Here is a 71,741-nt window from a genome sequence, read left to right as displayed (position 1 = left end):
CAGGTTTGATGTGGCTTCTCCTGTGAATGCTTGGTTATAAAACCTCTTCTTCATTTAGACTGAGCTGATTATTCAGGATGATTGTTCCTAAAGTTAGTTGTAACTCCAGTTTTGTCCTGAGAGGAGCTGAGTATAACATCCACCTACTCTGCCACCATCTTGAATCTCCTTCCCTTTCCCCATTTTGATCAAAACCCTTTGCATAAAACATCACTGGTCAATCATGTCATTTGGGCATTGTTTACCACATTTCTCTTCTTCCCCCTCTAAATCAAACACATTGTTAGATGGGATGATGCCCCTCAAGGCTGAGAAGGACTATACACAAGTACCTTGTCCCAAAGAGGAGGAACATGACAGGTGGGTTTTACTGGCTTTATTTGAACAATAAAAGGAATGGGAATAAAGAATCTGTTATACTCCTCTACGGTGTTCCTCAATTTCCACTGTCCATTAAATTTTAACATAACCATTACAACATTATTCTTCTCCACATAGAGCACACATTCTTCCCTGTTGTATAGTAAATAGGTGTCGGGCCCTGGGGTGTATAGAACTACTTCTCCAGGTTATCTATCAATACTTAGGTTTATTGAATTACTAAAGTTTTTACACTCATTTAAATGAGTGATTGTAAATGCGTCTGTAAGTTTAAGTGCTCCAAACCAGGGGTAGGAAAGAGAGTTTTCCACCAAAGCTCACCCAAGTCATTTTCTATCTGCTATGGGGCAGCTCTGGGCATCCTTCAAAAATTAGACTTCCCAATATCAAAGTGCACTTTTCAGCTGGTAGGGTAAAGTTTCCAGATTTTTTATATAGGCAGTAGAAGAATGAGTTTTCCTGATTTTGGCACCAGGGTTGAGGGCAGCAATCCTCCAATGTTCCTTTCAATTGAGGGGTAGTGTGGAGTGTATGTTTCTTCCACAGGAAAAAAGTGTAAAAGGCTGTCATGGTACAAGAATTAAGAAAAATATGGTGAGAGAGGGAAGAAGGAATGGGAAGACACATTCTTTATCCAACGTCTTGGGAGGAAGCAGTCTACCTGGATGTCGGCTACTTCTCTTCCTAGTCAACTTGAGTTTGAGGTCTCCAGCTTGTGCACAGGACTGGAAATCAAGGGGAGCCTCCTTCAGCTGTGAAAGGTAGACCCCAGTATTGACACCTTTTTCAGGGCAGCACTGTCAGTGTTCAGGAGTACTTGGGAAGGTCCTCCCTGTGAGTCCCACTCATGGAAGTGTTAGAGCAAAACAGACTGGTTTTTGTTTGTGACGGCAGCTCTTAGGGTCTGCTCTCTGAGCAACTTTCAAATATGCAATGCAGTATTGTCACCCATAGTCACCATGCTGTGTACCACACCCCCAGGACTTACTACTTATCTAATAACTGGAATGGTTTCCCAGGTTTACTCACTGATCCCCACCTCAGGCAATCACAAATGTGTTCTCTGTATCTCTGAGGACTTTTAAAGATTCCATATGTGAGATCATACAGTATTTTAACTATTTATTTATTTTTTAATGAGAGGAGGGGAGGCAGAGAGACAAACTCCCTCATGCAGCCAACCAGGATCCACCCTGCAAGCCCACTAGGGAGGCGATGCTCTACCCATCTGGGGCCATTGCTCAGTTGCAACCAGAGCCATTTTTAACCCCTGAGGTGGAAGTCATGGAGCCATCCTCAGTGCCTGAGGCCAACTCACTCTAGCCAACTGAACCATGGCTGTGGGAGGGGAAGACAGGAGAGAGAGAGAGAGAGAGAGAGAGAGAGAGAGAGAGAAGGGGGAGTGCAAAGGGTGGAGAAGCAGATGCTCGCTTCTCCTGTGTGCCCTGACCAGGAATTGAACCTGGGACATCCATACACCAGGCCAATGCTCTACTACTGAGCCAATTGGCCAGGGCCTGTACTGTATTCATGATCTGAGTATTTTGCCCACAAGGTTCATTCATGTTGTCTCAAATGGCAGGATTTCCTCCTTTTCATGATTGGGTCATACTCCATTGTAAATATTTATATAATGATATATACTCCATTCATTCATCGATGGACACAGGTTATTTCCATGTCTTGGGTGCTGTGAATATTGATGCTGTAAACATGGGATGCAGATACATTTTTGAAATAGTTTTTATTTCCTCTGGATATATACCAAGAAGTGGAGTTGCTAGATCATAAGGTAGTTTTATTTCTGCTTCTTTGAAAAACTTTATACTGTTTTCCATTAGTGGCTGCACCAATTTCCATTCCCACCACCAGCACACAAGGGTTATTTTCTCCACATTCTCCTCAGCACTAATCTCCCAGCCTTGGCACTTGTGCTGCTTGGAGGGGGTGGGGAGGGGTGTCCCTGCCCTGGCTGTTCCTTCTCTGCACACTGTAACACAAAAGGCTGGTGGCCGCCCTCCTCACACAGCAGAACTTGCTGGTTTCTAACACAGCTGGAATCACATTTGTTGGGTGTGCATGAGGCCAGGAACTGTCTACCTCTCTCACCAGAAGCAGTAATGAGGTCATATGAATTGTTCATGGGTCCCCAGCCACACTCTCTGACCCTGAGTTTGTGAGATTGCTCCAGGACCTCAAGGAAGTAGGTCTGGAGGCCAAATGTGAGGTGAGCAAAAGCTACAGCCGAATCTAACAGCTGAATCTCCTCAGAAAGCCCAACCTGAGCCACTGATGCCAGGGAAGGTAGACATGGGCCCGAGCCGCAGGCAAACACGGCCTTGGCCAGTCTCAGGGGGGTGAGCCTGATAGCCAGGGTTCCCAGCCCTGGTCCCTGCCCCCCACACACAGTGCACTGAGGGGCCCAAGGTCCCCTCCTGGGCAGGAGGCAGGGGTCCCTCAGGAGGCCCCAGTTTGGTACTTAGGTTGGATTTCGGTGGCCTATGTCGTGGGTGCCCAGGCCATTGGGATTTGGGGGACCCTGGACTTTTGGTGTTAAAACCAGCATAGTCCCCGGACAAACGTGCATGAACGGCCACCTCAGGTCAGTCAGGGAGCTCTGGGAACTGGCCCCTTTTGTCAGCCTGAGGGTTCTCTCCCAGATCCACCCGCTAGGGAAGAACACTTTCCTGTTGGGTTTCTGGCCCGGGTCCCTGCTTCCCACTGACTGTGCCCAGGACGCACGGCTGCTCTCTGGCTCCTGGGAAGCACTCGGCAACCCTTTCCTCCCACTGGAGAAAGGGACCCACAGGCCTCTTCATTACAGAGGCGCCCAAGCCTCAGAGGAAGCAGCTGGGGGAGGGTTCTGTACTGTCCTCTCTCCCTCAGAGAGGGCTGCCAGGCACTGCAAGTTCATCGCTGTAGTGAACCCGTGATCGAGGAACAGCTACCAGGCCACGCTCAGACACAGGCGCTGTGGCTACCTTGGGCCACTCTTGGTTGCTCACATGTGGGAATCTCTAGAACATGTCACAGATGGCCTGTTTCAGGAAACTAGAGTGTGTGGTCTCAGGCTCAGGCCACCCCAGCCCCAGCTCAGACCCTGTTCAGGTGAGGGCCCCAGGCAGCAAAAGATGATGGGACTCCACCTGTCTGCTCATTACTTTCTCCACCAGGAATCAGCTCCTTCTTATCTGGCTTCTAGGGGCTTCCAGTGGGTAATAAACCGTCTTGCCATAAGGGGCTTGGCCCTATTAGTTCAGTTCCTTGGTCCAGAATAATTGCGCTGTGTGTTTTGATCTTTCCTCAGACCTTCACAGGCTCACAGCTGGAATCATGCACACCCACCCAAGATGAATGGACACACAGACACACTCACCCCCTCCCAAGGAAACCCCTACATGATTATAGTGCAGCAGACACACTCATAGAATCACACTTATAACCCAGAACACAGGTCTTTACAATACAAATAAAACCAAGGTATAAGGGAGCTAAACTCAGGAACATGTACAAACACACAGCTAAACACTGACAGGCGCAGACCTGAACCACCCATGGACCATATGCATCTCTGTGACCTCGTAATCTTGTACGTGACCTGCTGTCCCTCCCTGTGGGCCCCTTCCTGGCCTCCAGGCACTCCAGGAGTCCTTAACAGGAAAGGTGGTGGAAGGCTGTTCAAGACAGACACTCAGAGAGGATGGAGCCAGGGTGCTAGCGGCTTGGAGTCACCTTCCTTCTGAGTGGCACGGTGCTCAGGCTCATCGCAGCCCACGAGCCAAGGTGAAGCCCCCTGAGCTCACAACCACTTGGGGTGCAATGGAAGAATTTAAATATATTCTTGCAGCCTACATTTGGAAAGTCGTTAACCTAAATGTTTTTTTTTTTAAGAAGTCCTAAACCCAATAAAAACAACTAAGGAAGAAATCTTGTAGATTATGATATATGAGGAATGGAAAATATAGTGCGTATAAAAATGAAATATGGTTAATAACAGTGTATCTGGCATGAAAGCATTGTATTAGTTGTATAGCTATGTGGAATAATACATAATACCTTTTAGAAAATAAATTTGAAAAAGAAGAGAAAAATTTGGATGGGATTTTTACTAAAACAAGCTTTGGACACATGAATGGGAAGTATGCAGGAAAGCAAATACTAGAAGTGAGAGGAAAATGACATTGTGAATAATTCTCTTTTCCAATATTTTTGTATATGGGCAAATAAAAATTAAGTTATACTTAGGTGTATTGTAATCAAAATCTACCTAGTCACAGAATAAATTACTTCCTCAAGCTTTTAAGAGCTCATTTGTAAAAGCAGAACTAGTCAGGTTTTCTGAGTACGGCTTTAAGGACACACTTGCTAATTTATCACATCCAAAATGTCCAACTTTAAAATTCTGTTCAGTTCATTACTGAGGAGCTGTGTGTGCGGAGCAGAGGAAGCTCAGGTTTTGTAGGACCTGATGTGCAGTGTGAGAAAATAAGGGATAGGTGAACTCTGAGAAAGAGCACGGTGAAACCTGGTGGCAGAAAGAGCGGAACCCTTGGAGACGGAGCAGAGCTGGTCAGAGGCAGGAGGAGGGTAAGTCACAAAAGCCAAAGGAAGGTCCAGGCAGTGAGTGAAGGAGCCTCGAAGGTGAGCCAGGGTCCAGTACTGAACCTTGGAAAGGAACACCGAGGACATCTGGGAACTGGGCCCCTTTTGTCAGGGAGCTCTGGGAACTGGCCCCTTTTGTCAGCCTGAGGGTTCTCTCCCAGATCCACCCGCTAGGGAAGAACACTGTCCTGTTGGGTTTCTGGTCCGGGTTCCTGCTTCCCACTGACTGTGCCCAGGATGCACGGCTGCTCTCTGGCTCACGGGAAGCACTTGGCAACCCTTTTCCTCCCACTGGAGAAAGGGATCCACAGGCCTCTTCATTACAGAGGCGCCCAAGCCTCAGAGAAAACAGCTGGGGGAGGGTTCTGTACTGTCCTCTCTCCCTCAGAGAGGGCTGCCAGGCACTGCAAGTTCATCGCAATAGTGAACACATGATCGAAGGACAGCTACCAGGCCACGCTCAGACACAGGCGCTGTGGCTACCTTGGGCCACTCTTGGTTGCTCACATGTGGGAATCTCTGGAACAGGGGTCCCCAAACTTTCTACACAGGGGGCCAGTTCACTGTCCCTCAGACTGTCGGAGGGCCGGACTATAAAAAAACTATGAACAAATCCCTATGCACACTGCACATATCTTATTTTAAAGTAATAAAACAAAAGGGGAACAAATACAATATTTAAAATAAAGGACAAGTAAATTTAAATCAACAAACTGACCAGTATTTCAATGGGAACTATGGGCCTGCTTCTGGTTGATGAGATGGTCAATGTCCGGTTCCATATTTGTCACTGCTAGCTGGAACAAGTAATATGACGCGCTTCCGGAGCCGTGACGCAGGCGTCTCGCATCACCGGAAGTAGTACTGTATGTGAGTGACTCCTCTCACTGACCACCAACGAAAGAGGTGCCCCTTCCAGAAGTGTGGTGGGGGCTGGATAAATGGCCTCAGGGGGCCGCATGCGGCCCACGGGCCGTAGTTTGGGGACCCCTGCTCTAGAACATGTCACAGATGGCCTGTCTCAGGAAACTAGAGTGTGTGGTCCCAGGCTCAGGCCACCCCAGCCCCAGCTCAGACCCTGTTCAGGTGAGGGCCCCAGGCAGCAAAAGATGATGGGACTCCACCTGTCTGCTCATTACTTTCTCCCAGTTGGCCAGGGTCTGTACTGTATTCATGATCTGAGTATTTTGCCCACAAGGTTCATTCATGTTGTCTTAAATGGCAGGATTTCCTCCTTTTCATGATTGGGTCATACTCCATCGTAAATATATACTCCATTCATTCATCGATGGACACAGGTTATTTCCATGTCTTGGGTGCTGTAAATATTGATGCTGTAATTCACATCATGCAGCTCACGGTTGCTGCCCCCCAACACTGCCCTGTGGGGAGCAGCGATGCCATTAGAGATTCTACCTGCGGGAGTTCGGGAGTGTTTAGAGGACCGGGAGAGTATTGGAGGGGTGGATCTCAGCTCCCAGAAACCAAGCGTCTATAAAAAGGTTTGAGTCAGAGGGATCCCCAGTGATGAATTTCTCTTAATATCAAAATAAGTTACTAGACTCTTATTGAGTTATCACTGAAAGTATCTTGGGCTTATTAAGTGTTTTTGCTGGAGGCAATCAGGCAAGTAATCAGTCTTTATGATTTGTCTTATGCTTCTATGTAAAGGATTAGAAGTGGTGAGTGTTTCGGTCTAAAATAAGCTAGTTCTCTACTGCCAAAAGAATGTTTCACTAGTCTTCCTCTTTTCTCCCCAGACTCCTAAGTTTCGTGGTCAATTTTAAACCATGTGTTAACATATCGAACACAAATTTAACAAACTTTTAAATTGGTTTCCTTGAAGATGACCCTGATTTTAGTTTGGGCCTTAGAACCTAACATTAAACAAAAAGGAAATTACAGGCTTCCTGTTCTGTCAGTTCTGGGTAAAAATGTAAGCCAATGAAAAAAGTCTTGCTGTGTGCTGGCCGGGTGGCTCAATGAATACAGGGTCGTCTTGACTTGCAGAGGTCATGGGTTTGACCGCCAGTCAGGGCACATGTGAGAAAAACTCTGCCTGGCTCCCCACCTGCTCTTGACATTAGAAGTCAGAGTCAAGGTTCCAGTTCTCAGGCAGCCTGCATTCACTTCACAGTCCTCGGCAAACTGAAGGCCAATGGCAGGAGGGATCAGGTTTACCTGGTCTTCAGATGTGCATCTGGGCAAGGGGTGCCACTGGCAGGATGTGTCTTCCAACATGAATTCACCCTGCAGGCAGGCGTGTATCGAGACTGAGAGTTCTCCTGGGTCTAAAAAAAAGTATCATTCTGGGCCATGAGCACACCAGGTTGCGGTCAGGGGAGCCAGCTCAGGCTGTACCCCATTGGAGTGGGCAGAGAGCCTGTGTTGTTTGTGAGTGTTGACGGGGTCCCCCTCCCCACACTCAGTCAGCACTCCCAAGACTCACCCTCCTAGGAGGCCATGCTGCTGGTTTTAGGCCATCCAGTCTTGAGCTGCCTGGACCAGCTGGGCGGAGGGAAGTGTTTCAGTGGGGTTTCCCCAACTTCGGGCCAGTCTGGCCTTTCTTATCTCCCGTTAGGGCTGGGAGATGGGAGTAGCCCTGGCTGCCCTGTGTTCTGCAGGGAAGGGAGGAAGGAGGGTGTGGAGATCAGAACCCTCTGAGAGGCCCCTCCAGGGAGCCTTGACCTCCACCTGAAACTTTCTCCCACATCCCCAGAAGCTCACGGTTGCTGCCCCCAGAAGTGCTGCGGGAACATGGTCCTCACCCGGCTAGATGCTGAAGGCCAGCCAAACTGCAGAGCTCAACACAGCCCTCTGAGTGCCCAGGACCTCAGAGACCAGGCTGACTTGCCCCAGAGGCGTCCCTACCTTCCCCAGTTTCCAAGTTCCAGAACCTTACAGCAGGTTTTCACCTCTCCTCCCACTGCCACGTCCCCCACGCAGAGAGTCTTTGCTTTGCCAGAGGGCCCCTGGTCATTGTCTACTGGGGAGACTGGTTAGGGGAGTGGGGCGTGTCCCAGACACAGGGTAAGGTCCCCTCTTACGAATGAGGGGACTGTGTTTGGCCACATGAAGGGCAAGGTGTCTGCAGGGAAAGATGCCACGAGTTTACCAAGCCCAGCTACCCCTTTGTAATAGAGCTTAGAGAGCCTGTGGGGGCCAAAGTGTGGACACACAGGCGCTTGTTACAATTCCTTTGGCCTTGGACCAACCCCCAGGAGGGGCATCCACTGGATGACACAGGCCAGACGCCCAGACAGCTGAGAACTTGCTGCCAAAGTGGGGCTTCCTGGGTCATTGGAGGGTCCACCAGGATTACCTGGAGCTGCTGTCTGCCATGGTCTCATTACTGTTTCTGGTAGGTGCCCGACACACTAATCTTTGAGAGGGCTGTGTGACCAGTGGCAGGGGCTCCTTGTCCTGGGCACAGTTTGCAGGATGTCTCAAGACAGCGAAGTTGATGGGAAAAGCAGTGGAGAGGCTGGTGCTCCATCTCCATAGTGGCGGAGGCCACAGAAGGGCCTGAAGGGGGCTGTGGGCTAGAGGAGGAGTGATGGGCAGGGCCAGAGTGGAGGAGAGGAGAGGAAGGAGGACTGGGGGGGAAGGGATTCATGGGCAACCTAGTGGTTTTGTGGAGGCTGCAGGGCTTGTAGCATTTCATGGGATGGGGGCCTGCTGGGGAGAAGTGGGAACTTGGTTTGGCGGGGTGGGGGAGCATGAGGAGGACGAGGCCGAGGTCCCAGATTGGGGTCCTGTGGAAGGCTATGCGGGAAACCAGCTGAGAGGGAAGGAGCATGGGAAGGGGAAGGCAGACGGGGTTTTTTGGTGATAGTAGGAAATTGGAAAGCAGCTGAGGAGGAAGGGGCACGGGAAATGGAAGGGGGAGAGGGTTGCCAGAGGCAGTAGGAAAGCGGAAAGGCTTCTTCATAGTGGCGAACAGTCGCACAGAGTGAGTGCAAGATCCACCCGTGGGGTCTGGCATCTGCCTCTGTCCTTGTGATCTCATAAGCAGAATTCTAGAGAGAGTCCGGGAAGCCTTGCCTGAAGCACTTCTGTGTGCACTGTTGGGCTAGCAATCCAAGGTCTCTCTGTACTCAGTACACTTCACTTTCATATGGTTTTGTGTTAAGGTTCAGGTGTAGAGCACAGTGGTTAGACAATCGTACACTTTACAAAGTGTCCACCGGATACTTCCAGTACCCACCTGGCAACATGCATAGTTATTACAATATTATTGACTGTATTTCCTGTGATTTTCTTTACATCCCTGGGACTATTTTGTAACTCTGGATCTGTACTTCTCAATCCCTTCACCTTTTTAATCCAGTCACTCGAAACCCTGCCTCCTTATGACCACCATCAGTCTGTTTCCTGTATCTGTGAGTCTGATTCTGTTTTGTTTGTTCATTGATAGTGCTCTTTAGATTCCACATAAAAGTGCAATCATATGGTATTTGTTTCTCTGACTGGCTTATTTCACTAAGCATTATAACCTCTGTGTCCTTCGAATCTGTCACAAATTGTAAGATTTCCTATTTTGCATGAATAATATTCCAAATATATATGTACCACCCTTAATTTTTTTTTAAGTGAGTACAAGGGAGACAGTGAAACAGACTCTTACATGCACCCTGACTGGGATCTCCCAGCAACCCTAGTCTGGTGCTGATGCTTGAATCAACCGAGCTATCCTCAGTGCCTGAGGCTAATGCTTGAATCAATGGCTCCAAGAGGGAAAGAGGGAGAGAAGAAGAAGGAGGGGTATGAGAAAGCAGAAGGGCGCTTCCCATGTGTGCTCTGACCAGGGGTGGAGCCCACAATATCTTCACACCAAGCCAAAGCCCCATCTACTGAGCTAGCTGACCAGGACAACCCTTAACATTTCTTACTTTATTTTATTTTATTTATTCATTTATTTATTTATTATTTAGAAAATTAAATTTAACAGGGTGACATTGATCAACAAAAATACATAGATTTCAGGTAAACCTGTTCACAACACTTGAATAGTCGATATGTTGTATACCCATCATCCAAACTCAGATCATTTTCCGTCACTTTTATGTGTCTGTGATCTTTTCCTTCCTTGGAGACACCATCTGCACAGTGGTAATAGGATTTTATGTCACCGCTGGGCTTTTCCTGATTCCTAGTGTTTCAGTGAAGCTTCTCCCAGTATTTCAGTTAAGTGGACATGATATAACCATCCTTTCCCTTCACACGGTTTTGGGGTAATCTGGGTTCTAAAAGGAAAGGTCTCAGAGTAAGGAGAGGACCACAATTCCAGGACGCAATCACACAGGGACACCTTTCCTTGATCCCTAACAGGAGTGAAGACCTGTGGGGAACCGAAGTCCTTGGTCCAGGCGGGCAGTCCTCTCTGCTCGCTGAATGAGGTGGAGGGTATTCAGATGTTTCCTAACCTGTCCGCGTGTAGAGCTGTGGGACATCGGACCTGGTAAGCGTCCATCGACCCCTCAAGGGCGGTGCAGGTGGATTTCCGTGTCCTCCTGCGCTTGTGCGCCTCGGCCTGTGTGCGTGTTTGCCCACGCGCACTAACACCGCGTGCTATGTGCTTGGTGTGGGTGTCCAAAGTAGGCACTGTCTGTGTTTCTCCCAGTTTGGTTTCGGTTGAGCGAGGAGGTCAGAGTGTGCCGGGCTGGATGCTGCTCCCTCAGGGCGCTGCCCAGAGGGTGCGGGGCCGTGCGGGCAAGGGTGCAGGCGGACAGACGGAGTTCCCAGCGGAGACTCCCGACCGCGACCCGGTGGTCTGCGGGCCAGGCCTGTGGGGAGGGCGGCGCGGGTGCGGGGTCCTGCCTGGCCCGGCTGCATCGCGGAGGCCCGCAAGCACGAGGCGCGCGGCACAGCGAGTCCCAGCGGGGCGAGGTCTCCGGTGCGCAGTCTTGGGACGCGCAGAGGCGGGAACCCCGGAGCGAAGCGCGGGAGCAGCGTCCGCGTCCCGGAACCTCGGGAGCCCCGAGTAGGTCTGCGTGTGCCGCGCACGGTCAGTTCCGAAGCTTCCCGCCGCGGCGAGCAGGGCCGGGGGACCAGCAGGGCCGGGGGACTCCCCGCTGGAGGACAGGAGAGGGGGTGAGGGGGCCCTCATCTGCCCGGGAGCGCAGGGCCGGGCTGCTCCGGAATTGGCGCTCCCTTGGGACCTGTGATTTCTGGGTCTCCTGGCGGGACTGAAGACTTGCGTGTCCCCTTCCTCCCTGCGCACCCCAACACCTCTTCTCTGCTCCCCAGATTCAAACACTGTAAACGTCCAGCGAGACCTTTGTCTCTGAGCGGAGTGTACGCGGATTCCCGTGGGTTCTGCCATGTTGATGATCCCGTGCTCACGCTGGGGACCTCGGAGGTTCCAACCAGGAACTTCAAGGGGACGCTCCGCTCACAGCCCCACCCGGGTCAGGTTGCATTACCGTTTTCTTCATAAAGCTTAAGTGCGGTGTTAACCAACTTTAGTCAGATAAACAAAACCATGCCTTGATGCATATTTATCCCACTTTTGATGCTCATATTGTGCGTTTCTGTGGGCTCCTTTGAATTTTAGCGATTGAGAAACTGTAAGAAAACATGTAGAGACTTTGCATGGAACATGGGGCGGACGATGTGGGGGATTGAGGGTGTTGTATTGAGTGGGACATTTGAAACCATGTTAACACAATTAATTTAAAAATTTTTTAAAGAAAAAGCTACAAAAGAGATTATGTAAACAAATTAACAAGAATTGTTTTTTACATTTTATTTAATGGCGGCCAATTATTTTAAGTGGAGTCAATGTCCATATTCATCAATGAGATCATCTCTGATCGCTTTGGAGTTACAATGGTTCAAGTGTGTTTCTCCTCTATCACCCTTTTAGCTCCTTCTGAGAGAGTGTTCACAGGGTGTCGTTTTGTTGAGCTTTCTGTGGTAGTTCCCGTGCCTGCGGTTTTGGCCTCAACAAGTCCAGTTACTCATGACCTCAATGACTTGCTTCTTCTCTCCTAGGTCCACTGTGAGCAACCTCTACACTTTTCCAAGAGCCGCGGAAAATGTGGGAATCTCAGGCGAGCTTCCCCACTCTGCTTTGGGATGCCTTTTAGGTTTAGAAAAATGCATGCTTAAAAATGGGGTAGTAGAAATAGATAAAAAGACATTATGTAAATAGTTGTTAGCGTGTCGGATCAGCACCAAGTACTGTATCTTTGTCAAATTCATATATATAGGTAGTATGACACTTTCGGGTTTTTGAAGGTGAGCTGCCAATATAACCAGTGACCTTGGCAGCCATAGAAAAAGGAAAATACCATCCATTACGTGCTATAGAATATAAGAAAAGGAACTGTTTTTATTTGTGGGTTGTAATGATTTCCTAGGACTTGGAATTTTTTCTGTGATAAAGTTGATACAATATGCCTAGCTTTTGTAATGACAACCAGTGCATCATTGTGGTACCTGGCTTATATTCACTTTTTTTTTAAGTGAGAGAGATAGACTAGGACAGACAGACAGGAAGGGAATGAGATGAGAAACATCAACTCATAGTTGCAGCACTTTAGTTGTTCATTGATTGCTTTCTCATACATGCCTTGACCAGTGGGCTCCAGCTGAGCCAGTGACCCCTTACTCAAGCCAGCGACCTTGGGCTGAAGACAGTGACCCTGGCCTCAAACCAGCAACTTCTGGGCTCAAGCCAGCGAAGTTTTATTTGGTTTCCCAGAAAACCAAATAAAATAATATTTTATTTTTTGGTTTCCCAGAAAACCAAATACAAAAAATATTCTCTAGTCAAGATGTCCTCACTTCCCACTTCCCCATTTAATTCTCAGTGTCTTGCCTTTGTTGTTACCGCTTTGCTGCATCTGTTGGTAAAGATTAGCAGTGACGAAATTATAGTCAAATCCAGTGAACATTTTCCAGTCCTTTCCCTCCTGTGACCATTCATCTGCCTTTGATATGTTACTTCCAAACTGATACTATTCTCCCTTTACTTGGCTTTAAAAAATTACCTGTAGGCATTTCTTTATGTATCTTTGAACAATAAGGAATATTTCAAAAAGTAAGTGGGGATACCCCACAATACCATTCTTATATAAATAATATCTGGTGCTCAAAGTTTCTCAGTTTTCTTTCTTTTTTTCTTCTTTTTTAATTCAGTAAGTGAGGAGGGGAGGCAGAGCGACAGATGCCCGCATTGCATGAATCCTGACAGTGATCCACTGGGCAAGCGCAGTAGGAGGCGGTGCTCCGCCCATCTGGGGTGTTTCTGACTTTCTCAGCAACCAAGCGCTTAGCACCTGAGGAGCCATCCTCAACACCCAGGGCCAACTCATTTCAATCTAGCCATGGCTTTGGAAAAGGAAGAGAGAGAGAAAGAGAGAAATGAGGGGGGTGGGGGGGAGAAGCAGATGGGTGCTTCTCCTGTGTGCCCTGGCCGGGAGTCAAAGCCGGAACACTGACACGCTGAGTCAGCGCTCTGCCACTGAGCCAACCGACCAGGGTCTCTTAGTTTTCTCTCCTTTCTCTCTCCTTCTCTTTCTCCTGTCTCTCTTATCAATCTGTCATTTTTGTTGCTTTGTGATTTCTTGACTGTAATGTCTAGCAAATGTTTCTTGTTATACAGTATGGCATTTGTGAAAACTTGCAAAAGCTGAAGCTCATAGGTGTGTCTTGTCAAGACGTCTATGCAAACTGTAAGTTAATCTGATATTATCTATCATTAACTTTGTTCCAAGAACAGACACTGTGACCATCAACGATGGATAATAAATTAATTGTGGGTCAGTGTAAAGCATTTCTGTCATGTTTATGTGTACAGATAGCATGATACTCTAGAGCTCTTAAAGCCACAGCACAGGTTTCCCTTGTGTTCTTGGCATTCGTCACGTATGTATATAAAAGACATTATTTGACTTTTATTGATCAGCCGAAATACTTACTGTATTTCCTCATGTATAAGACACACCTTTTTCCAAAAAACTTGGGGTCTAAAAACTGGGTGCATCTTATACAGAAGTTGTAGATTTTTTTAATTTGCATTTTCCGCTTTTTCACGCTTGTTTTTTGCGCCATTATTGAAGACAGTGATTCATCATCAGATACAAATGAAGACAAGCTAATGGATGGGAGTTTTGACAGTGATGAGGAATTGTATAAATTTTATGATGAATAAAACTTGACGGTAGAGCATCGGCCTAGCGTGCGGAGGACCCGGGTTCGATTCCCGGCCAGGGCACATAGGAGAAGCGCCCATTTGCTTCTCCACCCCTCCGCTGCGCTTTCCCTCTCTGTCTCTCTCTTCCCCTCCCGCAGCCAAGGCTCCATTGGAGCAAAGATGGCCCGGGCGCTGGGGATGGCTCTGTGGCCTCTGCCCCAGGCGCTAGAGTGGCTCTGGTCGCAACATGGCGACACCCAGGATGGGCAGAGCATCGCCCCCTGGTGGGCAGAGCATCGCCCCTGGTGGGTGTGCCGGGTGGATCCCGGTCGGGCGCATGCGGGAGTCTGTCTGACTGTCTCTCCCTGTTTCCAGCTTCAGAAAAAAAAATAAATAAATGAAAAATAAATAAATAAATAAATAAAAAACTTGAGTTCAATAGCTTTATGTAATACTTTTTTTTTTTTAATTTCGGGCCCAAAATTAAGGTGTGTCTTATATATGGGAGCATCTTATACATGAGGAAATATGCAAGAGTGTAATGAATGAATGTTTCCTCCTATTGTCCCAAAATTCAGCATACACCCCTAGACCAAGGACAATGGACACAGAATACCCTCATGTCATAGAGGATGAGCTAAGAGAGGACAGAGGCACCTTCGCTCCCAAGTCATCACCCCTCCATGACCCCCTTCACTCCATCAGCAGAACAACCAGAGGAATTTCAGGGGGTTCATCAGGGAAGAAAGGCTGCAACTTCCTGCTATACACCTCCTCTCCCCCCTTCCTGCTACCCCCACCCCTACCCCAGCCAACTGCAAGAGAACCACTTACAAAGATGGGACTCTGTCTCAGTTTTAATTTCCCCAGAAGGAGACCTTGAGACAAGGTTTTAAGGACAAGTGGTTTATTTGAGAGATGACCCCAGGGAACACCGGGAATGAGAGAGTGAGCTAGAACAGGGAAGGCAGTGAAGGAGGTCTGGTTCTGGGGAAGGTAACCCCTGTAAGCAATGGGAGATTAGCCCCACCAGGGAATGCTGGGGGCCAGTGAAGAGCAGTTGTCCCCACCACCCCCTGGAAACAAGGGAATCTGGTGTTTCCACCAGCGTTCATCAGTCATGCATCAAGGGCCACTGATGGATAGTGAGTGTCTGCTCCTGGCTACCACTGTTGGTGAGAGGCCCATAGAAAGCTCTGGGGCAAAGACATCAAGGCTGCCTCAGAAGTCAGTCAGTGAGATTGAAGAAGGCCAGAGGTTAGGCAGGCCACCCCAGCACCTGCTTCAGGCTGCCCGGGAGAAAGGGAACTGAGTGTGCGTTTGACGTGGACACTCTACCTTCCGACTAAATCTAACTGAACAGGGGAGAAAAGAATTGGAGGAAGGCTGGGAGGAGCAAGCAGCTGTGAGCTCCACTGCCTGCCAGGGGGACAAGGGCGGTCAGAGGGCCCCCACTGGCGCTGTGACCATGTCAGAGAGCAGGACAAAGGGGACGTCCCCACAGGAGAGAAAACCCTGCAGAACCCCAAAATTGATGGGGCGAGCTCAGGAACAAGACTGCAAAAGAACAGTCAGAGCAATGACAGGAAAATTGGAAAGGCTGTCCAAGAAGAGACCAGGGGAGCTGTACCTCAGTCCTTAACTTTTCCCTGACTGCAGTGCCCTGGACACCAAGAGGCAGCAGAGGAGGGTCAGGCAGGGAGGGAGCGGAGTCCTTCCAGGTGCTTGGGAAAGGAATGAGGTTGGCTGCCCCTCCCCCCACCCGTATTCAGGCAGGTTATCCACGTACCTCCCCCTAAGGATGTTAGCAGAACCAAGGAAGTTCTGGCCACATTAAGGCATGGGCTGGAGGGGGGCCCCAAATTAGAGAAATAAGAAGACATGGATAAAGGTGGCAGAGTAGAAGGGACAGAGGACAAGGAAAGGAGCTACGGCAGTATCTGGACAGAAAGAGTCTTAAGAGATGAGAATTCTAGACCTTTGAAGATGAGGAAAAGAGACCAAAGAGGAGCAAGAGGAAAAGACCGACGGCGGCGCAGACAGACGCTCATCGCGCATTCATCACTAAGTATCCATGATCTGCAAACCCGGGAGTCAAGGTCAAATAGGGCAGAACCCATAGCCCATTGCCCAAAGGAGGGGACGGCCATGGCCCATGAAAATTTACTCTCTGTACAGCACATGAGTATCAGTGTCCTGGGGCTCCCAACGCTGAGTTACCAAAGTATTTGCACTAGCTAGAATGAGTACAGATTTTTGAGGGGGTCTGAAGGTTATTCAGACAACCCTATTATGAAAATATAATACAAAATCTGGTAAATATATATATTTATTTTTAAATATATTATTTAAAAATGTATACAGTATATGAAGGTTTTCACTGCAGATGAGAGACCCTGAAATTTAAACTATTTTGTCTTTTATAGCAATTCTCCTCTGACCTCGCTTAAGTGGTCAGACTTTTAAACTGGGCCAGCAGCACCCCCTAGTGGACACATGGAGGAAAGCCTCAAAGAGCCCAGAACCTCTTGGACACACCCACCTGCACGACCTCAGACCAAGCAGGTCCATTTCAGCTTCCAGGAATTCCTCATCAGCCTGTAGCCTCACCCTCCCAACCTCAGAGTTGTATAATCAAATCACGATCAGAGGCTCAGCGAACAGCATCCAGCTGTGTAGTTATTTGTAGTTTAATGTGAGACAAGGAACTAACCTCCTGAGCTCCAAGCTCCCATTCTGTAAAGGAGATGAATCTGAATAAGCGTCTACTTCAGACGGTGGTGCTAATTATCTAATTATCTCGTAAGATGGCTCACGTGGACGTGCTTCACACAAAGGGCATTTTGATGTGTAAGTTATTTTTCAAGGAATACTGACTGACGTCGACATGTTTTTCTGCATCAGAATCAACTCTTCCGAAGAAATCACCTTGACTATGCACTCAAATCCCTAGTTACACTGTGCAGTGGAGAAGGTGTGTGTGTGTGTATGTGTGTGTGTGTGTGCTTCGTTCTGGGCTCTGCAGACCCCGAGAGTGAGGAGGGGGCTCATTCACCTCCAGGGCACCCCCAGCATGGCTCTGTCTCATGGGCCATCACGGGATTTTGTTTTATGTATTTAAAAAGTCAGGGTGAATGACTGGAGAGGGTTCTTACACACATGCGGGATGAAAAAATGCTCAGTGAGCATTTTTTTTCCTACCGACTATATTTTAACATAATTTCAGATTTAGAAAAAGTTTCCGAGAACAGCACAAAGACTTCTCTGGTACCCCTCACCCAAATTCCCCACACGTGCACATGGACCTCCTATTCTTGCCCTCTCTCTACCCCGCCCCTCCCCAGAGGTGAGTGAGCATGTGGCATCTCCTGAACTGTGGGGGGTAAGTTGCAGATGTGGTGCTCTTTGCCCCCTAATCTTCAGTGCATATTTCCTAAAAACAAGGGCATTTTCTTACATACTGTTGGGCAAGTAAGCTGTAAAATTTGTATTTTTTGAGCCTGCTCACTATTGCAAATTACCTTCCTGCTTGGGAAGGGCCATTGTCTTGCTAATGTTTGCTGGAGGAGGGGTTTCCCGCCAAAAGTTTTGAAAAGGGAAGAAGAGAAGCCATTTTTGCAGAGTGAAGGCAGAGAGAAGGCAAAGTGCTGAAGCGAAAGAAGCCAAGATGGCAGAGAAAGAGAGCCAGTTTTGCAGAGTAAGAAGCCATGTTGGCAGGTGGGGAACTAGAGGTGAGGGATTTTGTGTTAATCCTAATCCGGAGGGACCCAAAACATTGAAGACACGAACAAGGTCCGTCAATTACACACCAAAGCTTTATTGTCTAGCGTGGCCATGCGGCAACTCCCGACAGAAATCTGAGGGAGAGCACGCCGGCCCTTTGTTCTATCTAGTTTTTATAGTTTTGTAAGTGGGAAGTACAGAAGCAAAAATTGTAATTAGGAGCCCTTTACCACTATTGGTTATAGTCATATGTCCTTTAACATGATAGGACCATGTTCAATTTGCAAGCCATACATCCTTTTGGAGAAAACAAAATTTACAAATCAACACAATGGTAGAAAGATATCTCTTTACATATTAAAAGGCCTTCCTATATTTTCTAGTGTTCATTGGCCATCTCTCTGTCCAGAGTCAGACGTATTAACCACATGCATTTACATAAGAGAGGTAGTTTCCATGGGGACAAATGCCCGCAAATGGCTCATAGTTATAAGAAAAGGTTTATTTTGGCTTTTCTCTTCCTGCACCTGGCTAGCCATTCACCCCTTCCCCCACAGGTGTGGTGGAATGTCAGGGAATTCATGTTTTCCTTCCCTTTGCATTTACAATACAATGCCAAGAGCCATCCTGGTTATGCCAATCACACAGTACAGAGACTATTCTCACAATTTCTCTGCACACCTTAACCCAAATTAATAAAAATGTTCTCCAAGCCTCTTAAAATATTAATATTAATTCTGTAGTGTTTGGTACCTTACAACACCTGCGGGTGAAGTGGCTCAGTGGCTCCTCACTTTGGGACTGGTGGGGCCTTTGATTCTAGGAAAAACCGGAAAAGATTCTCCTGCTTGTGGAATCAGAGAATGTGTCAGTGGCTTTGGGACCCCTGTGTTTGCTCGTCAGCCGCTGCAAGTCTTGAATAAAGGAATGGCCCACCATTTTTTAGCTCCACTGTTTCTTTACCGTCTGCCTGAATCTAATGGGAACCTGCATGTGCATGGCCACGACCGCCGCAACCCCTGGCCTTACACATAACCACAGTCTAATTATCAAAACCAGGCAATTATCCTACTAAATGCAATACTATCGTCTACTGCATGGACCTTAGATTTCACGAATTGTACCAATAATGTCATCTATACAACAGAAAATCCAGGATCATGCGTTGAATTAGGTTGTTATGGGGTTTCGTTGTTGTTGTTTTGGTCTCTTAAGCTGCCAGCGGTTCTCCACTGTGTGTGTAGGAACTCTCTCGGCACTCATTCAGGACAGGAGACACACACAACCGCCCTCTCCCCTGCACAGTGTAACTAGGGATTTGAGTGCATAGTCAAGGTGATTTCTTCGGAAGAGTTGATTGATTCAGACGCAGAAAAACATGTTGATGTCAGTCAGTATTCCTTGAAAAATAACTTACACATCAAAATGCCCTTTGTGTGAAGCACGTCCACGTGAGCCACCTTACGAGATAATTAGCACCACCATCTTAAGTAGACTCTTATTAAGATACAGTACATCTCCTTTACAGAAAGGGAGATAGGAGATAGGAGCTCAGGAGGGTAGTTTCTTGCCTCACATCAAACTACAAATAACTACACAGCTGGATGCTGCTCTCTGAGCCTCTGTTCATGATTTGATTACACAACTCTGAGGTTGGGAGGGTGGGGCTACAGGCTGATGAGGAATTTCCTGGAAGCTGAAAAGGACCTGCCTGGCTTGAGGGTGTGCAGGTGGGTGTGTCCAAGAGGTTCTGGGCTCTTTGAGGTGTGTGTGTGTATGTGTGTGGCGGGCGGCGGGGGGTGGGGGTGGGGGGGTACACTCACAATGTCCATGCACATATCATGATGCTTTTAAAGACTTTTAAAGAGCAGTTTTATGCTTACACGAAGAGGGAGGTACTAAGACTTCCCATATACCCACTGGCATAGACATTTTTTTTTAAGTGTACAGGCCAGTCATATTGTGGAATGTCCTTTGTTTTGGATTTTTCAGATGTTTGTGACCTTAAATGTAACACTTACTCTTTCTGAATGTCACTCTCCTCCTCTGAAAAGTCACTAGGAAAGACCTACCAAAAGGAGACTAGAATGTGTAGCTCAAATGACCAAGCAAATGAGTCGTTATCTGTCAACACGTTCTTTAGTTTGCCGGTGACATGGACAATTGCCAGGTACGTCCACCATGTTGATTTCTCTTACACTGGACTTTACCAGGGGATTGCAGCTTTGAGAATATTTTGAAAGAGTAGAATCAAGAGGTTACTGCCTCGGCCAGACAGCTCAGTTGGTTAGTGTGTCCTGATACGCAAAGATTGTGGGTCCAATCCCTGGTCAGGACACATACAGGAACAGACCAGTGTTTCTGTCTCTCTTTCTCTGTCCCTCTCTCTCTAAAATCAATTTTTTTTTTTTTTTTACAGAGACAGAGTGAGTCAGAGAGAGGGATAGACAGGGACAGACAGACAGGAATGGAGAGAGATGAGAAGCATCAATCATCAGTTTTTCATTACGCGTTGCAACACCTTAGTTGTTCATTGATTGCTTTCTCATATGTGCCTTGACCACGGGCCTTCAGCAGACCGAGTAACCCCTTGCTGGAGACAGTGACCTTGGGTCCAAGCTGGTGAGCTTTTGCTCAAACCAGATGAGCCCGCGCTCAAGCTGGAGACCTCAGGGTCTCAAACCCAGGTTCTCTGCATCCCAGTCCAGTACTCTATCCACTGCGCCACCGCCTGGTCAGGCTAAAATCAATTTTTTAAAAATCAGAGGTTCTGGCCTGACCTGTGGTGGTGCAGTGGGATAGAGTGTCGACCTGGAACACTGAGGTCACCGGTTCGAAACCTTGGGCTTGCCTGGTCAAGGCACATATGGGAGTTGATGCTTCCTGCTCCTCCCCCTTCTCTCTCTCTCTCTCTCTCTCTCCTCTCTCTCTCAAAATCAATAAATAAAATATTTTTTAAAAATTCAAGAGGTTCTCAATGTTATTTCAGGGTGAAAAGGGTAGCACTGTTACCCTCATTTAGGATCAACCTTAATGTGTCGCCTCATAGATAGGAGGTTTGGAGAGGAAAGGGGAGACGGGAGTCCCCAAATCAGACACAAAACAGAACTCAGGAAGCCATGGGTGCAAAAAATACAGAAGTTTCTTCAAATACTTTGAAAAGCAACGACACTATCTGGTAAAATTAAAGATACGTCCTAAGATAAGTTTCCACTCCTAGGAGTCTTCACAAGGAAATTCTCACACAGTTACAAAGGCGACTTGAACAAGATTATTGTGCTACTGCTTATAATAATCTTTTAAATGGATACAATTTAAATGCCCATACAATAAAAAAATGAATAAGTAAATTTGGTCACTGCCACAATAGAATGTTATACGGCTGTGAAAAGAAATTACCTGATGTACATGTGTCAACATAGATAGCAAAGACATGAGTGTGTGTGTGTGTGTGTGTGTGTGTTTCACAACTTGTTTTGATGCTGGTGTTTTGTGTCTTTATTTTTTCCTGATCAACTAGAGAGCTATCAGTTTTACTGATCTTCTCCAAGTATGATCTTTTTTAAAAATTTTTAAAGACTTTATTTATTCATTTTAGAGACAGAGACAGAGAGAAAGGGAAGGTGAGAGGAGCAGGAAGCATCGACTCCCATATGTGCCTTAACCAGGCAAGCTCAGGACCTCGAACTGGCAACCTCAGAGTTCTAAGTTGACGCTTTATCCACTGCACCACCACATGTCAGGGCAAGAATTATCTTTTGTTTTTATTTTATTTTATTTTAATTTTTTTTCTGAAGTTGGAAACGGGGAGGCAGTCAGACAGACTCCCGCATGCGCCCAACCGGGATCCACCTGGCATGCCCACCAGGGGGGCGATGCTCTGCCCATCTTGGGGTGTCGCTCTGCCGCAATCAGAGCCATTCTAGCGCCTGAGGCAGAGGCCACAGAGCCATCCTCAGCGCCCGGGGAAACTTTGCTCCAATGGAGCCTTGGCTGCAGGAGGGGAAGAGAGAGACAGAGAGGAAGGAGAGGGGGAGGGGTGGAGAAGCAGATGGGCGTTTCTCCTGTGTGCCCTGGCCGGGAATCAAACCCAGGACTCCCGCACGCCAGGCCAACGCTCTACCCCTGAGCCAACAGGCCAGGGCCAAGAATTATCTTTTTAAAACAAACCTTTATTTGAAATAATGTTAGACTTAAAAAGGTAATAGAGGAAGTTCTCATATACCCCTCACAGTCTGTGTCCTTCAGTGTTTATTATCTCACATTACTGTTGTTTATTTGTCAAATTTAAAAAACCAACATTAGTAAATTCCTATTAACTAAATTCTAGACTTTGGATTTCACCCTGCAGATACCAAACGACTAATGAGGCATTACAAGGACAACTCTACACATATCTGTAGGTTTATGACTCTTGGTTTGGTTTGGTATTGTATTTGATAAATTAAAAATTATATATATTTAAAGTGTTCAGGTCCTGGTCAGTGGCTCAGTAGATAGAGTATCGGCCTGGAGTATGGCTATCCCAGGTTTAATTCCTGGTCAGGGCACACAGGAGAAGTGACCATCTGCTTCTGTCTCCCTTCCTTTCTTCCTTCTCTTCCTCTTACCATCCCGCAGCCAGTTTATTACTGTTAAGTTTGAGAGGTTTTTTGTTTTGTTTTGTTTTGTTTTGTTTTGTTTTGTTTTTGGTGGGCTTTTTTAGATCCCACACATGACACCATGTGATGTTTGCTTTCTGTATTTATTTTCACTTAGCATAATGTCTTCCAGGTGCATTTTCTTCTTTTATATGGTTGACTGGATTCCACTGTAGCTTTTTTTTATCTATTCATCTGTAAATGGACACTTAGGTTGCATCTCTGTCTTGACTGTTGTGAATTTTGCGGCAATGAACATGGGGAGGCGGCTATCTCTTCAAGATACTGATTTTGTTTTTTCAGATACATACCCAGAAGGAATTGCTGGATCACATGGGAGTTTTCTTCTTAATTTTTTGAGGAACCTCCATACCGTCCTCCACAGTGCCCACACCTATTTACATTCCCACCAACAGTGCACAGGGTTCCCTTTTCTCCACACCCTCACCAACACTTGTTACCTTCTGATTCTTTGATGACAGCTGTTCCGAGGTGAGAGCTCGTTGTGGGTTTGATTTGCATTTCCCCAATGATTAGTGATGTGGGGCACCTTTCCTCGAGCCCACTGGCCGTCTGCACATCCTTTCCGGAAAAATGTCTATCGAGGTCCTCACCTATTTTTGAATCAGGTTACATATTTGGTTTTTTACTACTGAGCTGTACAAGTTCTGATGTATTTTGGATATTAACTCCTTAGCAGACATGGTTTGCAACTATTTTCTCCAATTCAGTTGGTTGCCCTTTCATTTTGACCATGTCCTTTGCTGTGCTGAAGTTTTGAGTTTGATGTAGTCCCACTTGTTTGTTTTTGCTTCAGTTGCCTGAGCTTTTGGTGTCGTATACCCCCCCCCAAAAAAGAAAAAACTTCCCAAGGTTTGTGTCAAGGAGCTTTCCCCTATGTTTTCTTCTAGGACTTTTATGGTTTCGGGTCTCACAGTTAAGTCTTTAATCAATCTTGAGTTGATTTTTGTTTATGGTATAAGAGAAGGGAAAGGCACATTCTTTGAGTTCCAAGATCCCTTCTTTGCAACTTTCAATATCCTCTTACATTTCTTTAATATATAATGTCAAGAGTTTTTTTTTTAAAAAAAAAAACAAAACAGTTTTTAGTTGTACTTAGCAGGAGGAATAGGGAAAATACATCCATATCTTCCCAGAACTAGATGACTTCTTGAGTTTCTCTTATACCCTTTATGTCTCTGCTTAGCTGGCTTACTCTTTCCTCTGCCTCCCTGACCATATGGAATATGATTACTGTTTTTAAACTCCCCATGTACTAATTCTATTGTCTCTGTCTGTTCTGGGTCTGTTTATATTGATTGTCCTCCTCATTACGGGTTAAATTTTCTTGCTTCTCTTGATGCCTGATCATTTTTATTGAATGCCAGACGTTGTGAATGTTGCTGTGTTGGGCACTGGATATTTTGTGTTCCCATAGATAGTCTTGCACTTTGTGCTGTGATACAATTAAGCTACTTGGAAACAGTTCGATTCTTTCAAGGTTTATGTTTAAGCTTTGTTAGGTGGGATCTGAGCAGCCTTTATTCTCGGGCTCATGTTCCCCTGCTACTGAGAGCTGTAGTAAATATCCCATGATGAGGAGATTTTCCCATTCTGGCTAAGAATCCAAACTATTCCCAGCGCTGCATGAGCTACAGAGATTATTCGCCCTAATCCTTGGAGCAGTTCTCTTCCAGGCTTTAGCCAGCTTCTTTGCACACATGCGCTGCTAGTCCTCAGCTGAACACTCAACGGGGACTTGCTGTAGAGCTCTCTCTGCCTGGGTATTTCAGTCACCTTGACCTCCCGGATTCCCAGCTCCGTCTTCTCAATTCAGGAAGACTACCCGGCTCCACTTGGGTTACCCTTCCCTGCCCACATTGCAGTCTGGAATCTTCAAGCAGCCAGCTGAGACTCACCTTGCTATTCTCCCATATCTCAGAGATCACTGTCCTGTGCTGCTTGGGGTCCAGTGTCTACAAATCCTTGTTTCAAATATTTCGTCTACATTTGCTTAATTACGTCAGGCAGCAGGACAACTCTAGTCCCTATTATTCCAACTTGGCTAGAAACAAAGACTCTCAAACATGTACTATTGAGTGAAAAAACACAAATTGTTACAGAGGATACATACGGTCCTATACCACGTCCCCAGCTTTGAATAACGGTGCTCTAACACAGTGCAGTACAACAATGCACTTTATATTGGGCAGGGATAGTAATAGCTAGCACATGTTAGCCCTCCCAGCATTAGGCACTGCTGGATAAGTGCTTTTCTTACCTTATTTCCATTTTGAGAAGAGAGGTGCTGGGGCCCAGAGATGTCTAGTAACCTGCTCAAGGTCACACAGCTAGAAAGTAACAAAGTTATAGTTTAATCTAGGAAGTCTAGCTCCTGAGTTAATACCCTTAACCATTAGGCTACACTTCCTGTCATGAAAATATGTGATCAAAACAGGGACAGAAAAACACACCAATTTCATTTCCTCTGAGAAGAGAGAAAGGAGAATAAACTATGGGTGCTAGGGATAGAGGTGAGGCTTTAACTGTGACCATGTTATCTTTCCTTAAAATTTTTTTTAATTAAATTTAAAAACGGAAGCCATTATAAGTAGAATAATGTTAATATTTGTTCAGCTGGGAGGTGGGTGCATAGACATTTGTATTTTAAAATACATTACAATGTTTAAAATCTTTTCCTGTGGGGGAAAATAGGAAAGAAGAAATAGAGAGTCACCACCACAGGCTTTAAATGTGCAGTGGGGGTGAGGCAGGCCAGCCAGAAGACAGCATGGCCACGGCCTTCCAGACTAAAGACTAACTCTCCGTGGGGCCCCAGGCTCCCCCACCACTCCCAGGAACTGACCACCCAGGCCAGGAGGTGCCCCTGCTTGTTATTTGGAGGATGTGGCACAGCCCTGAGTCTCCATGCCTCCTTTCACCCTATTTGTTCCCCCCAGGAGTGCCCTCCCATCCTGTCCCACTACACCCCATGCCACAGGCAAGAGCCAGCACGAAGCCTCCCTCTTTCCTGAATGCTGGGGACCAGGGAGCTCCTCTGGGTCCCAAACAGCAGAGGAGCAATGAGCCACATTACTCAAAAGGAAAGGGGCGATTCTTGGCTCATGTGACGAAGCATGGAAAGGTCAGGGGAGGGCCTGATCCAGGCACTGAGCATCTTCTGGCCTCTCTCAGTGTCTTCCCCATGTATCAAACGTGCTCCTCCCCATAGCTGGAGACATGGCTGTGGTAGGCCCAGCTTCATATCAGCACCCCTCGGATGAGAGACAGGATGGACCTCTTGCCTCCATCCGAAGTTTTAAAACAGCCCCAGGAAAGCTCAGGCAGAGGTACTAATATGATCATGGCTGGAGATACGTTCCCCATCCTGAAGTCTGCACAGGAGCTGCGACGCAGACTGAGCAAAGCAAACCTGTACACCGTTTATAACTCTCCCGAGCAGTTTTCATCTTGGTCTCCTGAGGCCCAAGGAAAATGATCTGTCCCAGTCTTCATTCAACAACATCTAATCAAAAAGAGTCATTGAATACACGCCATGTGCCGAGAGGGACAGAGACAACTGAGATTCTGCCCTTGAGGAATATGGAAAGGAGGTAGTGAAAGAATTGTTGCAGTGCAACGTGGGAAGTCTGTAACTGAAGCCTGTTATCAAGTGTGTGGGACCCCCAGAGGATGACTCGGACAGGGGCATTCAGGCTACATCGTGAAGAATTAATGGGAGCTTTCTGGATGCAGAGTTAGCAAAAGTGATGGAATGCAGGGGACCGCTACTGACAAGGAAATGGGTGAACAGCGGCATGGGTGTGTGATGGGGCACTGCAAGCTTAGGGGATGCAGCAGTCACTGTATCGAGGGATGTGGAGAATCAAGGCTGGAGAGGAATGTGAGGCAGATTAAGAGAGTTCTTGACTTCCCACTGTAAAAGGTTTGTTCTTTACGGTATAGGCAACAAACATGGAACTGTTCATTAGCTGGGACATAACCTCCTCTTAGCTGTGCTTTATTCAGATAGCTGTGGGGAGATGGACTTGGAAGTGGAGGACAAGGACCAGTTAGAAAAATATATTGTAATAACCCAATGAGAGATGAGGTCATCTATTGTAGAACCCCTTTCTTTTCCATTTGTATCATGGTTTTTACGGATTTGTTTTACATTTCTCACAAAACAACACACATAAAATAGTAAGCTCCTCAAAAGCAGGAACAGAGTGTCACTGCCTCACTATAAAAGATTCATTTGTCTTTACAGAATGGAGTCCTCCATTCTTTTGTGGAACTATTCCTGCCCATTCCAAATTTATGGTTCTGCCAGGAACAGTCTATTAAAATCACATGACCCCAAGCCAGCCAATCTGAGTTCTTCCCTGGGATTTTTTTCTCCCCATGAGGCTGGTGTGGGGAAGCTTTTTTTCCTCCCTGGCCAGGAGACTCTAAGGATGTAAGTCTGGGCTTACAGCATTCCTGGCTACTGCTGTGCACTGGGCAGTGTCACTTGGGTCAGGTCGACCAGAGGACAACCTCAGCCCAGGGAGCACCAGGCTTTACATATCTCAGATGCCATCCTCAACTCACCATGGGACAAGGCATCTTAGACACAAAACCCATCGTGGCCATGTCCCTCTCCATCTCAGGCTACCATAAGTATCCTCCTTTCTCTCTCTCCAAGTTTCAGAAACAAAAGAACCATAATCCCATATTCAACAGAGAATAGTTTTATTTTTTCCTTTTTATTTAATTTCATAAAGAATATTTTTCCAGTGAGGTACAAAAGAAGGCCTTGCATCCATTCCAGGAGCTGTGACCTCCTAGCTCCCACCACCCACCCACTGCTATCTAAGCTAGCCTCCAGGGTGCTTTTCAGTAGAGAAGCCTCCCCTGACCACTAGTTTAGAGAACAACACTTCCCTCCTCCACTCCCTCCTGGAATTTTTCTCTACTTTTGATCATCACCTAACATGGTATCTATTTATTTATTTTCTGTCCCCCAATCCAACTAGAATATTAGCTCCAGTGGGTCAAAGACTCAATTTTGTTCAATGCCATACTCTCAACACCAAGAGCAGTGCCTAATGTATTTTGTGTTTTCAATAAATATTTGTTAAATGAAAGGATGAATGCACGTGCAGTGATACAAGACCAAGAGCAAGTTAACAGAAAGAGCATGGTAAAGAGTGATCTGCCTTTGGGTCTACAGGGGGTGAAGATGAGCAATAACTTGGCAGGCCCATCCTCTTAGGTGGGATCCAAGGAAAAACGGGACAAATGGAACTTGGGAGGCTTTCAGGTTCAAGCTAGTGATGCAGTTGGGTGGACCACTATTGCTTTTGCTTTCCTAGCACGCATTCACCCTTCTGACAATTATCCTTGATTTTCCTTGAGTCTACCCTACTTTGAGGACTGAACATGTGACCTGATCTGGCCAATCACATATCCTACACCTTTGCTCATAGCTTTCTGTTTGGACATATAATAAAGTTCAGCCAGAAGCGTAATATCATGACATCTGCCAAAACACATAGGAAAAAGACACTTTTCTCCCAGGGACACTGCTAGGAGTAAAGCCTAAAGCTGTCAGAGTCACCACCTAGAACCTCAGAATAAAGCCAACTCAGAAGAAAGCACCCTACAGAGATGTCAAGAGACCCGAGTCCCTCCCTGGGATCCAGCCATGGCTGAAGGTACTAGACATTTCAATAGCATCAGCCAGTACAACTCCTTTTCTGGAGGACTACTTTGAATTGGGTTTCTGTCACTTATAACTGAAAACATCCTGACCGATACTTAAGAACAAGAAGGAAGTACATTCTTAAAGCCCTCACAGGGAAGCCTAACATCAGGCAAAGTGTCCCATTAGTACAACCCTGTACCTTTTGGTGAAATTCATTGCCTTTTTAGTGAGGAGGGTGGGGGGTTGAGAGAACGGAGGCAGTGATACTAGTTTCATTAATGACTTGAATTAACATTTTGGGAATAAATTCAACAACTTTGTCTCAAGTGTTTTAACATCTCAGAGTCTCACAGAGGTTAAACAGAATGCGATATTCTACTCAGTGCAGAGGGAGAGAGAGCAAGACCTGGTGAAGAGAGCACTGAACCAAGAGTCAAATAATCTGGTTTCTTTCTAATCCTTATCTGATCACTAATTGGCAGTGTGGTCTGAGACCAATCATCTTGCTTCTGTTGGTATCAATTTCTAAGTATGCAACACGAGCAGTATGATTACATCACCTTCAGGCACCTGTCCAATTCTGGAATGGCAAGCTCACTAGGACAAGGGTCCCTTATCTTTGATGGAATCTAAACCCTGGAAAAATACCCATGTGCATAAACACATAGTTTTGCAGAGCTTCATGGAGTTCACAATTCTAGAAGCCAATCTATATCTCTAATCTCTCTGCTCTACAGTAACTAGGACATCCTGCTTGAATTCCTCTGGTGACAGGGTGCTCACTACCTCACAGAGTAGCCAAATACAACTGAACTGCTCTAGAAAAATAAGTTCATCTTAATATTGAACCAATATCTGCACACTGTAGATTTTACCCACTGGTCCAAATTCTCCAGAGGAAATCAGGAAAAACTATCTCTCTCCTGTGTATGCCATCTATTCATTTCTCTGAAGATTGTTTCTAATTTTTAAATGCAAATTACGAGGAGAAATGCAGGTGATTTTCCATGCAAATTAGTTTACAGTGCACCGTTATAAAGATATGTTCTTCTAACCCACCCCAAATATACCAAACACCCAAACCCAAAATAGATGCTAAATTACAAATAGGCACCACTGCTATTCATGTACATGGATCTAGATTTTGCAAAGAGGAGATTTACTGTATAAAAATACAGTAAGGAAACAGTATAGTCTTTTGGAATCTTGAAGGAAACAGTATAGTCTTTTGGAAAGAACATTATATTAAGAATCAGGAGTAGTATCCTGCCTCCCACTCCAACTACCTGTGTATCGTTAGGCAAGTCACTTAACTTCTCGGAGCCTGTTTCTCGTCGGTAAACTGTGACAAAACCTACATCAGTAGGATGCACTGAAGATTAATGCAAATCCTCTATCAATACTAGTTCCTGAGTCTAGCAAAATCCGCGGTTCATTCGATGCGCTCGGCGCTCTTTCACCAGCGGGATTCCCCTTCGCGATCTGGAGTCTGCGCTCTGGGCTCGACTGAGGCTTCCTGGCTGCTCGCGCTTTCTCTCCTTCTCCAAGATGGCGGCGATCGGCGGCGCGGAGGCGGGAACCGGGCGAGCTGAGTGAAGGTAGCGGCGAGTGGAGCCCCCACGAGGCCTGGCTGGGCCCCCACCCCGAGACGGTAGCGGCCCCGCCTGGCCGCCACCTGCCGTCTAGGGCCCGCGACACCGCCCTGGGGGCGCCCCAGGCCCATCGCGGCCTAGCCCAGGGGCTGAGCCGGGGGCTGGAGTAGCGGCCGCAGTCCGCCCCCGGGAAGGGGCTGGAGCGGACCTAAGGAGGAGGGCGGACGGGAGCTGTTCAAACGCGGAAGGCGGGAAAGCTGCGGGGCCGGGAGGGGGCGTGCGGCCGCCCCGGGGGCCCGCGGGCCGGGGCCGCCCCTCCCCCTGCCTGGGTCGTCTCCGCCCTCGGGGGCTCCAGGAGGCCGCCGGGGCCGGGGAAACCGGGTCGGGGCTGCGTTGCTGATGGGGACCCGGGATGTGGGGTCCCCGGGACTGTCAAGGCAGAAGGGCCCCGGAACTGAGACGACAGGAGGGCTGGGTCCTCGGCTGGCAGGAGAGGATCCCTGGAGCTTTCTTCTTTTCCTCTTCACAGAGCTTTGTTGAACTAGCTGTTGCTGCAGAACTGCCGGGGGAATCCCATTGGTTTGCGTGGGGAGACCACACAAGCGGTGGTCCCGGGGACTCTGTAGAAATAGCCAGGTGTAGTGTGCACCCTGCGTGTGACCCAGTTTGAATGTGTTTTCGTAGTGGGATCTTCTCCTTTGGGACCCATTTCCCCATAGAGCTCTTCCTTGTAGATGAACTTTATTTGATATCACGCAAAAGAGGAGAAGCATCTAACTCCCTTCTTTCTGATGTTGTTAAGCTGGTGGCTGGTTATGTTTCCTCGTAGCAGAATAAATGAAAAACGGAATCCAGAGTCAAGCCTGTTGATTGAAGGAGGCTTGTCAAAATGTGTGTTGCTGGTGTTTTGGAAATGTGTGTTGTCAGTGGGTCTGTGCAGTGGTCGTGGTTCCGCTTAATTGACCTGCGATGAGAGGAATCAGTCCCCACCCCGGGCTGCGGGCATCCCTAGTTTCCAGAGCTGGTAGGGGCTGTGAGTGCTGCATAGGTAGGTGCTTGGAGAAGGGAGTGGCGAGCTTTCGGAGTCGCTCCGTCCTGAGATTGGAGGAAATCTCGACGAAAAATGAGAAAACATCACCTGCTTACATCCCAGAAGTAACAACAGCAAAAATTCAGGAACTAGATGTGCATCGTCCTTTTGCGGCACTGACTGGCAATTTTAAGTTTCTGAAAGGAATTCTGGAAGAAGAAAACACAGAGTCTAGAACGAGGCTCTCATCCTGGACTGGACCTGATATCAGGATTCCACTTACTGCCTGGTTTCCGGGGGCTTACTTTGTTCCCTCTTTCAACACTCATTTACATTCTTGGATGAAGACACGTGGTAGAGATTGCTGGGGTGGCTCAGATTGCCTCGAAAAAATCACCTTCTGAAACTTTTTTTTCCCAGTATTTATCATTTGGACTTTGAAAAGAACAAAGTATTATTGAGGATTTTCGGGTTTTCCCTAATTACTTTGGTAATCCGGAAAGCTCTGCCTGAACACGATGCAAATACCTACAAGAAGAGCAGCTCATATCCTGAAGAAAAGCCTGAAAACAGCCATTTAACAATTTGCACATTTCTTAACTCCCCAATTTTTTTTGATGGTGTGTTTCTTTATCTCTATAGACATATTAAATAATGAACTTTTCCTTATGTTGTCATTTCTTAGTACACCAAGAGGAACAGAATTGTAAAAGTATGCCTGCCTCTTGAAGTTGACAACATTTAATTTTATAAACTCCAAAATGGCAGAATTCAGGAGAATGGGTTTTAACACCCATTTCATGTTTGCCAACACTTAATGTCATTGTGCCCTCTAATTTCTAATATGAAAATCAAACCTACTATTTTTCATTTTCATTAATCCTCACAATCTGCTACCTAACCCTGAACTCTGATTTTATCGTGGATTAGTATTTAAGATCTGGAAGAAATACTGGAAGTCATCTGATCATATATATATATTATATATTTTTCCCTAACTCTGCCTTTCTTCCACACTATTGCTTAAGACTTCTTTATCTGGTTTCATCTTCTCTGAGTCAGCAACCAAAACTAACCCCTAGGCTGCAATAACATCCTGATTTTAAAGTACTTAGAATTTCGGGGTCCATCAGTTCCCTGGCTGTGTGACATAGGCCATTGAGTTTTTTTAAACTCGTGGTTGTTCCAATTTTTTAGTGAATTGGGGTTGCCTTCAGGCCTTGTTTATTTATTTTTACAGGTAATCCTGTGATTTATAAAATGCTCTTCAGTGTTTTTTATGAATATATAAATAGTAGCAATGTTTTAATGAAAATATAAATCCTAATACATAATGCTGACACGAACATGTTTTTCTTTTCTGGCATGTGCCTTTAAGGATCAGCTTCTAATTTTCTGTTCTCTTTCACAACTTCTTAAATTCAATGGTGGTTCTCAAAACAGTCAGTTATGAGACCATGAGTGCTTTTTCATGGTCCAGTAAGTGGCCATTGTTTTCTTCCTCATACTGTCTTCATAGGTACTTGTCCCTATTTTGACAGTTGTGCAACTCTGTTTTAATGTTAGTTTTGATGTTACTGAAGGGAAGACCTGGATATAAGTCTCAGGACCTGCTTCTTTCATATAGAAGTGCATTTTGTTGTTGTTAACACAACAGTGGCCATATTGATGATGTAGAATATGTAAGATCCCTCCCTCCTATTTCTCAAACATTCTTTGCCAGAATTCATTTGGCAGGGGAAACACTTAACTTGAGGTCTCAGGTTGCAGTACCTCTTGGCATTAGCTTATGAAAACTGGGATCTATGTATTTTTCTAATAAAACCAATATTTTAGTGCCAATGAGATGATATGCTGTTTTCAAATGAACGGGTATAATTTCCTATGACATTCCCTCCCCCTCCTCTCACCCCTTTTGGAGTTAATACCACTAGGGTGGAAAGGGAAAGACAGTAATTTCTTTTTGAGAAAATTTAATGCTTAATGCTAAACATGAAAAACTGGCTACATTATGTATCCTGCCTCCTTATATTTGTACATGAGACTTGACTTTACATCCCCTTCATTTCCTATGGAAAGGCCTTTGAGCAAGCAGTTTTTCTGTTTCTCTTTAAAATAACTCAGTTCCTTTTGCTTTTTCTTCACTCTAGCTTCTTGACCAAGTCCAGTCTTCATTTTGCTTCTTAGAGAAGTAAAGAAATGCTTTTTAATGTTCCTTTATCTTGCAACTCACTCTAGGTAACACTTCTCTTTATTGTACTTTCAAATTAGGCATATTTATGCATTGTATTTTATCTGATGTGTGATTAAGTCTTGTTTATTTTAAATGTAACTCTCTAGTGAAAGTTTTTCTTGTTAACTCAATCCATCTTTTACAAAAGTTACATAATTTAGTATTTAAGTGAAGGGCTTGGCAGTGTCTCATTGAAGTGTCCTTCAGCATTTCTAAATCCCATTATAGTAATGAGAGCAAAAAGTTTTAAATGACCAATCAGATCAACTTTTAAGCATTTTCACTAACTGCATGAAAACATTATCAATATATCTAGTATGTAACTTTTAAATTTGCTGCAAAGACTTTTCCTGTGGGATTGTGACATTGCCTGTCCTTAAATATTGAAGAACTTTATCTTAGAGTATGTATAGTTCATGGCTTGTCACCTCAAAGTCAAAATGGACATGTAAACTCAAATGCCAAAAAAAAAAATATTAAAAAATTCAAGGCAATATAGAACATGTATATTACAATAACTCAAATTAATGAACATCTTAATAATCATAAATATTTTATCACCAGTGGACAAATGACAGTTCTTTCTTATTTTCACCCAGCCTTTAAAAGGCTTCATAGTGTTGAAAGCTACCATAGGGCCAACCAATGTAAGAAGTATACCTACTTTTACACTTATGTGATTTGAGCAATTTGATATAGCTCAACAAAACACATAACCCCAAAAATAGGCTTCCAGGCCCTGGCTGGTTGGCTCGGTGGTAGAGCGTTTGCCTGGTGTGTGGATGTCCTGGGTTTGATTCCCAGTCAGGGCACACAGGAGAAGTGACCATCTGCTTCTCCACCCTTCCCCCTCTTCTCTCTATCTCTCTCTTCCCCTCCTGCAGCCAAGGCTCAACTGGAGCAAGTTGGCCCGGGAGCTGAGGATGGCTCCATGGCCTCACCTCAGGCGTTAAAATGGCTCTAGTTGCAATGGAGTAATGCCCCAGATGGGCAGAGCATCATCCCCTAGTGGGCTTGCCGGGTGGATCCCAGTTGGGCGCATGTGGGAGTCTGTCTCTGCCTCCTCACCTCTCACTTCAGGAAAAAAAAAAAAAATAGGCTTCTAAGATGTTTAATATTCCTATAATGTTACCATTATTTCTGCGGTAGATTTTAGCCTGTTACCAATCCAAATGGTAGGATTTTGTGGTCTCAAATGTGTGGTGTAACCTGTCTTCTTCTGCATTCTGCTTTATCTGCATTTTGTAACCATGATTGAACCTATCCCTCTGACTTAATGTCGGTTTTTACTGTCTCAGTGTTGTCAGTCCTGTTGGCATTTCAGAAATTCTCATTAATTTTAAAATCATTTTTATGTGGGAGGTATTTTATATACTTCCCCAAATAGCAACTTTAATTCATGAATCAAATCAGATTAAGCCAAGTGTACTTCCTGCAGTTTCAACCCCAGTATGTTCACAAACAGAATGAGAAGGTGACAAGACACCCCTTTATTTCTTGCTGCCCTTCCCATCTGCCCTTGGATCACTCCGCGTTTCCAACTGGAAGGTTGCGTCTCCACAGTGATTTCGCATTACAGGGAGATTCTCCTTCTTTGTTTCTCAGACCTGGTCCTGTAGACGGGAAGAAGCCTGGACACAGTGACACATTCTCAAAGGCCCTGCAGGACCACCATGGCTTATGATGACGCCGTGAAGAAAGAAGGTATGGCCCCTTAATCTGAGAAGCGTTTCAAAGGGTGTCCTCTTCAATGCTTGCAGCCCATGGACATAGAGACCAGGATTGGCCATCACAGCCTGGACTCCCAAGTGATGATCCAGAGCACTGTTAATCCTCCACGTCATCCCCAGACTGGGCCCATGGAAACGAAAGCCAAGACAGGGTTCCAACACAAGAGTCTGAAATATAGTGATCTCTTGGGGTGAGCCCCTGCAGCACTCGTGGTCCTTGCCAGCTCCAGTGTGCAGGAGTCTGGGGATAGGAACCACATACTGGACTCCCACAAAGCAGCACAGCACGTGAACCCTTATTTTCAGCATTACCTCTGCAAGTCTGTCCACCTGCCAAATCACAACTAAGAAACCATGTCCGAGGATGCACATTGGGCCTTTGCATAGCCTAGAAGCAGTGCTTCTTCAGGTTTGAGTCTTGTATTCGCAGCCAGGTCATCAAGAAATATCCTTGTCCCCATGGATCTAGCCTGGTATTAAGTGGACTTTACTGAAACATTATTTTAATTTGGAAATGGAAGGACTGTTGCTTTACATATGTGGTGATTTGGTTGATACTTACTGGACTTTCCCATTTCCTTTCCTTTCCCAAATGAACCTGTGCTTCTCAGATTGCTTTGATGGTGATCACAGCTTTGAGGACATAGGACTAGCAGCTGGCCGAAGCCAACGAGAAAAGAAACGGTCTTACAAAGATTTTTTAAGGGAAGAGGAAGAAATTGCCGCTCAGGTCAGGAATTCTTCCAAGAAGAAGTTAAAGGTAAGGGAAAGTTTTATACTATCATATCATATTTCCTAGTATTTGAAAGAAGTTTCTTTTAAAAACTTTAAAAAAGTAAAAATAAAGTCATTCATGTGTGTTTTTATTATTTTCTGTTTTGCTTTGTTTTCTGAAGTCAGAAATCATCAAAAAACGAGATTAGTTCCAAGCTGCTTTTGCCTCATCTTTTTTGTTGCTCAATTCTTCCTCTTTAATTCCAGGACAGTGAACTATACTTCTTGGGGACGGACACGCACAAGAGGAAGAGGAAGCACTCCTCTGATGATTACTATTATGGAGGTAAGGGTGGGAAAGGGCAACAGGTGGGATAAGCACATCACTGGTTCTTGGAGTCGGGGTAGGGGAGAGGGATCCAGATGTTGCTGACTCAGTGGCCTATTTAACAGGAGAGTGGTTCTTGTTCTGAGTGCCGATAAACCAGTGTGAAGGAGGAGAGGTGGAGGGCTGGTATTTTGGAGGATTCAGCATAGAAGAACAGTCTGCATTTGTGATATACCAGGTACCAGGTTCCTTCTCTCCCCAATCATTCACTTATCTTGTGCCCATTATTATCTAGCATCCCTTTGCCATATATACTCCCAGGCCCTCTGGCCTGCACTATGGGTCAATTCTCAATCCAGTGCCCATCCACTCACAGACCAGCTTTTCTTAGCTATACCAGCACATAGTGGACAAGACTAACTCTTTACTAGAATGGGTTTTTCCTGAACACAGAAACAAGCAGTACTCTGCAGTGTAATCTAAATTGTAACCATAGTTGACCCTTGAACAACGTCTGGGTTTGGGGCACCGACCCCTGCACAGTCACATCCAAATATTACTTGGACTTCCCAAATACTTAACTACTAATAGCCTGTTATTGACCAGAAGCCTAACCAATAACATAAACAGTCAACATTTTATTTTGTTTATATATTGTATACTTTATTCTTACAATAAAGTAAGCTAGAAAAAATGGTAATGTTATTAAGAAAATCATAAGCAAGAGAAAATACATTTATAGTATTTATTGAAAAAAAATTGCCTATAAGTGGACCCATACAGTTCACACCCATGTTGTTCAAGGGTCAACTGTGACTCATAATCCCACAGCTATAGTTCATTCTTCTGGGGATGCTCTCTTTGTTTGCTTGTGAAGACTCAGTGAAGAAAAACAGCTTTAGTGGCAAGAACTGTCTCCAAGGTCAGAGGCAGAATCTACCCAACCAAGAAGTCCGTGGGCATCATGTCTGAGTGTTAGGAGTCTGTTGAAGGGCCCCCCTTAAATCATTCCTGTTAGCTTCTTTCTTGTGGTAGTTCTGGGTGTTTGGGGTGAGAGAGGACACTTGTTGGAAGTCGCTTTGTCACATGGACGCGACTTCTCTTGATTATTTCTAGATATTTCGTCTTTGGAATCGTCACAGAAGAAAAAGAAAAAGTCCAGCCCACAAGCTGCTGATACAGCCATGGACCTGTTGAAAGCTATCACTTCCCCGCTGGCAGCAGGCTCCAAGCCTTCCAAGAAGACAGGGGAAAAGTCCTCTGTCTCTTCAAGTCATTCAGAGAGTAAAAAGGAACACCACAGGAAGAAAGGAAGTGGAAGCAGCGGGGAACTGTCCCTGGAGGATGGTGGTTCCCACAAATCCAAAAAAATGAAACCGCTCTATGTGAACACCGAGACCCTGACTCTTCGTGAGCCTGACGGTTTGAAGATGAAACTCATTCTCTCACCAAAGGAGAAGGGAAGCAGCTCCGTTGATGAGGAGTCTTTTCAGTACCCTTCTCAGCAAGCGACTGCGAAAAAATCCTCTAAGAAGTCAGCTCGGGATGAGCAAGGTGCTTTACTCCTAGGACATGAGTTACAGAGCTTTCTGAAAACAGCCCGGAAGAAGCACAAGTCGTCCTCGGACCCACATTCATCTCCTGGCCCTGAAGGCTGTGGGTCTGATGCCTCCCAGTTCCTGGAATCCCACAGTGCTAACCTGGATCTTTCAGGGGTTGAACCTATCCTCGTAGAATCAGACTCATCCTCTGGAGGGGAGCTAGAGGCTGGCGAGTTAGTGATAGATGATTCTTACCGGGAAATCAAGAAGAAGAAGAAGTCAAAGAAAAGCAAAAAGAAGAAAGATAAGGAAAAACATAAAGAGAAACGCCACTCCAAGTCCAAGAGAAGTTCAGGACTTTCTGCTGCAGCGGTGGGCGAGATGGCAATGACGCCCGGCCCTCCTCCCAGTGCCCCCTACCCTGCAGCAGCCGCCCCTCCCCTACCGCTTCCTGGCCTCCACACAGATGGGCATAGTGAGAAAAAAAAGAAAAAAGAGGAGAAGGAGAAAGAGAGAGAAAGAGGAGAAAAGGTAAAATTTTTAAAAAGTGGTGGGATTAGGAGATGAAGCAGGGTTTTCCTTAACAGTCAGTGGACGTGGAATGGAGCAGCAAAGGTGGACCGTGGGGAATGGAGCAAGGTGAATCTCGGAGTGGCCAAAGAGTCAAGTATTACCAGTGACCAAGTCTGTCTGGTACAAAATAGCAGTCTTAATTATTCATAAGTTTTCTTAATAGAGTTGTCGTCCCATTGTGCCAGGCACCGGTTTGGGAATGCAGTGGCTTGTTCTGACAGTACTTGAATTCACAGGAGGGCCCTCCTGTGTCTTGTACAGCAGCACTGCCTGCCTGGGCAGTGGAGAGATAAGAGGTATTTTATGAGTTCATTTTGAGAAATACATTTTCAAAATTAGAATAATGTCCAAGTTACAGAATAAGCTAAAGCCTTGCCACTAACTGGTGTTGGCTGCTCTCTGGAGTTTTTAGTGTCCAGTGAGTGCTCTCTCAGCACTTGAGTGCCCACTGTTTGTGCAACCCGGGTGCACAGATGAGTAGAACCTAGTTCTGACTCTGGAAGCTCACACTGAGGAGATGGGAAGGAGAGCCCAGCCACCTAATTTGATTTCTTCACACCTCAAGACATTTTCTAGCAGTTCTCCTCAGGGACTTTGTCATTAAAGATTTCTTTTTAAAAATAGTTTTTCACCTAAAGTCATATGTTATTTTTGTAGAAATAATAGAAATTCAAAATAATAGCAAGGAAAAGGTCAGTTATAGTTTTACCACTTAAGGACAGCCATTCTTATTTGTTTACAGTTGTGCAAAATGAAATGTCTGATGAAATCTAAAGGAAAAGTTACTGAGAAAGAAAAAAATCCCCTTGCTTAAGTTAGCGGCTGTGTTCCTGCACAGTAAATGAAATATGTAAGTGCATCAGAGGGAATAGCCCAGAGGAGGATCTTGTACAACGTTCATCTTAGGGCACTGGTAAAGGGAGAGGGGGCAGTTATGTTGGAGGAAAACCAGAGAGGGGCCAGTGTCATGGAAGTGAGGGGACAGACAGACTCAAGAATTGATAGTCTTGCCTGACCAGGCAGTGGTGTAGTGCATAGAGCCTTGGCCTGGTACGCAAAGGACCCAGGTTCAAAACCCTGATGTCTCCGGCTTAGGTGCAGGCTCAACAGCTTGAGCATGGAATCATAGACATGACCGCATGGTGCTGGCTTGAGTCCAGAGATTGCTGGCTTGAGCCCAAGGTCACTGGCTCGAGTAACGGGTCACTCTGTCTGCTGTAGCCCCTCCACCCCGGTCAAGGCACTGTGAGAAAGCAATTAATGAACAACTAAGGTGTCACAACAAAGAATTGATGCTTCTCATCTCTCTCCCTTCCTGTCTTTCCCTCTCTCTGTCTCTCTTTTTTCTCTTGCTTAAAAAAATAATAGATGGTCTCATGTGAGAGAGAAGTTGTTCAAGTGTAGTGGGGAAGAAGGGAAGCCAGATTGGCAGAGTTCAAGGCAGAGTGAGAAATGGAGGCAGCAGGGGTGGAACTCTTACTGGAGAGTTTTGACTGATGCAGACAAGGAGATTAGACTGGCTACCTAGTGAAAGGTACCATTTTCAGTGTTGAGTTTTGTTTGTGGAATAGGCTTTTTGTTTTGTTTGTTCTTGAATTCTTTGCTTTCCAAGGAGGAGCAGAGAAGTCACATGATAGCATCTTGATGATTTCCCTTGAAGGTCATCCCATTGGAGTTGGGAAGATTTGTGTGTATTGGAGGAGTAGGACACGATAACATTTCAAAGATGACTTAATTTTGGTTTTACTATATCAACAAAAACATACCCACTGCCACTCTAATATCTCTGATGTTGCCCTTCGGTTATCTATATGTTTCCAGAATGTTCACACTTCCTCTAAGCAGAGTAAGGCTGGCCAGGTGGCCTAGTGCCTGCCACACAGAGGCATTGTTGCCCATCTACTAATAAGCTAAATTCTGAGCTATAACTAGACTTGTGATGGTATTACATACATTCTCTCTCTGGGAAGGCTGCAGTGCAGTAAATGGTAAAAGCTAGTAACTACCATCTATTGAGTGAACTGCTATGTGCCAGGCTGTCCTAGGCATTTTATATGCATAGCAGTCTTGACTGATAGGTGTTATTAGCCCCATTTGCTAGAGAAGGAAGGTGAAAAGAAAAGAGATGGAGCCAGAATTTTAACCCCAAGCCCGTGCTCCCCAGAACCATAATACATCCTTTTTTTTTATTTTTGGACAGAGAGAGGATAGATAGAGACAGACAGATAGGAAGGGAGAGAGACGAGAAGCATTAATTTTTTGTTGTGGCACTTTAGTTGTTCATTGATTGCTTTCTCATATGTGCCTTGACTGGGGGACAACAGCAGACCAAGTAACCCCTTGCTCAAGCCAACGACCTTGGGTCCAAGCTGGTGAGCTTTTTTGCTCAAACCAGATGAACCCGCACTCAAGCTGGTGACCTCGGGGTCTCGAACCTGGTTCCTCCGTGTCCCAGTCTGACGCTCTATCCACTGCGCTAATGCCTGGTCAGGCCATAATACATCTTTGACAAAGCTAAAAGTAGGTTCTAAGTCAGAGGAAACAACATATTGTGCTCCTATCTGAGATTAGTGCGATTGGAACATATGTATACATGTTTTTAAATTGAGGCAGAGTATAATGAAATATAATGTCAAATTCTGCAGACTTAGATTCCTGTTCTAATCTGCTACTTACTAGCTTTGTTCTCTTGAGATTGCTTCCTTACTTCAAATGAGGTTACTTAGAGCAGGAGTCCCAAAACTACGGCCCGCAGGCCGCATGTGGCCCTCGAGGCCATTTATTCGCCCCGCTGCACATTGGAAAGGGCACCTCTTTCATTGGTGGTCAGTGAGAGGAGCATAGTTCCCAATGAAATACTGGTCAGTTTGTTGATTTAAATTTACTTGTTCATTATTTTAAATATTGTATTTGTTCCTGTTTTGTTTTTTTACTTTAAAATAAGATATGTGCAGTGTGCATAGGGATTTGTTCATAGTTTTTTTTATAGTCCAGTCCTCCAACGGTCTGAGGGACAGTGAACTAGCCCCCTGTGTAAAAAGTTTGGGGACCCCTGACTTAGACTAAATTAGGTGATACATGTAACACACTTGGCACAAGGCACGGCTCAGTAAATAGCTGTTGTTACTGTTGCTTTCATCCTAAATTCTTCAAAGGCACTAATTTAAAAATTCTTATTTTTAATCAGGGAGAGAGAGAGTAGTATCAACTCATTGTTCCACTTAATTGTACACTCATTGGTTGCTTCTCATATATGCCCTGACCAGATCAACCCCACCACCTCCGCACGCTAGGACAATGCTCTGTCTACCAAGACACCTGGCAAGGGCGTAGAAAACATCTTTAAAAAAATTTTTTTCCAACCACTCATTTCACATTAGACTAACACTTTTATGGCTTTGTTTTTGTTTTGCTTTCCTTTTTCATTTTTCTTTCTTTCTTCTTTTCTTTTCTCTCTTTTCTTTTATAGACAGAAACATTGATCTGTTTCTGTATATGCCCTGACCAGGGACCGAACCAGCAACCCTTGAGTGTCAGAACGATGCTCCAACCAACTGAGCCATCTGGCCAGTGCTGTTTTGCTTTGCTTTTTAATATAACACCTACCTTTTAGGAAGCAAACTCTGTGCCTATCTCACCTATTTGGAAAAGAGCTAAGAACCGAAGAAAACAGGATTTCCAAGGAGCAAAAGCCGATGTTGTAAAGCAAGTTTCTTACTGCTCCTGGGAGCTCTTCATGGTCTCTGGGGGATGATGGAACGTTGGCTAGGGAAGAATCCCGTGACCTCTCTGAGCCTGTTTGTAGAATAGTTATCTGTACTGCTCACAAAAATTAGGGGATATTTCAAAATGAATATGAAGCAATAAAAAGAAGCATTTCACTTTTTAAAACAAGAACATCAGAAAAGCAAATGACTAGTCAAAGCTGTTCAATTATGTAAATGAGATGCAAAACTAACTTTTATTTCATTGGTGAAAATGCACTATAAAAAAGGCTGAAAGTACTAGAGTATCAGCATGTTCCCTGATCCCCTAATTTTTTTTTAATTTTTTTTTTTGGACGGGGACAGAGAGAGAGTCAGGGACAGACAGACAAGAGAGAGAGATGAGAAGCACCAATTCTTTGTTGCGGCACCTCAGTTGTTCATTGATTGCTTTCTCATATGTGCCTTGACTGGGGGACTACAGCAGAGTGAGTGACCCATTGCTCAAGCTAGCAACCTTGCCCTCAAGCTAGCGACCATGGGGTCACATCTCTGATCCCACGCTCAAGCCAGAGACCCTGCGCTCAAACCGCATGAGCCCACACTGAAATCGGCAACCTGGGCGTTTCAAACCCGGGTTCTCCACATCCCAGTCCGATGTTCTATCCACTGCACCACCACCTGGTCAGGCTCTGATCCCCTAATTTTTGTGAGCAGTGTAGTTAGTACTTAGCTTCTGTACCTACAAGAGTGCTGTGAGAATCAGTTAATGCAAATAAGTACACTGTCACAACTTTTAACTGTCACAACTCTGTCTTTCTCACCGAATCAGTACATATTGATGATGGTGCGGCCATCGTGCCAGGCACTTGCCAGGTGCTGTGGACAAAGATGAATGAGACAGTGTCTGCTTTGGGTGCAGTGAGAGGGATTGGGAAGTGTGCAGTGTGCTGAGGGAGCGTGAGGTGAGCCTGGAAGTGTCAGAGGTTTCCTGCGGGGACTGTCATCGGAACTGCATCTTAAGGCCAAGTAGGAATTAAGGAAGCAGGTAGGCTGAGTAAAAATTGGTTAACTACAATAGTAATAGCTATACATACAGAGGCTTTACTCTGCAGAGTGTTCTCAACACTACACTAAGTTTTTTTCTATGGTATATTGGAAATTTTCACAAGAACCCAGTGAGGTATAGATAGTATCTCCATTTCACAAAAAGAAGGTCAGAGAAGTGAAATTACCTGCCCTTGCTGGGATGTACACCTGTTTAGTGGCAAAACAGGAATTTGAACCCAGGTTTTTCTGATTAAAGGATTCATTCTCTTTCCACTATACAGAAAAGGTACTGTTTAAATTATATTCAGTGGTGTATTATGAGAGAGAGCAGAACTATAGAGTTTATTTTTAAAAGATTTTCATTCAGAATGATTAAAATAAAAGCTTTGGTGTGAAAACTTTACTTTGGCACCCTTTCCTTTAGCCAGATCTGATTTAGGTATCTCGGTCCAGTTTGTTGACAAGAGCATCAGATGCTATAATCATTATGAATACAGGCTCCGAAGCCAGACTGAGTTCAGATGCTCGCCCTGCCACTCCCTAGATACATGACTGTGGGTCTCAACTTCTTTATCTTTAAAATGGCTGTAATGATGGCACTACCTAATAAGGTTGTTGCAAGGTTTAAGTTAATTTCTGTGGGTAAAGTTTTTATAATAGCGTTTTCTGTACAGTATTAATATTAATGAAGAGATAGGATCCTGTCATCAGCAAAAGAAAGCCAAGTTTTATTTTTAAGATTCCTAAGTTATGTTTGTCTAACCAACAGATATTTTAATCTTTAAAACACATTCTTAAACTAGACTCATGGATGGGCTTGAAGAGAGATTCCCATCAGATTCTCAGAGTTCTGAGATCCCAAAGAGTCAATTAAGCAGGACTGCTTTATAAAGAACATTTAGAAGTTGCTCCTTGAAAGATCTTGATACTATAACAAATGTCATCAAACAGTTAAAAGGATGTCCTGGCTGTAAAATTATAACATTGCAAGTCATTTGCTACAATTAATAAAAACTTATCCAAGCTTTCAAAATATTAACATTTTATTAAGTTAAAGGGGAGTCCATGTTATTCCATATATAACCACTGTGACTCATCTGCATGAGAAAGGAGTGGAAATACTGGCCTTGCATTTAGAATCATGAAGAGATGTTTTGTATGTGTAGAGATCATCCATTGTTTGTGTATTTGTAATTCCTAATTTAGAAAAATGTGCCCTGAAAAAATTTTAACCCTTTTTGAATTTCAAACATCAGGTACACAGACTGGAGCTGCATCTTGCACAAAGTTAGATTTTAAGATCAGCACATATGGTGAAAACTGTGGGTCAGAGTTTCCCTTGAAAATGCCCCACGGAGGCTCTACAATGAAGGCCAGCAGATTCTGAGTCCCAGCAGAATGTCTGCCCCATGCAGCTAGATTTTTCTGTATTCAGCACCAGATAAAGTCATTGGCATGTGTGCAGGAGCAGTAATTTTATCTTTTAAATAATGTTCGCTACAAACAGAATCAAACTTGGTTAGTAGGGAGACGCACACCCTGAGAGAAACTACAGGAAATCTCTGGGTAAAGCAGGTTTTGCAGAATCTCAGTCACACTCACTAAGGAATAGGTTCTTAAAGCAGAATCACCCAGAGTAATCAATCTATAGAATCTGTAGTGCATGTGCACGTGTTCCCCCCCAAACACACACACACACCAGTTAAATATAGAATCTAAGTAAATTCGGGGGGGAGGGGTAGTGCCATGCCATCGTGTCTTGTTAGAACACTTAACAGCATTGGGGGTTGTGAAGCTATTGCTAAAGTAATAAGGAAACGCAGTGCCCAGAGCTCTAATGTCTCCAAACAGGACTGGTTTTACTAGCAGAGCAGTAAACATAGGGCCTTTACTATTTAAATGAAATATTTAAAGTAAAGGCTTTGTTGCCGGTTTTCTTTGGTTTAGGTCAAATGATTTCACTTTGTCCTCCTTCACTAACATTTCTATGTGCAAAAAGGCTTGTATTAGCTTTTGGATGCCACAAGTTCTATTTTGAAAAAGACAGGGGGCTCTGGCCAGTTGGCTCAGTGATGGAGCATCAGCCTGGAATGTGGATGTCCTGGGTTCAGTTCCCGGTCAGGGCACACAGAAGAATCGACCACCTGCTTTCTCACCCCTCCCCTTTCTCTCTCTCTCTCTCTCTCTCTCTCTCTCTCTCTTTCTCTCTTCCTCTCCTTTAGCAATGGCTCAGTTGGCTTAAGCAAGTTGGCCTTGGGCACTGAAGATAGCTCCCTGGCCTCCGCCTCAGGCGCTAAAAAAATGGCTCCAGTTGCAACGGAGCTATGGCTCCAGATGGGACGAGCATTGCCCCCTAGTGGGCTTGCTGGCTGGATCCTGGTTGAGGCGCATGCAAGAATCTGTCTCTCTGCCTCCCCTCCTCTCACTACAATAAAAGAAAATAAAAAGACAGGGAATAGAAGAGAATTCATTGTACTTTTCTATTGTAGCAAAACAAGTTATTATAAACTTAGCAGTTTAAAACAGCATTTGTTTATTATCTCATAATTCTGTAGATCAGAAGTCCAGATAGCCTGACCAGGCGGTGGCGCAGTGGATAGAGCATTGGACTGGGATGCAGAAGGACCCAGGTTCGAGACCCCGAGGTCACCTGCTTGAGCGCAGGCTTATATGGTTTGAGCAAAGCTCACCAGCTTGGACCCAAGGTTTTTGGCTCGAGCAAGGGGTTACTCAGTCTGCTGAAGGCCCCCGGTCAAGGCACATATGAGAAAGCAATCAATGAACAACTAAGGTGTCGCAACGAAAAACTGATGATTGATGCTTCTCATCTCTCTCCATTCCTGTCTCTCTGTCCCTATCTATCCCTCTCTCTGACTGTCTCTCTGTCCCTGTTAAAAAAGAAAAAAATGTCCAGATAGGGTGCCCTGGGCTCTCTGCTCCGGCTCTCCCAAGACTGAGCTGGGGGTCCTCATCCATGCTCTCACTTAAGGCTAGCGGCTCTCTTCCAAGTTGGTGGCAGCTTATTCAGGTTGGTGGCAACATTCAGTTTCTTGCAAGTGTACAACTCAAGGTAGCTTGTTTTCTTCAAGTTCAAGGCCAGTAGGAGAGTGTCTGCTGTTTCATCTTATTTCCTTGAAGGGCTCATCTAATAAGGTCAGGCCCATGTAGGATAATCTCCTTTATGATTAACTAAGATTCAACTCACTAGGGACCTTAATTCCATCTGCAGAATCCCTTGTGCCATATAATGTAAAATAATCCTGGATGTCAATATCCCATCATATTCACAAGCCCTGCCCACGCTCAAGGGGAGGGCATTAGACAGGGTGTGTAAAACAGGAGGCGGAAATCTTGGGAGCCATCCTGGATTCCTCTCTACCATATAAATACTATTGAGTACCTACTGATGTGCCAAACACTGATTAATTCCCACCTTTCAGTAAAAATGGTATTATCCATTTTTGACCTATAGGGAAACTAAATCTCAGGGAAATGAAGTAATTTGTGTAACTAGTAGAGAGTATGATCAAGATGCTAACCTAGATCTGCTCACTCTATTTTGCCACTTCTCCCTCTTTTCCAGTTTATTTTGCTTTTCTCCAAGCCCTCTGTGGCCACCGTACCTTTGCTCTTGCTCTTTGTAGTCTGTTCTCTAAAACCCTAAAGTGCAACCTGACCATGCCACCTCCTGCTTCAAATACTTGAATCGACTACTTGAATCACTTCTGGGTAGAGTTCATTCTGTGATACAGAGGTTACAAGGCATCAGTCTATGGGCTCTGCTTGCAGCTAACATCTCTCACCCCTCTGTTTAAGGAGTGTTAGCACGTGCTGTTCCCTCCGCTGAGAACACTCCAGACCACTCTTGGTCTACCCAGCTTTCAGGTCTGGGTTAAATGTCATTTCCTCCTCCGGAGGCTTTTTTTGAGGTGCTCCTATTACATGTTCCTGTAGCAGCCAGTGCTTTCCCTAGAATATCATCACATTTTATTATCATGACATATTTATCTGTCTCTGTGTTGATTCTTGGCTATAGTCTCAATGTCTGGCAGATAGTGGACACTCTAATAAATATTTATCAATAAATGGATGGCAGCATACTTGATAGGTTACTTTTTTGTGTTACTGTTGAAATCTTTTCTTTTTAGTCTCAGCTTTTCCTTCTTTGCCATTGAAATACTTTTAATATCACATATCAGTAGAGCTCTCCACTTCTCATATGTTTTATTCAGGATCAAATAATTAAAGTAAAGCTGGGAAAAGACGGTGAGCCTTTAAACTCTAAATTTCTTGTATTTTCCACTATTTTGTACTGCTTAACTGCCTTAGAGAAGACCTGGGTTTTGAGCTCATCCCCTTAACTACTCACTATACCCAGTACTGGTAATAAATTCTAGTTTGTTTTCTAAATAATTGAATAAAGTCCTTTATAAAAGTTTTAAGGGAACATGCCTGACCTGTGGTGGCGCAGTGGATACAGCATCAGCCTGAAATGCTAAGGTCGTCAGCTGAGAACCCCAGGCTTGCCTGGTCAGGGCACATACAGGACGCAACTGCTAAGAGTTAATGCTTCCTGCTCCCCCACCCCCTTTCTCTCTTTTTCTCTCCTTTTCTCTCCTCTTTCTAAAATTAATAAGTAAAAATTTAAAAAAAAAGTTAAAAGAGAAACACTTTCTTCAGTATGTGGATTTATGTCTAATTTATTGGCCAGGAGTTGTGATTAATTTTAATTTTGTACAGTTTTCATTTTATGTTATAGCTGTAGGTAGCCTTGTAGAATAGGGAACATGAAACCTGTTACAGTATCATATCGTGTTTGAGAAGACATTGTTGAAACTCCTTGCAGGTTTAATAATATGACCAGATGAGCTATGAACTCTCTCAAGGATATACTCCTTTTATTCTCAGTATTTAGTAGTGAGATCGAGTCTACGGTTGAGAAAGATTTGGCTGTGTGTAGAGTTCCACAGCTTATTTTTTCATTACATGCTCCAATAACTGTCTGGTCTAAGGATAAGCTGTTTAAAAACGTTAGTTTAAATTTTTTGAAGTTGAATTTGTAACAAACATGTTACAATTTTTATATCCAAAGAAGTGCTCTCATTCAAAGCACTTACTTTGGAAGTTATCAGGAATGTTTCCATTTCTCAGAACAGTTTCAGAATTCTTTTATTTTTTTAATTACAGTTGACATACAATATTATGTTAGTTTAAGGTGTATAATATAGTAATTAGACATTTATATAACTTACCAAGTGATTCCCCCAGAGAAGTCTAGTACCCATCTGACACCATGCATAGTTGTTACAGTATTATTGACTATATTCCACTGTACTTGACATTCGTGACTGTTTTTTTTTAATTATTTATTTATTCATTTTAGAAAGGAGAGGGAGAGACAGTGAGAGAGAGAGGAGAGACAGAGAGAGAGTTTTAAGGGGGAAGGAGCAGGAAGCATCAACTCCCATATGTGCCTTGACCAGGCAAGCCCAGGGTTTCGAACTGGCAACCTCAGCATTTCCAGGTCAACGCTTCATCCACTGCGCCACCACAGGTCAGGCATGACTGTTTTCCTAACTAGCAATTTGTACTTCTTAATCCTTCCCTTTTTCACCTGTCCTCCAACCCCCTCCCGTTTATCACCCATCAAAAGTCAGAATCCCTTTGGAATTAAAGTCCAGAGTCATCACACAAACTTTTTTATTGTCCTCAGTCTCTACCAATCCCTGGCTTTTAAGGGTGGTTATTTTATGAAACAACATTAAGAACTAAGGTGAACAAAGTATACACTCAGGCTTAGTTTAAAACAAAAAGCAACTTATGTCAAGAGACAGGACTGTGTTGTTCCTTGGTTTTTGGTAATGAAATCTGACACCTAAGGCAAGCATGTTTCCAGTAACTTTTAAAGCACCAAATATTCATCATAACTGCAGGCCCAGAAAGCACTGTCCTGGAGGAGATGGGATGATCATCATATCTTGATGCTTATAGATGAAGTTTACAAGGAAAGTCATCCTGAGCACTTTTTAACTATCAGCTTCTTTTTGGAAGCAACATTCTTTCTTTGGCCCATAATACATGGCCCAAGCTAACCTAGGTGTTAAATTAATTCTGGTGTTAAAACTTAGTTGTAGGTTCCAAGCAAGTGACTGTTTTCTAAGTTTCCTTTCTCCCATTCTCAAATGAAAGGCATGGACAGATGCTATCTAATAAATCTTTTCAGGTAGGAAAATTTAACTTTTTCCCTCGGTCTATGAAGAGTTGTAAAAGTGAAATGCAGTGATGCATAATACAATATTTTGTTTTAAATATTCCCTCATTGAACTGGCTATTTCTTAAAAATCATGCTTTGCTCTTGGAATTGTCATAATACAGTGAAGAACAAACATGCTTCAAGTAGTAGAAAGCAGTTTGTTGAAGTGAAAGAGGTTCATCTTACATTGACTACCAAGAATAACTGAAGAATTGTCTTCAGTTATTTATTTATTTTACAGAGACAGAGCGAGAGTCAGAGAGAGGGATAGACAGGGACAGACAGGAACGCAGAGAGATGAGAAGCATCAGTCAACAGTTTTTTGTTGTGGCACTTTAGTTGTTCACTGATTGCTTTCTCGTATGTGCCTTGACCGTGGGGCTACAGCAGACCAAGTAACCTCTTGCTCAAGCCAGCAACCTTGGGTCCAAGCTGGTGAGCCTTGCTCAAACCAGATGAGCCCGCGCTCAAGCTGGCGACCTCGGGGTCTCGAACCTGGGTCCCCCGCATCCCAGTCCAACGCTCTATTCACTGTGCCACCACCTGGTCAGGCATCTTCAGTTATTTATTTACCTCACCTTGGACCATACGAATGTGAACAATAAAATAATCATAAACTACAAGTGACAGTAAAGGCAGGATCAGGATCAATTATAAGATTAGAAATCAAACGTAGACTGACTGTGGTGCTGCAGTGGATAGAGCGTCAACGTCGGACATTGGGGTCCCAGGTTAGAAATCCCATGGTTGCTGGCCTAAGCATGGGATCATCCAGCTTGAGCACAGGCTCGGTGGCTTGAAGTCTAAAGGTCGCTGGCTGAGCCCAAGGCCTCTAGCTTGAGCAAGGGGTCACTGATTCAGCTGGAGTCCCTCTGGTCCAAGCATGATGAGAAGCAATCATTGAAGAACTAAAGTGACACTACGAGTTGATATATCTGATCTCTATCCCTTCCTCCCTCCCTCTCTCTCTCTCTCTCTCTCTCTCTCTCTCTCTCCTCTCTTAAACGTAAGGAAGGAAGGAAAGAGAAAGAAAGAGAAGGAAGGAAGGGAAAAGGAGAAAGAAAATCAAATGTAGTGAAACAGGCCCTGTCCAGTTAGCTCAGTCAGAGCATTGTCCCAAAACACCAAGGTTGCAGGTTTGATCCCTGGTCAGGGCACATACAGGAAGCAACCAATGAATGCACAACTAAGTGGAACAACAAATGAATGCTTCTCTCTCTCTCTCTCTCTCTATCACTCACCCTCTTGCTCCTTTTCTCTCTCCCTCTTTTTCTCCCTCTCCAATCTTCTCCCTTCCTCTCTATCTCTAAAATCAATCAATAAAAAAATATTTTTAAAAACATAGAGGACAAGAAAGAACATAGATTTGGCTCTTGGCTTTCAAAGTTTAAAGGGAGATTAGCCGGACCAGGCGGTGGCGCAGTGGATAGAGCATCGGACTGGGATGCGGAAGGACCCAGGTTCGAGACCCCAAGGTCACCAGCTTGAGCGCGGGATCATCTGGCTTGAGCAAAAAGCTCACCACCTTGGACCCAAGGTCACTGGCTCCAGCAAGGAGTTACTCAGTCTGCTGAAGGCCCCCGGTCAAGGCACATATGAGAAAGCAATCAATGAATAACTAAGGTGTCGCAATGAAAAACTGATGATTGATGCTTCTCATCTCTCTCCATTCCTGACTGTCTGTCCTACCTATCCCTCTCTCTGACTATCTCTCTGTCCCTGTAAAAAAAAAAAAAAAAATGGAGATTATGTGGTGGTTATTTCAAAGATAAGAAAGGTGACGTTACAGGAAAAAGGTAAAGAATTATCTTAGCATTAGTTCTGAAAGAATAGATAACACGGATGGCATATAGGAAGAATGAGGGCTTTACAAGTAATTTTCACACAGTTGCAACAGACTGAAACATCTAAAAATAAGTTAGCATGTGTGCTTTACCTTCTAACAGTAAAGTTGATAGTCATCAACATGGATTAAATTAATTGCCCTGTTTGGGAAAGCTGGTCAGTAGTTTAGAACATTCTCCTTGATGAAAAAGTGTAGTATCTTTCCTACCTGTATTTTGTGAGAATAGATTCAGGTTTGCTCACCTTGTGTCGTAATCAAGTCCTCCCCTGTTCTGTTCTCATGTGGTACCAGCCAAAAAAGAAGAACATGTCAGCCTACCAGGTGTTCTGCAAAGAGTATCGTGTGACCATTGTGGCTGACCATCCAGGCATAGGTAAGAACATTCCTGATCTTTGTTTTTTTTACTTCTTATTCATGTCTCTGAAGCAGTACAGTTAATTCAGTCAGGAGGCTGCTTCTTCCCATAGAGTTAAAGAAACCCAAATCTCATATTTTTCCTCAGTTCTACAAGTCACTTTAAATTTTATCTTCTCTTGCCTCAACATAAAAACGATAAGTTTTTATTTATAGCTCTCAAATTGCTAAAATAGAAAACAGAGTAAAACTAAATGTTATAAAACCCAATATGTAAAGATGCAGTTGTTTATTTCCAGGATTTTACAGTTGACCTTTTTCTTAAACTGCTCTTGGCTGTGCAGCTGTGAGATGACTTACATCTATGAGAAGTTAGTGAGGGGAGAGAAACACAACACCACAGACCTCGGACAAGGCAGCTAACCTCTGTACATCTCATTTGCCTAAGATACAAAATCGCTTTTCCAGCCTCTCATCAGAGTTGTGAGCACACGTGAGGTACCGTGGAAGGTCAGAAAGTGCTGTAGAAAGCCCGACCTTGCCAGACCGCGGGAGGCAGCATACACTGGAGGCCTGCTGCTCAGCTGCCCCAGGGAGAGCCTTTGGTACTGAGCTCTCAGAAATTCAGTAAAATGCCAACATCTCATCAAATTTTATATCATCTTTTCCTTAACCTAGGTTGATAAGCTCTGTATTATGGGAATCAAATTAAAAGACATGGAAAGATGCTTAAGGAATAAATCTCTAGGGTAGATTTTGATTTGAGCATGTCTCCTGACAACCAAAATGGCCCGTTCCCTATGGAAAAGAACCAGGAAACTGGTGGGGTTTGGTGTGGTTTTCTGAAAGACTCTTGTGCTATTTAAAGCTGGTTTTCAAAGCTTTTTTCTAGTGTTTGCTCTCATCAGTCTTTGTTTTTGTTGACAGTTAAACCTGTATGTTATTGAGTGTTTTACTCTTTTATCTCAGATTTTGGGGAACTTAGTAAAAAACTGGCTGAGGTATGGAAGCAATTGCCAGAGAAGGACAAACTGGTAAGTGCACTTTCTTACAAACACCATTTTTTATTGTTTGATGCCTTCCAAAATGTGCGATTCTCCTATAGACTACCCAGCCAAAGAATACTGAAATCGTGGAAAATGACAAATCAGTGAAATGGTTTAGTAGAGGGCATTAACACCAGTTGGTGACCATTTACTCTAGGTAAGGATTTAGCTACAGGGAAGCTGTCTTTTCTAATCTCTTCTAATTCTTTTTTCTTTGCAGCAGCCTTATTTGAGCCAAAAGATGACCTAATTAAAGTAATTAAAGTGTGAAAAGAAAAATTCCCTTTACTACAAATAGTCAGCCATGGTCTAAGAAGTGAGGAAAGTCATTTAATAGTCACTGCAAATAATAGAAACATGAGACTTTGTTTACTAGGCAACCAAGTTCCAAACCATCATCCTCATCAACCACTACCAAATAATGCAACCCCACTGTGAAGAAGCTAATAAGACACTGATAAATAGTAATGTCTGTCTAAATCATAGTCACTTTCCAATTGGATAATGCGAAGGTGTTCTAGGAATTAGAATTACCATCTTGCTTTAAGGTATAGCTCACTGGGAGGAAAAAAAGGTGTACCTCATTGACCTTGGCCAGTTGGCTCAATAGAGCCAGAGGTTGCGAGTTTGATCCCTGGTCAGGGTTCGAGAAGCCATCAATGAGTTGATGCTTTCTCTCTCATTCTCTCTTCCTTTCTATCTGTCTCCCAAATCAATGAAAAAAGTAAGGTATATCTCATCTAGGCAAAACAACTAAAATATTTTTCACCCAGGTAGTTTGTCTTTAGTTTGTTTTCCATGTTACTGTTATCCTGCTATTGGTGTTGCCAACCAGCAGGTTAGAAGAAATACTTAAACCACATGGACATTATACTGAGCCAGATATTCACTCCATGGTTTTACATTTCCATCTTAGAGAGATCCAGAAGTCAATCTTGAGATCTGACCATTAGCGTTGAGGAATGTTCATAGTCCTTGACTAAGCTCTGGCCGCAGTCCCTGTCTGAAGTCTGCTCAGTAACCCTCAGCCTGAATATTAGCATCATTCTGCCCCCGCACTGCTCCCTTTCTTCTCTTCATCCTACTCTTCCATGACAGCTTTCACTTTTATTATTTTTCCTTTTTAATTTATTTTGCTCTAATTTGATTGCAGATTTGGAAGCAAAAAGCTCAGTATCTGCAACACAAACAGAACAAAGCAGAAGCTACAACTGTGAAAAGAAAAGCGTCCAGCTCAGAAAGTTCCATGAAAGTAAAAGGTACTGTAGTGGCTACACCCTCTCCTGCTTTCCTTCCTGAGAGCATGTAGACTGTGCTTCCTAACTGAGAAATTGGGAGAGCAGCCTATATTAGAAGCAGATCTCGATACCCAGGTACTAGTACTGATCATGATAGGTTGAGAAAGGCATTTAGAAAATATAAATTTGTAAAGGGGCCAAAGAATAAGTATTTCAGGCATTGCAAGCATATGTGCATTTTCTGTCCCTCTTCTTTGGTTTTCCCACAAAACCATTTAAAAATGTGAAATTGGCCCTGGCTGGTTGGCTCAGTGCTAGAGCATCGGCCTGGCGCGGGGAAGTCCCGAGTTTGAATCCCAGTCAGGGCTCACAGGAGAAGCCACTATCTGCTTCTCCACTCCTCCCCCTTCTCTCTTCTCTCTCTCCCCCTCTCTTCCTTTCTCCCCCCACCCTACTCTGCCCCTCTCTGCCTCCTGCAGCCATGGCTCAAATAGTTTTAGCAAGTTGGTCCTGGGCACTGAGGATGACTCTATGACCGGTCACTAAAATAGCTCAGGGCCTGAGCATGCTTCTCATCTCTCTCCGTTCCTGTCTGTCTGTCCCTGTCTATCCCTCTCTCTGACTCACTCTCTGTCTCTGTAAAAAATAAATAAATTAAAAAAAAATTATTTAAAAAAAATAAAAATAAAATAAATAAATAAAATGTGACATTATTTTTACCTCACAGGCCATAAAAGCACCAGTCACGGGTCATGGTTTTTTTCTGGGTCAGATTTGACCCACGGTCTGTAGTTCTGTGGATGCCTGGCATAGCTCAGAAACAGAAAATCAGGAAGGCTATTTTTGTGCTGTTCAAGGCCATAGCAAGCTTGATCTCTATTTTGTCTGTTCTCAGCTTCCTCTGCAGTACTGTCACCCCAAAAGAAGTCCCCACCTACCACCATGCTGTTACCAGCCTCACCAGCCAAAGCCCCTGAGACGGAGCCCATTGATGTTGCTGCTCATCTACAGCTGTTAGGAGAGTCCCTCAGCCTCATCGGACACCGCCTGCAAGAAACAGAGGTGAGCACAGCTGCAAGCAGCATGACTCCAGTGTCTGACAGAATTTGAATCCATTCACCTATTCCACCTGTATGCATTGAACAGCTGCTTTATGGTAGATTATGCCAGTGTCAGGATGTGGCGATAAAGAAGACATATGGTAATAGAAATATCTAGAGATTTGGAATCAAAGTTTGCAATAACATCATCCTGTTAAAATGACAGCCTGACCTGTTGTGGCACAGTAGATAAAGTGTTGACCTGAAATGCTAAGATCACTGGTCTGAAACCCTGGGCTTGCCTGGTCAAGGCACATATGGGAGTTGATGTTTTCTACTCCTGCCCCTCTCTTTCTCTCTCTCTTTCTCTTCTCCTCCCTCTAAAAATTAATTTTAAAAAAAGGTAAAAAGTGCCTGACCTGTGGTGGCGCAGTGGATAAATTGTCGACCTGGAAATGCTGAGGTTGCCGGTTCGAAACCCTGGGCTTGCCTGGTCAAGGCACATATGGGAGTTGATGCTTCCAGCTCCTCCCCTCTTCTCTCTCTCTGTCTCTCCTCTCTCTCTGTCTCTCCCTCTCTCCTGTCTAAAATGAATAAATAAAAAATAAAGAAAAAAAAAAAAAAAAAAAAAAAGGTAAAAAGAAACAGCAACACAAAAAAAAATTAGAATACCCTGTAACTTTTCCCCCCAAATTTATTAAGTTACAGTTGACATATAAACCTATAATTTCCATTTAATGCAGTAGAAAAACTGAGTTCAAATCTTATGTAAATTTTGATCACTTGTATTTCTAAGACAGGTTGAATATTTCTGCATGTTTCCAGCAAGATTTTGAATAGATGAGATGAGATGAGGTGGAGGATTACTTTTCTGAAAATAGGTAGCAAACAGGGAAATGGAGATTCTCCAGCTCTTCATTACTCAGGACTGTATTTGAACTATACAGTGCAGTGTGCCCTAGGGAGAGCTCTGTCCTTGTAAACTTCAAAATCACTTAACCTGGAAAGATGTCATGTTCCATTTCTATTACGATATTCAATTTCTACCGTATTGCCCCCTTGGCTAACTCAGTTGCCTAGTATTTCAGCTTTCCACTGGGTTCTAATAGAACATTTCAGCAAAGAAATCAGCCAAAGCTATTAAAGCCATTTTAAGCCAAAAAATTACTGTAGGACTATAGAGCCATTCATTTGCTTCAATATGGAAGTTGAATTATTATTCAACAAATAAAATGCCAGTGGTCAAAAGAGATGAAGTTGTATATAACTTATTTGGCTAGTTTAAAAAATTTAGCAGATATCACAATTTAGAAATTATCAATATAACAATAGTCTTGATATAACAAAACAACAAGTACTTTCATATAGGCTGATACTTTGAATGGATATAGCTCTTTCCAGAATAAAATATTCTGAAATCTTTAGTTATTTTTAATATTTAGGCATTCTTATGTTTCCTTAAAAATTAGAATTTAAGCCTGACCAGTGGTGGCACAATGGATAGAGCGTTAACTTGTTATGCTAAGGACACAGGTTCAAAACCCCGAGGTCACTGACTTGAGTGTGAGCTCACCAGCGTGAGCGCAGGATTGCCAGCTTGAGTGTGGGATCATCAACACGATCCCATGGTCACTGGCTTGAGCAAGGGGTCACTGGCTCAGCTGGAACCTCTCCCCCAGCCCCTGTCAAGACACATATGAGAAGCAATCAATGAACAACTAAAGTGTCACAACTATGAGTTGATGCTTTTCATCTCTCTCCCTTCCTATATTTCTTTCTCTCTTAAAAAAAAAAAAAAAAAGAATTTAAAATAATTTGTTTTAGGCACCATCCATTTTCCAGATTTATCTTCATATTGCCATTTAATTTAGCAAGTATTTGTTGAGTACAAGGCATTATTCCAAAACCGTGGAAATACAAGATGAGCAGTTTCCTTATTATTTCCTGTCCTCAGGAAACTTACAGTTTAATTGGAAAGAAAGAATAGGTAGATAATTAGCAAATTAAAAGAAGCCAGCTTCTGTGAACAGTTTCCCAAAACTGGGAATTTTACAGACTCTCTAGTCTCCGTTTTTTTAAATATAACTGTCTTATTGAGATGTAATGCGCATATCATAAAGTTCACTGTTTTAAAATATAGAATTTAGTGGATTTTATTTATTTATTTATTTATTTATTTATTTATTGTCCCATCACTCAAAGTCCAATTGTCTTCTATCACCTTCTAACTGGTTTTCTTTGTGCCCCTCCCCTCCCCCAACCTCCTCCCTCTCCTCTGCCCCACCCTGTAACCCCCAACTCTTGTCCATGTCTCTGAGTCTCATTTTTATGTCCCACCTATGTATGGAATCATATAGTTCTTAGTTTTTTCTGATTTACTTATTTCGCTCAGTATAATGTTATCAAGGTCCATTCATGTTGTTGTAAATGATCCGATGCCATCATTTCTTATGGCTGAGTAGTATTCCATAGTATATATGTACCAAAGCTTTTTAATCTACTTGTCCACTGACGGACACTTGGGCTGTTTCCAGATCTTCACTATTGTGAACAATGCTGCCATAAATATGGGGGTGCATTTCTTCTTTTCAAACACTGCTATGGTGTTCTTGGGGTATATTCCTAACAGTGGTACAGCTGGGTCAAAAGGCAGTTTGATTTTTAATTTCTTGAGGAATCTCCATACTGTTTTCCACAGTGGCTGCACCAGTCTGCATTCCCACCAGCAGTGCAGGAGGATTCCCTTTTCTCCACATCCTCACCAGCACTTATTCAGTGTTGTTTTGTTGATGAGCGCCATTCTGACTGGTGTGAGGTGATATCTCATTGTGGTTTTAATTTGTATTTCTCTAATGCTTAGTGATGTTGAGCATTTTTTCATATGCCTATTGGCCATCTGTATGTCCTCTTTTGAGAAGTGTCTATTCATTTCTTTTGCCCATTTTTGGATTGGATTGTTTGTCTTCCTGGTATTAAGTTTTACAAGTTCTTTATAAATTTTGGTTGTTAACCCCTTATCAGATGCATTGTCAAATATATTCTCCCATTGTGTAGTTTGTCTTTTTATTCTGTTCTTATTGTCCTTAGCTGTGCAGAAGCTTTTTAGTTTGATAAAGTCCCATTTGTTTATCCTGTCTTTTATTTCACTTGCCTGTGGAGACAAATCGGCAAATATATTGCTGCGAGAGATGTCAGAGAGCTTACTGCCTATGTTTTCTTCACAGATGCTTATGGTTTTACGGCTAACATTTAAGTCTTTTATCCATTTTGAGTTTATTTTTGTGAATGGTGTAAGCTGGTGGTCTAGTTTCATTTTTTTGCAGGTAGCTGTCCAATTTTCCCAACACCATTTGTTGAAGAGGCTGTCTTTACTCCAATGTATGCTCTTACCTCTTTTGTCAAATATCAGTTGTCCATAAAAGTGTGGGTTTATTTCTGGGTTCTCAGTTCTGTTCCATTGATCTATATGCCTGTTCTTATGCCAGTACCAGGCTGTTTTGAGTATAATGGCCTTATAATGTAACTTGATATCTGGAAGTGTGATACCACCCACTTTATTCTTCCTTTTCAAGATTGCTGAGGCTATTCGTGTTCTCTTTTGGTTCCATATAAAGTTTTGGAATATGTGTTCTATATCTTTGAAGTAAGTCATTGGTATTTTAATCGATATTGCATTGAATTTATAAATTGCTTTGGGTAATAGACATTTTAATGATGTTTATTCTTCCTAACCATGAGCACGGAGTATGCTTCCACTTGTTTGTATCTTCCCTGATTTCTTTTATCAATGTTTTATAATTTTCTGAGTACAAGTCTTTAATCTTCCTGGTTAAATTTATTCCTAGGTACTTTTATTTTTTTTGGTTGCAATGGTAAAGGGGATTGATTACTTAATTTCTCTTTCTGACAGTTCATTGTTAGTGTATAAAAATGCCTCTGATTTCTGAGTATTAATTTTATATCCTGCCACCTTGCTGAATTCATTTATCAGGTCTAGTAGTTTTATGACTAAGACTTTAGGGTTTTCTATATACAATATCATATCATCTGCAAATAACAACAGTTTTACTACTTCTTTTCCAATTGGGATGCCTTTTATTTCTTTTTCTTGTCTGATTGCTATGTGGCTAGGACTTCCAGAACTATGTTGAGTAAGAGTGGTGAAAGGGGGCACCCCTGCCTTGTTTCTGATCTTAAGGGGATTGCTTTTAATTTTTGCCCATTGAGTATGATGTTGGCTGTGGGTTTGTCATAGATGGCCTTTATCATGTTGAGGTATGTTCCCTGTATTCCCACTTTGCTGAGACTTTTGATCATGAATGGGTGTTGGATTTTATCAAATGCCTTTTCTGCATCTATTGAAATTATCATGTGGTTTTTCTCCTTCCTTTTGTGTATGTGATGAATCACACTGATTGATTTGCAAATACTGCACTAGCCTTGCCTCCCAAGAATAAATCCCTCTTGATCATGGTGTATGATTTTTTTCATATATTGCTGGATCCGTTTTGCTAATATTTTGTTGAGGATTTTTGCATCTAAGTTCATCAGGGATATTGGCCTATAATTTTCTTTTTTTGTGTTGTCTTTGCCTGGTTTTGGAATCAGAATTATGCTTGCCTCATAAAAGGAGCTTGGAAGTCTTCCTTCCTCTTGAATTTTTTGAAATAGCTTGAGAAGGATAGGAGTTAGTTCTTTGAATATTTGGTAGAATTCACTTGTGAAGCCATCAAGCCCAGAACTTTTCTTTTTTGGGATTTTTTTTATAACTCCTTTGATCTCATTTGTTGTAATTGGTCTATTTAGGTTTTCTGATTTCCAGATTAATTATTGGAAGATTATATGTTTCAAGGAATTTGTCCATTTCATCTAGGTTGTCTAGTTTTTTGGCGTATAGTTCTTCATAATATTTTCTTACAATATTTTATATTTCTGTTGTGTCAGTTGTTATTTCTCCATTCGTTTCTAATTTTATTTATTTGAGTCCTCTCTCTCTTTTTATTGGTGAGTCTGGTTAAAGGTTCATCGATCTTGTTTAACTTTTCAGAGAACCAGCTCCTGGTTTCATTGATCCTCTGTATTGTTTCTTTAGCCTCTATGTCATTTATTTCTGCTCTGATCTTTATTATTTCCTTCCTTCTACTAGCTCTGGGCTTTTACTTGCTGTTCTTTTTCTAGTTCTTTTAGATACAGGGTCAAGTTGTTTATTTGAGCTTTGTCTAGCTTCTTGAGGTATGCCTGTAATGCTATGAATTTCCCTCTCAGGACTGCTTTTGCTGTGTCCCATAAATTTTGAGTTGATGTATGCTCATTATCGTTCGTTTCTAGGAATTTTTTAATTTCTTCTTTGATCTCATTGTTTACCCATTCGTTAATTAATAACATGCTATTTAGTTTTCAAGTGTTTGAGTATTTTTCAGTTTTTCTGTTATGGTTGATTTCTAGTTTCATGCCATTGTGATCAGAGAAAATGCTCGATATGATTTCAATCTTCTTAAATTTGTTGAGACCGCTTTTGTGCCCTACCATGTGGTCTATTCTAGAGAATGTACCACGAGCGCTTGAAAAGAATGTATATTCTGCTGTTTTAGGGTGAAAGGTTCTGAAGATATCTATTAAATCGAGTTGATCTAGTACGTCCTTTAAGTCTGCTGTTTGTTAATTTTCTTTCTTGAGGGTCTATCTAGTGATGTTAGTGGGGTATTGAAATCCCCTACTATTATAGTATTGCTATTGATCTCATCCTTGAAATCCATCAGTCTGCTTTATATATTTAGGTGCTCTATATTAGGTGCGTAGATATTTATAATGGTTATATCTTCCTGTTGGATTGCTCCCTTTATCATTATGTAGTGACCTTTTTTATCTCTAACAATAATCTTTGTTGTTGTTTTTTTTGTTTTTTGTATTTTTCCAAAGCTGGAAACGGGTATAGACAGTCAGACAGACTCCCGCATGCGCCCGACTGGGATCCACCCGGCACGCCCACCAGGGGGCGATGCTCTGCCCCTCCGGGGCTTCGCTCTGTTGCAACCAGAGCCACTCCAGCGCCTGGGGCAGAGGCCGAGGAGCCATCCCCAGCGCCCGGGCCATCTTTGCTCCAATGGAGCCTCGCTGCGGGAGGGGAAGAAAGAGACAGAGAGGAAGGAGAGGGGGAGGGGTGGAGAAGCAGATGGGCGATTCTCCTGTGTGCCCTGGCCGGGAATTGAACCCGGGACCCCTTGCACGCCTGGCCGACGCTCTACCACTGAGCCAACTGGCCAGTGCTAACAATAATCTTTGTTTTAAAGTTCATTTTGTCTGATATAAGTATTGCCACCCCAGCTTTTTTTTCATTTCCATTTGTGTGAAATTTTTTTTTTCATCCTTTTTATCTTCAGTCTATGTGCATCTTTTGTTTTAAGGTGTGTCTCTTGTAGACAGCATATGTATGGGTCCTGTTTTCTTATCCACGCAGCCACCCTATGTCTTTTGATCAGATCATTTAATCCATTTACATTTAAGGTTATTATTGATATGTAATTGTTTATTGCCATTTTATTCTTTAAAACTGTATTCCTCTTTTGCTATATTCTTTTTCTTCTTTGATCTGTTTACAACAGGCCCCTTAGCATTTCTTGCAGCCTTGGTTTGGTTGTAGTGAATTCCTTGAGTTTTTTTTTGTCTGGGAAGCTTTTTATTTCTCCTTCAATTTTAAATGATAGCCTTGCTGGATAAAGTAGTCTTGGTTGTAGGCTGTTGTTCTTCATTACTTTGAATATTTCTTGCCATTCCCTTCTGGCCTCAAGTGTTTCTGTTGAGAAGTCAGAAGTCATCCTTATGGGGGCTCCTCTGTAGGTGATAGTCTTCTTTTCTCTAGCAGCTTTTAATATTTTCTCTTTATCACTTAGCTTTGGTATTTTAATTATGATGTGTCTTGGTGTAGATTTCTTTGGGTTTCTCTTTAATGGAGTTCTCTGTGCTTCTTGAACATGTGAGATGTTTTCCTGCCTTAATTGAGGGAAGTTTTCATCTATGATATGTTTGAACAACGTCTCTATCCCTTGTTCTTTCTCTTCTTCTTCAGGAACCCCTATGATGCGAATGTTATTTCTCTTCATGTTGTCACAGAGCTCTCTTAGAGTTTCCTCAGACTTTTTCAGTCTCTTTTCTTTTTTCTGCTCTGCTTCCATGCCTTTATTTATCTCTTCCTCTAACTCGCTGATTTGATTCTCAGCTTCATCCATCCTGCTTTTAATTCCTTCCATTGTGGTTTTTATTTCTGATATTGTATTTGGCATTTTTGACTTTTTCTTTTTTATTATTTCAATGTCCTTTTTTATATTTGCTATCTCTTTATTTAGGTGTTCGTAATAACCATCTATTTTTGTTCTAATATCTTTGTGCATCCTAACAATCATTATTTTAAACTCTGCATCTGGTAATTTGGTTATATCTGATTCATTCAGGTCCTTTTCTGGAGATTTCTCTTAATTCATTTGTGTTGCATTTCTCTGCCTTCTCGTTTTCTCTGTGTAAAGGAAGGTTTTGGCCACTGGAGCCCACTAGGTGTGGCTTCTGTTCCCTAGCTATGGTCTGACTACAGGCCCGCCACCCCCTCTGCTGTTGCTGCCTAGGGCGTTTGGGTATGGGCGTTGTTGGTGCCTGCCCACTGGGGCTGTTGCTGTGGTTTCTGCCTCTCCTTCACGGGAGTGCAGAATTTAGTGGATTTTAATGTGTCTGCAGAATTGTGGACACATTTTTACTAATTGCAGAACACCTTCATTATCCTCAAAAGAAAGCCCCTTGCCATTGGCAATCATTTCCCATTGCCCTTCTACTCCACTTTTTCCAAGACTTTAACATTTGCATATATTCTCACAATTGTTCAATTTTCATATGCCACTTATACTATTATTTATTTTAAATTTTTATTTAAATATATCTGTCCATGCTTTCACAATGATATTCTCAATATCAAGAGTGTGATATTCTGAGGTTATTTTTCCTGATATACATCAAAATGGATGTCTATCAAATAATTAATTTTCACCTATCGCCTCACCTGTGGTGGCGCAGTGGATAAAGTGTCAACCTGGAAACGCAGAGGTTGCCGGTTCTAAACCCTGGGCTTGCCTGGTCAAGGCACATATGGGAGTTGATGCTTCCTGCTCCTCCCCCCTTTCTCTCTCTCTCTCTCTCTCTCTCTCTCTAATAAATAAATAAATAAATAAATAAAATATCTTAAATTTAATGTTCACCTATATGCCACCTGAAATTATATATTACACTTCTCTCTCTCTCTCTCTCTAATAAATAAATAAAAAAAATATCTTAAATTTAATGTTCACCTATATGCCACCTGAAATTATATATTACACTTCTCTCTCTCTCTCTAATAAATAAATAAAAAAAATATCTTAAACTTAATGTTCACCTATATGCCACCTGAAATTATATATTACACTTTAAGGAACGTTGATTTTGTACAATTTACAAAGAGTGAGTATCTGAAGCCTAATGAAGTGCAGTGACTAGTACACGTTTACACACGATTGGTGACAGAGCCCAGCCTGCCTCACCTGTGACCTGCCCTTGTTCTGGGGCTCTGCTGGCCGAGGCAGACTTATGAGGGAGAACTGAGAGAAGTGAGGGGGAGAGGCTTAGTGAGGGGCGCTGCTCTTCCACCTGGAGCAGAAAGGCTGGTGAGCTGGAGTTTGTCTCATGGAGACACTGGACAGAGACGTTCCCAACCAGGACAACCGTGTGCATCTGTTTCTCAACCTCGGGGTCTTCTGCAGAAATGCGTCAAAGGAGGCCGAGTAGGAACCCCACTCCCACTGTCACCAGGTCTTTTAGCTCTTTAATATATTAGGGTCTACATAAGGTTTTATTTGAGAAAGGGGTTTGCTGCTAAAATGATAAAAAAAACTGTAACATGCAGTGAACAAATTGGAGGAAGGCTGAACAGGAAAGCCACAGCCCAAATCTCAGGTCTTACTGGGTATTCTGAAGTGTCTATGCCTTGCTGTTCATGAAATGCAGGGAGGGCTTTTTGTTTATTTTGTTTTGTTAGTAATTTATTGATTTTAGGGAGAGAGGAAGGGGGAGAGAGAAACAGGAACATCAACCTGCTCCTGGATGTGCCCTGACAGGGTACCAAACCCACAACGTCTGTGCTTCAGGACTAAGCTCTAACCAGTGAAGCTATCCAGCCAGGGCAAGGCAGGCAGATTTTGAGTAGGGAGGGATGTGATCTAAGCTCTCCTGTGGTTTTCTCTGAGAATAGCTTCTATTTACATTGTGAGTAAAAGAGACCAGAACTGGGGAGAAGTGGTAACAGTAATCTAGTCTAGATATGACAGAGATTTGAATTAATCCAATATGTGTTTTTTGAGAGCTTACTGTATGTGAAATACCAGTAGTTATTGGGAGGCTATAAAAAGGATCAGGACATGGTTCCTGCCCTCAAGTTGCTTATTATCCATTAGAGTCAGCCATAAAATATTAGCTATAATTAACTGTAAGACAAAAGTAATGAACTATTACTAATTTGCTAATTTTCTTTGAATAGTTACTCAGCCAGTTTTGGGTCAGAGTGCTTTATATGGATTCTTTCAATTAATTCACACTGCAGCTTTGTGGGACAGAATTTTTGTTTCCCTTACTTTACAAAAGAAAAAACAGAGACTTAGGTTCATTAACTAGTTCTGTAGTTCATCTTCTGGGTGATGAAACAGGCTTGAATTTGTTGGTCAAGGACCATGCTCTTAATCGCTTCCTGTTCTGCCTCCCATGGAGGTGGGAGATGGGAGACATTGGATGGGAAAGGGTGGGGAAGAAGAGTTGGTAATGGCGAGGCCTTGAGACTAGGCAGTTGTATGAATGGTGGTGACTTCAGTAGAAAGGGTTGCTAGGGGGAGGGATAGCTTATTTCTCACTACAGTACCTTGAGATTGAGAAATATCCAAAATGAGACCTAGCAGGCAGCCAGAGATGCAGTTTTGAAGATGAAGATGTAATTACTGATATTTTGTGCACATACCATGTACCAGGCACACACCAAGAAATTCTATCTATTGTCTCGCTTAAGCCTTCTGTGCTACAGATGCTGTTAGTAGTCTGTTTTACAGGCACAGCATAATGAACAGCTTGCCCAGTACAGAAACAGTGAGTGGAATGGCCAGCTCCTCGCACCAGCAGTCCTGACCCAGAGCTCAGTCTCTAACGGACCCTGCTCTGCAGCCCCCGAGGTGATCAGCCTCACAGCGCTTCTGGTAGAAGTGAGCTGTACACTGCTGGGCCTCAAGGTTTATGGCCAGCAATCTTATTTCTTACCGCTTGAATCCCAGAGATATAGACAATATGAACTGTGTAAGATGTTAACATTTGAAAGGAGCCACGTCATGTTCTTTTTGAGATTGAACAGTGATAACACTGGCTATTAAAAGCCACATACATGGAGAAGTATGTGCATGTTTATATTCAGTGTTAATGTGTAGGGCTGTAGAAGTCTCACAGTTGCTGCATGTGAGCTGTATTTATGGTCTTTATAAGAAATATACTTTTGCATATCTGATCTCCACAAATCTTCTCAGCAGCTCTGCAGGGTAGGTACAGCACTTTTTACTATTCCTAAGTATAGGCTTTTTTTTTTTCTACTATTTATGACTGTCCCAAAGTCACATAGAGGGTAAGACGGGTAAGGAATATAGAAAAGAAAGCTAGGACTGTGTTGTAAAAGTTTTTCTTGTTAAACAACTTACAGAGTTATCAAAGCAAATACCTTCCATTTCTGCTGCAAATTTCCCAGAACTGCCTAAGACTCAAAGACTGTGAGGGAATCCGCCCCAACATGGGGGCAGCATCAGGAATGTGGTTCCAGTGACCCAACCCCTCTAATGCTCTCCCTTTCAGGGTATGGTGGCTGTGTCTGGCAGTTTGTCAGTGCTCCTGGACTCCATTATCTGTGCGCTTGGCCCCTTGGCGTGTCTGACCACACAACTACCTGAACTGAATGGCTGTCCTAAACAGGTCTTGGTGAGTTTGCCTTGGATTTCTGGGGCCAGAAGCCTTGAGAGCCAGAGAGGCCCTGTCTTCAAGAGCTCTGTCAGACACAAGGTCATAGGGCTTCCTGGCATCCAGAATATAGGCTCCCTCCATGTGTTGGCCCAGGAACGGGGTACTGTATTGTTGAATGCATGCCATGCTTTCAGTGAAACCAGAAAACTTGCCAAACCCCTAAAACAGCCCTGTGGAGAGAAGCAGTCCAGCCTTGAGGTACCACGACTCCTGAGTTTCCTGTTCTTCTACACAGGAAGGAAGTGCAGGAGTCTTCTGCTGCTTTTTTACTTGGATCATGGGCAGAATTAGCAGAGAAACTCCTAGCAAGCAGATGGCAGGATGCCATCTCCATTTCCCCCATTTTCTCAGACTCTGGAGTTTCTTTCTCATCTCTCCCCTGAACAAAGAAATGTCTGTCGAGGAACTAAGGTTTAGTACTCCTCAGTTAAACTTTGTCCCGTTCTTTTGCAGTCAAACACACTAGACAACATTGCTTACATCATGCCTGGACTGTGACAGCAGAGAATCCTGGGACAGACCTTCTTCTACCCCATTGCTGGTTTGTGTATATATGACTGTTCCCGACCCCTTCACTGGCCACTGGGTGTAGGTTTTAAATTTTTATATACATATATATTATATATAATGTACAGTATAAACATAGGACTGTAACTTACTTTGCTTTTAATAATTTTATGAAATGGCAGAGGTTTAACCAAGAAGAAACCTTGGCATGAATGTGAGCTTGGGATTCTTTCTTTTCCTGTGGTGGATAAATCTGCCTTAAAAATCAATGTAACTTGAGGGCTGGGGGTTTGTTCTGGGTGCCAGGTGCATCTCTTTATGGACAGCTAAAATGTGATTTTTTTTTCCCAAGCTCAGTTGTACCTCCAGACCCATCACTGACCATTTGCCTTACCTGTCTTACATTCTGAGATATAATAGGGAAGATAATGGGAAGTTGACAATTGACTGAAAGTACAAAGCCTTTCAACTTGAAGTCTCTTGGGTGAGAGCTGATAAAATCGTTCCCATCTTAGAGTTATTGCATTGGCTTAGGTAAACCTAGTTAGGGGTTCCTTCCAATTCCCACTATACAGGTGTCCATGTCTCAAAATTTATTGTGATCATTGGCAGCCTCAGTTGGGGCTAAGGAGTTTTGTAAGCCCTGGCAGCATAAAACACCTTGAAGAGGGGAAAGCTGTCCATGCCACCAGGTGGACTGCATATTGTGAGCTGACCCAGAATCTTTGGCCTGCAGAACGAAGAGCTGGTATCTTCCATGGGCAGCATTCACTTAGCCACCAGGGCCTCATGGGTTCTGGTTAGTTGCTTGATGGCTATGGAAGATGAACTTTGCCCAGCAGGATTCTTGGGTTTATCTTGTTGGCTCCCCTGGTGGGCAGATACAGTGTTCTGCATTCCACACTTAAGTGAATTGCAAAAAAAGTAGTTGATTCTCATGTAGGTTTATTTATGTGTGCGTGTGAATGTGTGTTTTAATTATGTGTATTTAACTCTTTAAACTCTCTTAGATTTTAATTTATCCTGTAAATTTCTGTATATATAATTTAATAACAAAGCCTCCACCAGCAACAGCATGTGGAAGATACAGATGTGTTAGTTCTCTCCCCTCCTTCCCCTGACCTTTTCTGAAAACTCCAGATCATCTGCATTTTAAGGTATTGTGCCTCAAAAATGAATCATTATGTCAAGATATAATTCTTTATAATTCAATAATGTCAAGAAAGTAAAATGAAAAAAGGAATGTTTCCATTCCCAGCTCCCTTGTTGCTGAAGAACCACTTTTGCTTCCTAGTTCTAAAGAAGACAGTTGAGTATGTCAGGGGTGTTTGTAAATGTGTGAGAGCCCCTGCCAAACAGCAGCTCAGAGGTCACTGCTCCCTTCCTCAGGCCAGATGGAGCTCGACAGCAGCAAGGGAGATATTTGAGGACAGCGCAGCCAGCCTGTGTCCTTCTCCCCACTAGTGTGGTCACGGGGCTGTGTTTCTTAAAGGGACTCCAGCCACTGAATGCCATTCTCAGCTCAAAGCAGTTTTGAGATTTAATTGGGAAACAGAAGGAAAGGGGAACGTTTGGGAACCAAAATCAAGAACAGAAATCTTTTTTTGATTTCGTGTGTTATAACCTGTACCATGCCTCATCTGTACCCATGGAAGCTTCCTGTTTGACACAGGGTATCAGGAGAGGCCTTGAAGAAAGGATTAGTACTGAAAGACATCATCCTACCATTGACATGTGTACACATTAATGAAATCCTGCTGAGGACCTGCTTTTTGTTTGTTTTTCTTTAAAATCCAATCCTATTGTATTTGTATTTAAAATTTGTACACATTTGTATAATAATCTGTACCTTGTGGTATTTGGTACTATTAGAGGAAAAACTTTGGATTCAGACCTTGCAGTTTTTATATCATTGTTTTATTTTGTTTTTTAAATAAATTCTAATGGTTTGATCCAAATTCCATTACAGTTGTATAAAGAAATAAAATTTTGTACTTATATTATTAAAAATCACATTTTTAATATTTACAGTCCAGTCTCAGCTATCTTTTCCCTGCTTCCAACCAAAGTTGCTCAGAAATTATAAAACCTGTCTTCACACTATATCCTACCACCATTTTCTTAAAAATCCTTCTGGAACAGAGGTCAAGTTTCTGATCTTATCCATTTTCTAACATACATCTTGCTCTGTTTCTATTAACTTTTACATTGTGGAGTCTCGTGTTTTCTCTTTTGCAAGTTACAAACCCAATGACTTGTTAAGTGTAACTCTGTTCGGTGGCAAATAAAATTGTATGTATGTTACTGTGTTCACCTAACTCAAGAAAATGTCAGTCTGTGTAAGGCTCACATCTGAATCATAGGCTTGGATATGCTCTGTTTTCCTGCTGTTCCAGTACTGTCCTGACTTAGCGTTATTGGATAATGCTTAGAAAGATTAAGTGACTTAATCTTTCTAAGCATCTAGGATCCCATCTGTAAAATAGTGCTACTGTCACTTCCCTGCCTCTAAGCCAGCTGCCAGCCAGGCTGACATGAATGTCTAGTAATATTGTGAACATTTAATATGTGGAGATTTGACATTTATTTCAAGGTGTAAAGGTTTCATTCCAAACATAAGATGTTAACAGTCATAAATAGTGAAATATGACTGAAAGGCTAACTTCTCATGGAGAGACAACAAGAAAGAAACCACCATATTGCTGAATGACTATTATAGAGAGTAATTTGCATATTTTATCTCAATCCTCCCAAAAACCTTATTAGTTCCCTTGACACATAAGGAGATATGTGCAGAAAAGTATCTTTCCTAAGGTTATACAGCTGGTAATTGGCAAAGCCAGAATAAGCACACTAGTACAGCCAACCCCAAAGCCTAAGCTCTCTTTGACCCCAAAGCCAAAGTTAAATTGTGTATGTAATTCATTAGAATCGTCCTACAGTACAGTATTAAGCAAATGTGATTATGGGAAAACTATCTGAGACCTATACACTATTCAAATATCATTTTGTCCTAGCTGGATTTTATGATACAGGTTTCATTTTCCTTGTCATGCTGTTGTCTTTAAACTTTGGAGGCAAATTATCTTGATTTTTATTTAACAGTACTTATACCATATTTCCCCATGTATAAGATGCACCCTTTTCCAAAAAATTTGGGGTCTAAATACTGGGTGCATCTTATACAATGGTTGTAGAAGTGTGGCCTTTCAAATGCCATAGATGGAACTGAGGATGAGGCAATATATGAAGACAGTGATTCATCATCAGACACAGATGAGGACAAGCTAACGGATGAGAGTTTTGACAGTGATGAGGAGTTGTATGAACTTTATGATGAATAAAACTTGAGTTCAATAACTTCATGTAATACATTTTTATTCAAATTTCAGGCCCCCAAATTAAGGTGCATCTTATACATGGGAGAGTCTTATACATGGGGAAATATGGTAATAGATAATACTGCATTAATACAATGTCAATCTGAAGGGACCTTTACATTTTTATCTTCAGAAAGACTTCTTTTTTTTTTTTGTATCTTTCCGAAGCTGGAAACTGGGAGGCAGTCAGACAGACTCCCGCATGCCCACCAGGGGGCGATGCTCCGCCCATCTGGGGCACCGCTCCGTTGCAACCAGAGCCATTCTAGCGCCTGAGGCAGAGGCCATGGAGCCATCCTCAGCACCCGGGCCAACTCCGCTCCAATGGAGCCCTGGCTGCAGGAGGGGAATAGAGAGACAGGAAGGGGAGGGGGAAGGGTGGAGAAGCAGATGGGCGCCTCTCCTGTGTGCCCTGGCTGGGAATCAAACCTGGGACCCCTGCACGCCAGGCTGATGCTCTACCACCAAGCCAACTGGCCAGCGCCCAGAAAGGCATTTGTTACTAGTATTGCTAAAACACTTGAAAGGAAAATTATTATTTTTTTTAAAGCTTAGTTTTTTGTTTGTTTGTTTTTTGTTTGTTTTTTGTATTATTCCGAAGCTGGAAACGGGGAGAGACAGACAGACTCCCGCATGTGCCTGACCGGGATCCACCCGGCACGCCCACCAGGGAGAGGGTGACGCTCTGCCCCTTCTGGGCGTCGCTCTGTTGTGACCAGAGCCACTCTAGTGCCTGGGGCAGAGGCCAAGGAGCCATCCCCAGCACCCGGGCCATCTTTGCTCCAATGGAACCTCGGCTGCGGGAGGGGAAGAGAGAGAGGGGGGGGGGAGTGCTGAAGCAGTTGGGCGCTTCTCCTGTGTGCCCTGGTCGGGAATCGAACCCAGGACCCCTTGCACGCCAGGCCGACGCTCTACCACTGAGCCAACCGGCCAGGGCCAAGCTTAGTTTTTTGTTTTTTGTTTTTTAATTAATTTTTTTACAGAGACGGAGAGTCAGAGAGAGGGATAGATAGGGACAGACAGACAGGAACGGAGAGAGATGAGAAGCATCAATCATCAGTTTTTCGTTGCAACACCTTAGCTGTTCATTGATTGCTTTCTCATATGTGCCTTGACCGCGGGCCTTCAGCAGACCGAGTAACCCCTTGCTGGAGCCAGTGACCTTGGGCTCAAGCTGGTGAGCTCTTTGCTCAAGCCAGATGAGCCCGTGCTCAAGCTAGTGACCACGGGGTCTTGAACCTGGGTCCTCAGCATCCCAGTCCAACACTCTATCCACTGCACCACTGCCTGGTCAGGCTTAGTTTTTTGTTTTTTTTTTGTTTTTGTTTTTTATTCATTTTAGAGAGGAGAGGGAGAGACAGAGAGAGAGAAGGCGGGGAGGAGCTGGAAGCATCAACTCCCATATGTGCCTTGACCAGGAAAGCCCAGGGTTTCGAACCGGCGACCTCAGCATTTCTAAGGTCTACGCTTTATCCACTGCGCCACCACAGGTCAGGCCTGAAAGGAAAATTAAAACACACTTTTTACTAAATCAGTTTGTTCCTTGTTAGCAAATACATTTAAAACATAAACAGTTTTGTACTATGCTTAGTGTTGGTTGTTTATATTCCTATCGTTCCTCCTGTCAAGTGTGTTAACAAACTATACACAGTTCCATTTCCCATTGAAAAGCTATGTAGTATTTTGTTTACATGGAGTTAATAGGATTCCACCTCCCTATTTGGGAGGTATGTGAGTTGTTTCTGCTTTTTTTTACTATAAAGGATAATAAAGCCAAGATTGTCTGCCTATAATTACTTTAAATGAGAGTAATGCAGGAAGGCAAGAACTTCTGGTAAATCATTCCACAAACTAATGGAAGAATCCAAAGGAAGTTCATGCTAAATATACTCCATACAACCAAGTAATATCTTTTTTTTTTTTTTCCCATCGATGGGGGGAAGGTATTGAAAGAAAAGCATCAGTTTATTGTTCCACTTATTTAGTTGTGCACTCGTTGACTGCTTCTGGTACGTAACCTGACCAGGTATCGAGCCCATGACCTCTACCCAGTAGGAGGACATTTAGCCACTGAGCAACTTGGCCAGGACCTGAGCAATATTCTTTAATGAAGAAAAATATAGATGGTACCTGACATGAAGTTCATCTTAAATGTACATCCTCCCTCTACAGTCCAAATACCATTATTGAAAGGTAGACTGATTTAAATTTTCATGTTACTGTGCTGGACTAGAGTGGTTAAGAAAAGTAAACATAGTATCCCAGCCCTCATGGAGCATCTAGACCAGTGGTAGTCAACCTGGTCCCTACCGCCCACTAGTTGGGCATTCCAGCTTTCATGGTG

The 71,741-nt window shown here is 43.5% G+C and overlaps 1 protein-coding gene across 3 annotated transcripts; it reads left to right on the top strand.

The window, feature by feature from the left end:
- The first annotated feature begins 29,577 nt into the window (after positions 1-29,577).
- Positions 29,578-67,882, top strand: HMGXB4 (HMG-box containing 4). 3 transcript variants are annotated; one of them, XM_066259794.1, is made up of 11 exons: positions 29,578-29,775; positions 34,638-34,736; positions 35,374-35,522; positions 35,744-35,822; positions 36,921-37,876; positions 51,063-51,144; positions 52,095-52,159; positions 53,325-53,430; positions 54,305-54,471; positions 65,346-65,468; positions 65,964-67,882. In XM_066259794.1, the coding sequence occupies exons 2-11, from the start codon at positions 34,706-34,708 to the stop codon at positions 66,006-66,008; spliced, it is 1,803 nt and encodes a 600-aa protein (XP_066115891.1). In that variant the 5' UTR covers positions 29,578-29,775; positions 34,638-34,705; the 3' UTR covers positions 66,009-67,882. The 3 variants fall into 3 exon arrangements, with proteins under 3 accessions (XP_066115891.1, XP_066115899.1, XP_066115906.1); XM_066259802.1 differs by lacking the exon at positions 34,638-34,736 and adding an exon at positions 35,930-36,042 and having other exon boundaries at positions 29,694-29,775; XM_066259809.1 differs by lacking the exon at positions 34,638-34,736 and having other exon boundaries at positions 29,709-29,775.
- The last annotated feature ends 3,859 nt before the right edge of the window (positions 67,883-71,741 follow it).

The sequence above is a fragment of the Saccopteryx bilineata genome, chromosome 1 (genome assembly GCF_036850765.1).
Source record: "Saccopteryx bilineata isolate mSacBil1 chromosome 1, mSacBil1_pri_phased_curated, whole genome shotgun sequence".
In the NCBI taxonomy this organism is placed as follows: domain Eukaryota; kingdom Metazoa; phylum Chordata; class Mammalia; order Chiroptera; family Emballonuridae; genus Saccopteryx; species Saccopteryx bilineata.
Note: the sequence above shows the minus strand (reverse complement) of the source record. Positions and strands in the feature narration are given on the sequence as shown.

Bases quoted from the DNA above. Each gene is read 5' to 3' on its own strand.
- HMGXB4 (XM_066259794.1), top strand. From the start codon at position 34,706: ATGGCTTATGATGACGCCGTGAAGAAAGAAG. The intron at 53,431-54,304 runs GTACTGTAGTGG...GTCTGTTCTCAG, and splicing joins AAGTTCCATGAAAGTAAAAG to CTTCCTCTGCAGTACTGTCA. The intron at 65,469-65,963 runs GTGAGTTTGCCT...GTTCTTTTGCAG, and splicing joins GCTGTCCTAAACAGGTCTTG to TCAAACACACTAGACAACAT.